Here is a 69726-nt window from a genome sequence, read left to right as displayed (position 1 = left end):
CTTAAATATGAATTCAACGTAACAAAATCCCAAGATCCAACCCTCAAATCGGATCATAAAGAAAAGATAAGGAGAATCGGTACTAAAAAGCACAGGTGATTGGATGGACATGGAGTTGGAACTTTGAGCTAACCCCAAAGTGCAAGAGGTAGGAAATGGGGCTTAGTTTTGTCTTTGAAAGTTTTAAGACTAGGAGCCCTCACCAAAGTCACCGGGAAGATTAACCATGTTAATCAATTAGACCCAATTAAGCCTGAAACATCAGAGGGGCACTAGAAAGAAAGATGAAGCATCTTCATAGGCCCAAAACCAAAACAGAGCTCACCAATGCCACTTTGTTTTTTTTTTTTAACTGGGTTGGGTAGGCAGGCTTTACAGTTTTTTGTCCAAAAGAGCAGTCCGGAAATGGACGGCAACCTCCCAAAATTGACTTAATGCTGCGATTCCCACCGATCTCAAAGACAATAAAACAAAAAGAAAGCATAAAGAGTGGGAACTGGAAGTTGTAAATCACATCATCATCATGCCAGATCAGACCAAATATCACAAAATCTAAGAAACCCCCAAATCAAGAACGATTCCCACTACTTTCTTGTAAATCGAATTTCTTTTAGGGAGTGTGTTTTTTTCTTACGTAAGATTATAGTGCGTCACACGTCAGCCAACACATATCATGTTGCTGATTTCATGAAGGGGAATAGGTTAATGGAAAACGATCTAACAACAAAAGTGGTATAGGCGATGACTTACGTCCTCAAACCTAAAGCTTGTGGACGTGTGTTTTAGGGGGGGGGGGGAAAGAAACAAACAAATTCTATTGCTTGACTTGTTAGAAACTTCCAGGTTCCACATGTGAACTAGTTATTCCTAACAAATTATTCGGTGGAGCTTACAAAGAAAACGTTCAACACAAAATAACAAATTTACGGAGAAAATGATTTTAGAATTTATTTAAAATTTTCAAAAATAATTCAAAATTCATAAAACTTAAATTTGAACAAAAAATAGTTTTTCTGGGTAAGCAGTACCGATATTGTTCTTACAATATCGATACTGCCAATTGGTTTCAAATACCTTCATATTCCAATAAGAAAAAATAGTACCGATAATCAAATGAGTATGCAATATTACTATAAGGTAGTATTGATACCATAAACCTAGAATCGATACTCATTTAGTCCAATGGTAAAAAACAACTAGTTATTTAAAGGCAATACCAATACTCATTACTCGAGTACTGATACTCCATGTTTTGGGCAGTTTATTTTTGCAGAAAATTAATCCAAAATAGCTCCAAAACGTCCCCAACGACTGAAAACTACTACAAACTCATTCCAACATATAAAAATAAGTTGAGGACACTTGAAGAAGGTTACACAACACCTATCCAAGCAATCCACAACAAGAGAAAAACTATTTCAATCTTATTTTTCCTTTTCTCTTGTACATAGAGTGTTTTCAGTGAGCTTAATTTGTAAACACTTACCTTATGAGGGTTTTTTGTTTACAATCTTTTATCCTCTTGTAAAAAAGTTTGGTTATAGTTTAGCCATTGAAAAAAATTACTCTTGGGCATAGAAAAATAAAGAACAAATTAGTGAATATATTATAAATCCTTAGTGTGAAGCTAAGGTAGTAGATGCATATTTTATTGAAGAAGTTAAATTACTCTATCTTTTCTCTCCATTCCCTAAATTTTTCAATTGATCAATTCACCCCTCTTGATTATATTTTCGGTTAATCGATAGAGCCTAAAATCCCAACAAAAAAGGACATTAGAAGTGGATTGAGATGATAAGGGAGGCGATAACAGTTGACAGTTCAATTGAGATTAGTCTTAAAAGAAATTTCGATAATCTTAACGAAACAATTTAAATTACCCTCATATTTAAGCAGAAAAAGAACCCAGTTAACGGAAAAGAATCCATAAAGAAATTTTGATAATCGGATCAAATTGAATTATCCTCAAAATTAAGCGGGAAAAGAACCCAGTTTTTCAAAGGAAAATGCAATTAATGAATGACCTCAAATATTTGGATGAGAGAAGGCAGGTTTTGTGATTTATTTTCGTACCAACCATTGATAAACAAATCAAGGAAACAATGAATGAATGACGATATTATATTATAATCCTACAGGCAACTTTGTACAATTGATTCGACGCTGATCAATGTTTGGCCACGCACTGGGGAGTTGTAGCAGCTTCCTATCTGTTCTCTCATTTTTCCAGCCGCCTAATGAACCTACTCGTTCACATTGTACTAAATTCCCACGTCTTTTAAACTTGTTTTTGGCATTGCCGACACGACATCTGCGGTCACTGTTAATTAACTTCCCCCGCTTAGTTTTCCTTGCTTCGAATGTAGGGTTTCTGGAATTACAGACACGTAATACTGGTGTTTAACTAAATTAAGTGTTGGAATAAATAATGCAAACCCAATCCAACCCTCGTTTAACTTTAAGCATTTGACCTGGAAATTTAGGGTTTGGTCTTAGAGAGAGACGGCAAAAGAAACTGTGGATTATTAAGTAGCGCAACGTTTTCAAACCGTGTGGGCGATCATTGGCCTTTTCTCTAGTCAATGAGACCAAGACCCAGAAATTGTAAGCTATATTAAATTCCACCCCTTTCTCAATTCCCACACGTCTCTTAATTAATTTATCTACTGAATATTCTCAAGGGTTTCATCTACGTTACTTATACAGTTATGTTAATTATATTTAATAATTATAAAATAAAATATCATGAACTAAAAGAACACGTTAGACACGTGACAAATGGAGTCACATCAGTATGGAAAAAGAAATGAGGAGGTGAGCTGGCCTGAAAGCGAGAAAGTCGATTGAGGTCCACAATCAACATGACCAACCAACACCGTGCGTTTTAAAAATTAAATCTCAATCAAATAAAACTATACGCAAATTATATCTATAATCACTAAAATTTGAGTATTTTTTATTTTAATCACTAAATTTTGAAAAATTATATTAATATTATTGATATATCACAAAATCATCAATATGTTACTAATGTTCAATATGTTGATAATGTAGTACGTTAAAAATTAATATTTTTTAACTCTAATTTAAAAAACCAAGAATATCAAAATAAAAAAAATCTAACATTTACATTCATTGTCCAGTGAGTTCCTCAGCCAAAAATTGGTTTTCGGTTCTCTCCACTCTACTTTTAAGGATCAAAAAGCAATTTTCTTATTCTCTCCACCTTATTGTTTTACTAAAATCCTAACATATTTCTCTTCCAGAGCACTTGAGAAAATTTTGTTTAAATTGATGTCCTATCTCAAGTATAATATCTAAATTAGATATTAATATTTTTATTAACTTTAAATATTATTAATTTAACGGAAACTAATGATACCATAATTATTTTATGATTTATCGATATCTCTAATGATCATAAAATAAATTTTAAAACTTTAATGACTAAAATTAAAAATATTTCAACTTCAGTGACCATGAGTGTAGTTTAACCTAAAATAATCAAATCTCCTCATGGGTGATTTTGGGGTGTGTGTTCACTTTTGACTCTGGACCTTGACATCGCCTCTGAATTTCAATATTTCTTTACTCGTACTGGACAATAAATTTATATAAAATTTCTCGAAAGAAAATTATTATTATTATTATTATTATTATTATTATTATTATTGTTGTTGTTCTTGTTAAGAAAAAGGTACCAAAGATCATGCACTATTAAAATAAAATTAATGTAGTGCTAGAATTATTATTATTTATAATGTGACACATCTACTAGAAAACAAAGATAATTTTATCTAATTAATACCCTAACAACGAAATATTACTTTTCAGACATTCTTTATCCAAATATTACCGATCTAGCACCTTTTCTGACAAATCACGGATAATGAGGCGCGTTTTCGCAGGGTTTTGTCTCAGCTAGTGCCACGGTGGAAAATTGCGGATCATGAAGCGCGTCTTCGCAGGGTTCTGTCCGAGTTGGCGCAACGTAACAAAGTCGCGGATCATGAAGCGTGCCTTCACTAGGAAATCTGACAAGGGAAGGGAAGGCGCGGATTATGAGGCACACCTTCCATTATTCACTTTAAGTTATTGCGCATTACATTATTAATTATTTAACCAAATTTTATTATATTAATTTTATTTAAGGTAAAATTATTTTTTTATTATATTATATTTATTTTATATTTAATTATTTAACCAAATTTTATTATATTAATTATTTTGTATTATTTTTTACGATTGTAAATTGGAAGACGGGATCATATCTCAAGACATTTTACCGAAATGGTAACAATATTAAATTATGTTATTTAAATTATTGTGATTTTTTTTTTATTTTTTAGCATTAGTTTATTTTTTTAATTCTTATACTATTTATTTAATTAGGTGTATTTCAGCTATTATTTTTATAGATATATGACTCTCAATCTTTGAAATTCTCACTCTCAAAATGAGGCGTATTTCATTTATTGTTTACAATGATGGAGAAATTCGGGAAGATGAAACCGGTATTGTCTTCGCATCAAATCATTCAGTCATAATATCTTTCCAGAGAAACATCACTCTTGAGGAACTGATCACTAAAATTTCTAGGAAGGTTTATGTTGGAAGTTCTAGAAGAATATCCTCTCTTTAGTACAAATTTCCTAGTGCACTATTTTTGTTAACTTATACATTGTTCGAACTATTCAACGATGATGATGTTGCTATGATGTTTGATGCTCATAATCAAAATTCAAACGCTGATACACAAATGTATGCCATATTTGTTGAAGTTTTTGCGGTTCGTGGTATGTCATTATACTCCCACTATGGCCTGGCTCAAAAAAGTTGATCAAGTTAACAACTCAACTCAAGTAATGTATAATGATTTTAACTCGTTAATGGGAAATCCACATCCTGCTATCATCTCATCAAGTTCAATGGGGATTCATCAGCAATTTGTTTCGATCTCCACCGAGGTGGCTCTACGAACAATCCATATGGAAACATCGCTTCCAGTTCAAGGGGAATGCATTTATCTGCCAATTTCTTTGACCTGAATATGGAGATGCCCTCAACAATTTAGTACACATTTGACACGATGCCTATAAGTTATAGGGGGAGACATTCAACTACGAGCTTCTTTGACCTCAATATGAAGATGCCTGCGATACAACACTCACTCAATTCAAAACCCATACGACACGATGCCTTCAACTTCAAGGGGAAGACATTTAACTATCAACTTGTTCGACCTACATACTGACATCACATAAAAACCCTTATTTATACTAGAAAAACCTCTTCGTGAGCCAAGTGTAGATGGTGCTGAGACAAGACTATTCGTTGAGCCAGAATCACCACAGTTCAACATTGACTTCGATGATGATGATATAGATAAATTCCCACAAATATGGTACACACAAAACCTCTAACACACATGTATGAAGCTGACTATGGTGCAATGTACGAGCCAGAATTTGCGGATATGCCTAATGTTGGTGACTACAAATTTAACTCATCAGTCAATGATAGTGAGATATATATCAGAATGGAGTTTTAATCCAAAGAAGAAGCGTTGATTGCAATTAAGAATTACAATATTCGTAATTCTATTCACTCTAGAGTCGACCGATCCACCACCGAAAAGTATGTTTTCTACTGTGTTTAAAGTGATAACGGATACCACTAGATTGTTCGCATATCAAAGAGGAAGATGAAAAACAACATATGAGAACTAACAATATACAAAGGTCATCATACATGATGTGCAAGAGGGATCAACTAGGACCATCCCAACTTGGACTACGACATTATCTGCCAAGCCATCATGCCCATGGTCAAAGCAAGCTCCCATATAGTTATTGCGATGTTGATTTCAACTATACATTCTCAATATGGGTATATCGTCTCCTATAGGAAAACATGATAGGCAATGCAGAATGCCATTAAAAAACTTCACAGCGAGTGGGATTCATCTTACAACGAACTACCAAATTGGTTTATGGTAGTGCACATACTGAATCCTAAGACAATAGTGGACTTCGAAACTTGTCATGCACACCACAATGATTGAGTTCTTAATGATCGATGCCAATTCTACCAATTTTTTTACTTACCCACAATGCATTAATGTTGTGAAATACTGCAAGCCTGTGGTTCAAATTGATGGGACATTATTGTATGGAAAATACAAGCAAGTTTTGTTATTTGCAATTTTCCAAGATGATAATCGTAACATTCTTCCAGTTGTTTTTGCCCTTGTTGAAGGAAAAGATAGAAATTCTTAGGCTTTTTCCTAAAAAACTTACGCTTACATGTTGTCACAAGGAAAACATCTGTGCATTTCAGATTGTAGAGCTGGGATAAAAGCAGTAATAGAGTCTTTGGGTCCAATGTGGCAACCACCCTATATTCAACATCGGTACTATATCCGACATATTACAACAAATTATTATGGAAAGTTCAAGAAGAATTATGAGCTCTAATTACTTGTGCGCATGAGTATGTCACAATGTCTAATTTCATTTCTTAATCATTTTCATTTTTTATGAAAACTTAACAGTAAGTACTACATTTGACGCCTAGGTTATGAACTATTACCTCAAACGTTTAAGTCAATTCTTCAAGTTTTGCGATGAAAAATGAACAATAGTACAATTACATCAACCTCATCAAAAAAGAAATGTGGACAAATGTATACGATGGTGGATATTGATATGGACACATGAAGACCAACTTGGTTGAGGCTATCAATCTAACTTTGAAGGAGTCGCGCTATTTTCCAGTAACAACTTTAGTTAAAATAACTTATTTTCGTTTGGGAGTACCTTTTGCAAAACTCGGGGGATAAGCTCTAACTTGGATGCAAAACGGTCATACTTATCACCCAATATTAGTTGCAAATCTACAAAAAAGAATTTTGCATAAAATGGAATGTCTGTAACAAGTTTCTCTCGAACCCATGAATTATTTCTTGTCAGAGAAATGCCATAACTTCTTCAAGGATTTAAGCTAACTCGTTCAGAGTTAATATACAAGACAAGTTGTGTGACTGTGGGTTTTTCAAGCTCTAAAATATCCATGCTCCCATGTCATTGCAGATTGCTCTTATACCCGTCAAGACTATAATCATTTCATAGATCTCGTATATCGACTTTCAGAAGTTTTTAAGGTATATGAATTTAAGTTCCCCCTATAAGTAATGAGAATGACCTATATGAGGTTCAGAATTGGCTTCCTATTATATCAGATTTGTCCTTATTAAGGGGGAGACAGGTCGTCTAAAATCCACTCGAATTCATTATGATATGGATATTCGAGAAACGATCAAATAAAACAAAAGATGTGGGTATTGTAGAAACCTATGTCATAATAAGAAAAAATGAACATCTCTTTTATCATCACGTAACCATTGATGTTGTGACGATGTAATTGTTGTTTATAAAGCCTCAGTTTGTGTTATTTTATTTTCGTTTACTTTTAATTAATGGGTTACTCAAGTGATGGCTATTCAAGTGAAAATTAAATAAAAATATTACAAACTAAATTATAAAAATAATAAATTAGAAACATTAAATACAAACTTTATAATTCAAACAATTAAAAAATAAAAAAAATAAGAAAAAATAAATAAAAAGTCCATAATTAAATAAAAACATTAAGAAACAAAATAAATAAAAAGTTAATAATTAAATAAAATCATTAAGAAACAAATAAATAAAAAACAAGTCTATCAATGTTTGCGTCTTGAATGTGTTCCACATGGCGGTGGCTATCTATTTCGATGAGGATTTATTCGTATAAGTTGCTCTTTCTCTTTACTCTCACCATCATCATCATCAACAACAACATCAGTAGCAACTACATTTTGTTAATAAGGAATGAATAACGATGAATGTGAAAACTGAACCGAATGTATTTGTGTCTCTAGTGAAGCATCATCTGCCAAATAAGCAACTTATAAAGACCACGCTGGATCTATAAGAATGGGAGTATATCCGCCAGGAGGTGTCATAAAATCATATCGTTGTGGCATATAAAATGGTTGCAGTGGCAACGGAAATAGTTGTGGTGATATCTAAAACGACTGCAGAATATAAATCGATGGCTAATATGATGGTTATGTTACTGCAGTTAAGGACGAGCCGAAAGTGCCTACTCTCTATCCACGAGTCAGGGGATGATGATACTGTGACGATATATGTTTTTATTGATGTCGACGAATGTTCTCGCCTCGTGCTTCCTCAAAAAGTATGAACCACTTTCTGTTCGTATTGAACCACTGATAATAGTTATTCGCGACCAAATAATGATCCATATAAATCGGCTCCCTACGAGGAATGCGTCCACATCGATCCTACCAGATCATTACCCATTCGTTGTGTTTCATCAGTCAGTTGAGTTCTTTTTTCTCTGTCTGTCGATGTTATGCATATTGTCGAGATTCCTAGGTGCTTCAGAAATTATATTGTACTAAACCAAATTAGCGGAACACATGATCAATAGGATGTCACTCGGCAATATCATAATATATCAAAGGGACCACCGCCATCCATACATCTAATGGGTCTCTCAAGTGAGATGAGATGCAACGTCTCATTTCTTCAGTAGAATAAGGAGCCCATTGAAACTAAAACAAATATATATAATTCTTATCAAAATAATATTCTAATTATATAACGATAATTAAAGGTAAATAATAAAATTTAAATACATACCTCTGTACCAACCTTTTGATCAATGAGCAACCGAATCTTTTCCATTTTGTCTGGTATATCACATTAATCTTTCCTTATAGATGCCACCTATTAAGTGTAAAAAAATCATTATATACTCAAAAAATATTTATATACAAACTCAATATTGAAATTATCTCAACAATAACGGGAAAACTAACGAGTTTTTCACGACCGGACATAAAAAGGGAATGTGATCCCACGCCCATGATTGCAGAAGAAGGAGACATTCGCTGATAGCATTTTTTTATAATCAGCTGCTCAACACATTTCTCTATATAGAGATGCCAAGACCACGGAGCCCCAACTGAATGATTTGAACACTCAAAAATCTACATGATAACACAACCACATACAATGAACTTGATTACGAAATTTATCAGGCATCAAAGATCTCTACTATGAGTTGCAATATGCATGACATGGCAAATATTTTAGCCTGTTCCTCGGAACAGTCATCGCTCAACCATCGAAAATTTCTAGCCAATCATGATAACGATATTCAACCACCGTTGAAATTAGGTGGGATACCTCCAAGATAATCCTCGCACAAGAAATGCCAATCACCATCTGCCACACTAAAAATAACATCTCATCTACTAGAAGTCCCAAATGTAAGGAAACATCATCCAGCATAATAGTTTACTCCCCACACAGAATATGAAATGTGTGTGTCTATGGTCTTCACCTCTCAATCAGTGCAGAAAAAAGTTGGATTCAAGGTTATAGTGCCCTTCATATTTCATTACATAACTGAATCCAACCTCAGCTAAATAAGGTCAAACACGACTCAGTGTTTCTAATTTAGTATTACAAAAAATGGATCTAATATACAATTATTCACCTAATTTATTCCTAATTAAATAAATAGTATACCAATTAAAATATAAACTAATACTAAAAAATAAATGAATAAAAATTCACAATAAATAAAATAACTGAATTTAAAATTATTACCGTATCGACAAAATGACTCGATATATGATTCTCATCTAAACGCAGTAACCCGTTTGTCATTTTATAATTGTAAAAAGTAATAAAAAATTACTACAATAAATATAATAAAATAATAAACTATTAAATAATTATAATATAATAAAAAACTAACTTCTAAAAATGATAACTATACTTACTTATAACTTGATAGAACGATATATAAAATAAAAAATAGAGTGTTTTTTGTATGGTATGAGTATTGGATGATGGTTATATTTATAGGGGTGAGGACAGGGGTTGCACGGTATTTAAGGTAAGATGGATGAGATTTAAAGTAAATGTGCGCTTTATGATTCATGCTTTTCCACCATGGCACCAATTCGGACAAAACTCTGCGAAGGTATGCCTCAGGATCTGTTCTTTGTCAGAAATAGTACTAGATCGATAATATTCAGAGAAAGAGTGTATGACAGGTAATATTTAATTGTTAGGGGTTATTTTTGGGTAAAATTACTGAAAACAAAATCCCCCTTTAATCAACATTTTCCATCATTAATTATTACATTGTTGACATGACATGCCATAATGACTAATAACGTGACAGATGGTATGACAAAATGGTTAAATTATTTTTTTGATTTTGTTCAAGGGTAAAATTGTTTTTTTAAGTTTAAGGACTTATTTAATTTTTTTAAAAATAAAAATTATATTTAAAATTTTAAAAATTATTTAAATATTCAAAAACAATATAAAAAATAATAAATTAAATTAATAAAAAATGTATATACATATTGAAAATACTAGAACTATTATTTATTGAATATTAAATAAATTTATATTTATTATTTAAAATGTTTTTAAAAAAATAAATAAGTACTTTAACTTTTTTTTAAAAATAATTTGGCACTCGAACAAAATCAAAAAATCAATTTGATCCATCTGTCACATCATTAGTTATTGTAGATCACTATGTTAACACCATGAACTATTATATCAGTACCGTAATGATCAACAAAGAAAATATTAATTAAAAAATCACGTCATATTTATTTTATGAGTTGAAGAATCATATTAAGAGGAAAAACAATAAGCATACCACCTTGATTTTTCTAAAAAAATATATGGGCCTGTGGTGTCTTGCCTTATTATTATTATTATAAATTTTATCTTTTTTTTTATTTGAGTATTTGTTTGTATGAATATAGATAGCTTGCCCAAGGCAATGGGTAATTCCCAAGTGGGATGTAGCCTCATTTCCAGTGACTTTCCTGGATAATAAACCAAATATTTCCAAATTTTATGCTCTATATATTTCTATATTCCTGGCCTATGGTTATTAATCTCTCATCCTCTTCACAAATCCTACAGACTCACTCTTCTTGCTGTATATTGTAAAGTGCGGTGATGGAATCCGCTTGGGTGAATACGACGCTGGATCTCAACGTTAACCCTTTTTTTCATACCAATCAAGCTCCGGTGAGTTCGGGTTATCATCACTTGGGGAGAAAAATATTTGATTTTTTGTTGCTTTAGATTAGTGGGCTTATAAAAGCTTGTGAGTTTTTTGAAACAGAAGAGAGAAGCCGATGGGAAAATGGCCGACTTTGAAGTGAAATCCCCAATTAAACAAGAGGTCAGTTTCTGGATAAGTTCGATCGTCTTTGAAAACTTAAAATTGGATGTTTCGATACTCATCTTTGTTTGTAATTGCAGCAGATTGGAATTTTGGTGGAAGAACTGAACCGAGTTAGCGCCGAGAACAAGAAGCTAACCGAGATGCTAACGGCTTTATGCGAGCACTACGCGACTTTGCAAAAACAATACGAGGAACTGGTGAGTAAGAACACTGAAACTGGATCTTCAAAGAAGAGGAAAGCCGAATGTGAAGATTACAGTACCGCCGTGATTGGCTTCACTACAAACGCCGAGAGCAGCTGTAGTATTGAAAATTCATGCAAAAAGCCCAAGGAGTGCATTAATGGCAAAATTTCAAGAGCCTGCGTGCGCGCAGATCCTTGTGATAACAGCCTGGTAAGTCCCAATTCCGTTGCCAGATGAAATTAACGAGGCGTCGAGAGTATTAGTGATTCTGAAAAATTGGTTTGTGTTACAGATTGTGAGAGATGGATATCAATGGAGAAAATATGGTCAAAAGGTCACAAGAGATAACCCGTCCCCCAGGGCTTACTTCAAGTGCTCCTTTGCCCCAAGTTGTCCGGTGAAGAAAAAGGTGCAAAGAAGTGCTGAAGATCCATCCATCTTGGTTGCTACCTATGAAGGAGAGCACAACCATACACACCATTCTCCGTCTGCATTATCGTCGTTGAGCCCCGTTAATAGCGGTGCCGCCACCGCCAACAACTCTCGCTCAGCTCGTGTCTCTTCTTCTTCATCGGCTCCCGCTGTAACTGTGGACTTGACGAAACCAGCTGGATCGGATGATGATACCAAAAAACCTACCCAAAAGGTTGATCAACCGGCGATTCAACAGATTTTGGTTCAACAAATAGCGGCTTCTTTGACTAGGGACCCCAATTTCACGGCGGCACTTGCTGCAGCCATTTCTGGAAAAGTTGTAGACCAGAAGTTGTGAGATTCAACAAACTTGGGGAGAACATACCATGGTTCTGTACTTTTTCTTTTTTGTTGAAATTGGTAGAGAGAGTTTGAATTGAAATGATGTAAATAGAATATTGAATCTAATATATATATATATATATATTATATATAAACTAAAACAGGTACAGACTCACTCTTCTGCTGTATATTGTAAGTGCGGTGATGGAATCCCTTGGGTGAATACGACGCTGGATCTCACGTTAACCCTTTTTTTCATACCAATCAAGCTCCGGTGAGTTCGGGTTATCATCACTTGGGGAAAATATTTGATTTTTTGTTGCTTTAGATTAGTGGGCTTATAAAAGCTTGTGATTTTTTGAAACAGAAGAGAGAAGCCGATGGGAAAATGGCCGACTTTGAAGTGAAATCCCCAATTAAACAAGAGTCAGTTTCTGGATAATTCGATCGTCTTTGAAAACTTAAAATTGGATGTTTCGATACTCATCTTTGTTTGTAATTGCAGCAGATTGAATTTTGGTGGAAGAACTGAACCGAGTTAGCGCCGAGAACAAGAAGCTAACCGAGATGCTAACGGCTTTATGCGAGCACTACGCGACTTTGCAAAACAATACGAGAACTGGTGAGTAAGAACACTGAAACTGGATCTTCAAGAAGAGGAAAGCCGAATGTGAAGATTACAGTACCGCCGTGATTGGCTTCCTACAAACGCCGAGAGCAGCTGTGTATTGAAAATTCATGCAAAAGCCCAAGGAGTGCATTAATGGCAAAATTTCAAGAGCCTGCGTGCGCGCAGATCCTTGTGATAACAGCCTGGTAAGTCCCAATTCCGTTGCCAGATGAAATTAACGAGCGTCGAGAGTATTATGATTCTGAAAAATTGGTTTTGTTACAGATTGTGAGAGATGGATATCAATGGAGAAAATATGGTCAAAGGTCACAGAGATAACCCTCCCCCAGGCTTACTTCAAGTGCTCCTTTGCCCCAAGTTGTCCGGTGAAGAAAAGGTGCAAAGAAGTGCTGAATCCTCCATCTTGGTTGCTACCTATGAAGGAGAGCACAACCATACACACCATTCTCCGTCTGCATTATCGTCGTTGAGCCCCGTTAATAGCGGTGCCGCCACCGCCAACAACTCTCGCTCAGCTCGTGTCTCTTCTTCTTCATCGGCTCCCGCTGTAACTGTGGACTTGACGAAACCAGCTGGATCGGATGATGATACCAAAAAACCTACCCAAAAGGTTGATCAACCGGCGATTCAACAGATTTTGGTTCAACAAATAGCGGCTTCTTTGACTAGGGACCCCAATTTCACGGCGGCACTTGCTGCAGCCATTTCTGGAAAAGTTGTAGACCAGAAGTTGTGAGATTCAACAAACTTGGGGAGAACATACCATGGTTCTGTACTTTTTCTTTTTTGTTGAAATTGGTAGAGAGAGTTTGAATTGAAATGATGTAAATAGAATATTGAATCTAATATATATATATATATATATAATATATATAAACTAAACAAGGTACAAATTTATTGGTATACAGAGTTTTCTTAATTTGAGTAGTTTCATTACTAAATAAATCTAATTTAAAAATTTAGTGGTTAGAGTTAAAAATTAATTAATTTTTTTTATTTTGTGATTATTTTTATTATTGTTATCTCAAAAATAATAGACCATGCATGAATTGCGACTTTCTCTTTTATTGCATTGACAATTTGTTCATTGACAAAGTATGGTCAATAGAAAGTTTAATTATGATTAAATGTATGCTGTTGGTCTTTATTATAATTTTTTGTCAAAGCAGCAGATTTGGTTTGAATAGGATGCTATGGAATGGAACAACCAATTTTTAAGTGCTTCACATGTTCGAGCTACCGTTCACCGACGTCTGGACTCGAAAACTTTAAAATGAAATTCGATTCGGTTTTAAAGTTCACAAGCCTAAAATTTTTAAACTCTACTTGAACTCCAAACTATATATTGAAGCTTGGAAAAGCTCGAACTAAAAAAATCCTTGAAATTAACTCATTTGAAGTTCAAACTCGAACTTGAACCATAACCTTAATTACATGAAAACCTTATACCATATGCTTTTAAAAAATCAGCAACAAAATTTTAATATTATTAATAATTTAAAATTTTAAAAATAAAATTTTAATATACTATTTTTTCGAGTTGCTCGTAAATTTTTCAAGTCAAGTATCAAATAACTTGTTTCGGCTCGTTAAGAACTTGAGTCGAGTTAGAGCTCAAATTGAGTTCATTCGAGTCGAGTATTTATATAATTTTGACCGAGTTAAATTCGAGTAGCTCATAATATGTCTCGTCCCATATTTATGGTCCTACTAACAGCTTCACCAAAGCCCAAAACATAGAATTGGACAACAACAAAAGAAAAAGGCAACAAGCAACCCACAATGAAATGAAAATGGGTTTTTTTCCCAATAGACAGCCCAAATTTGTTTTTCAAAATAGGGCAAAAACACTTTTATTTTGAAATTTACGATATTTTTTAATAAAAAATATTTTTATTCAATTTTTTATCTTAATGTAGTAAATTTTAATAAAAAATTATATTTTATTAAAATTCATCACCTCGACATGATGAGTTACATAAACATCGTAGAAAATACCGTAAATCCTAAAATAAAAACCCCATGCTTTAATGGGCTTAAAAAAAACTGACAAAAATCTTAAACAAGCAACAAAAGGAACGGTCATCGTCAGCCAATTGGAATGTAGAGCCCTCACTGGAAAATTCTCATGAATTATTATACCAAAAGTTGATGTAGTACTCGGTCATGCTACACGCTTTAACAACCTTTTGATATTGGAAACCCTTTTTGACACAAATCAATGAAAGTAAATTGTCGGGTTCATTCACCCTCTTCTAGATGATGTTATCTTCGCCGGAACCCGTTTACATTGTCGTTGTAGTAGGAACATGACGATTTATAAGCTAAAGCTGGGTGTAAAACTGCTTACTTCATCTGAATGATGTCATACATATTACGATCAATTTCCACATTTCGTGAATCTCGATTTTAGTATGGTATATAAATACCCCCATTCATAATTCTGTGAAAACTTGTGCCATCGATTTCAATTACTTCTTCTTGATATCGTCCGGTCAATTTTCAACACATACTGCCATGGATTCTCCAAACTATGATAAACAAAAGGTATGGTATATTGATGATATCATTGCTTTTAGTTTTTCAAGAAGGAGATGATGGATCTATTAAGAAAATTTTGTCAGGTGGAAGCTCTGCAAGTGGAGTTGGAATGTTTGAAGAGAGAGAATGAAGCTATGGGGTTAATATTCGAAACATTGAGCAAAAAGTACAACGCGCTTTATCAAGCTTATCTACGCCAGGAATCAAACAAGAGACCAAGACCTGATGATCCAGTTGCATCCAGAACCTCACAGTTTTTGGTGAAAACGGACCCTAGGGATCAAAGCCTTGTAAGATTTCATTAACCCTAGCTAGCTACGTTTCTTTGCATTTCAGCATGTTCTTATGGTAATAGGGTTTTCTGTATATAGGTAGTGAAAGATGGATTTCAATGGAGAAAATATGGGCAGAAAGTTACTAAACATAATCCCTCCCCTCGGGCTTATTTCAAGTGCTTTATGGCTCCCGGATGCCCTGTCAAAAAGAAGGTATATATAGCAATATATTCTTTATGGAGTTCTCCATTGTTTCAGATTTACTCATTGTTTTAGATTGAAAACGTGTAGGTTCAGCGATGCATGGAGGACAAATCTTATGTCGTGGCAACATACGAAGGACAACACAACCACGATGTTGATCCTCCGGGTGCCGGAAAATCATTGTCATCTTCATGCAATTCTCCGATATTCTCCCCGGCGCCGGCGACAAGCGTTCCTTTTCCACTTCCGGGTAATCCTTTTCGACCGGCCATCACCCTTGAGCTCACTCTCTCCGGCTCCGACGTCTTACAAAACAGAAGAAACCCTACAAGTCTTATGCATGATTACATCAGCAACAACAACAAGAGCATTGAAGATTGTGTTGCATCCTTAATAAAATATCCCAACTTCACTCCAGCTTTAGCTGCAGCAGTTGCTCGTTCTATCAGAACTGAACCCTCTAAAGTCTAAACCATCACCCCCATGAACAAATGGTTATTTGAGCAAATATCAAACAGTTTGTATCTTCTTTAATGAAAATCTGAATGGCAGCATGCTGTTCCATAAACTATATTATATATGTATCTAAAATAAATATTGTTAGTAATGCAAATATTAAGAGATTTTGTAGGGAGTTGGTTATCTATTTTTAGGACGTGGTTGGAGTGGATAATTGTCAATTGATAATTTTACCCTTTTACCACTCCTATAAAAGTGATATGCCTCTCCCTAATTTTACATATAATTGATGGCATCTGCATTTCCTTCTCGGAAAATTTCTGATCGAAGAGCGCTTCACAAGTGGGTTTCACTTTCTCACTTCGGATATACAAGGTTTAGAATATTGTAGGCCTATAAATGAATTGAACGTTCAGCGAACCGTTTGGCGGGAAATTCGTTTATTTATTAAACGAACGAACATGAACAAGATTTTGTGTTCGTTTAATTAAATGAACGAACATGAACAAAGGGTTCTTTCGTTCATTTACGTTCGTGAACGTTTTGTAATATGTTCGTTTATGTGTGTTCATTTATGTTTAGCCCAATCACTCTAGACCTATTTAAAATATTAAAGCTCAATAAATTTTAATCTAATACCCATAAAAAATTTAAAATTCAATTAATTTTAAATACAAATAAAAAACTCAAAACAATTAAATAAAATATAATCCTAAAAATGTTAGGAAAAGAAAATATATATTTTCATTTATGTTCGGTTACGTTCATTTATTGTGTTCGTTTACATCCGTTAGTTTATGTTCGTTCATATGTGTTCGTTTATCCTTTAAATGAACGAATATGAACAAACACGAACAAGCTACATCCCTTAATGAACGAACACGGAAAATAATTTTTTTGTTTATTTATGTTAGTGTTCGTTCATTTATTCGGTTAAAGTTAAACGAACGAACATGAACATACCCTCGTTCGTGTACGTTCGGTTCATTGAGTGGCCTAGAAGATTGTGTTAACCTTGGGGGACAACATCCACTATCGATATTACACCAACAAGGATGAAATTGCTTCTAAGGCAGTGAATTTTACCACGACACAATAAATCGTTCTAATTGTCTTTATTATTTCATTATTATTTGTTAGCCAATGCTAATGGTTTTATCTTGCACCAGTATTTTTTTCCCAACAAATATAAATGTCTTTAAACTAGGTTAAGGTTTTGAGAAAAAAAATCCAGAATATATATATCCGATGGATCCAAGAGATCGTCATAGAAGAAGGAGAAAGAGAGAGAAATAGAAACGAGAGCAGTACAATTCAGGACAACAGTTTAAGTTAAAAATCAAAATTTCTGCACACATTATAATACATGTGAAAAATTAATATTTATTTGAACCAACTACATTATTGATGATTTTCGTTTTAGTTTTATATATTTTTTCTTATTAAATACAAAAAATACAATATTTGATTATTTTTATTTTTATCTATTTAAGGCGTTGTCATTTTTATTTAATTTCCTCACTAAAGCAGTTAAAATTTCAATGATCACGTCTTAATTAAATAAAAACGAACGTGATCAAATGATTTTTTTTTAAAATTTAATAAAAAAATATATAAAAATTAAACGAAAGTGACCAGTCATATAGTATACCTATTTATTTTAAAGTACATTTAATCTAGAACTTATTCAAATATAAGAAAGTTAAGAATTGTAAAAACATATTTTAGGCATACTCGAACATTAGAAGAAAATCATGTTGCTGTTATCTTAAATAACCGTAATTATTCCCACCTAAAACAGGGATGATGAATTAGTAACAGGCAAAACAATAGCCGATTTAACCACATTTTACTCCATCCCTGCTTTTATGCCATCGCCACCTAATACTAAACTACACAAAATAAATTATTTTTTCTATTTTGTAAAAAGATTGAGTGACTAAAATAGAATCGAAGTGATAGTTAGGTGACTAAATACATATTTTATCCTATGAATAATACCTTTCCCTCCAAATCTGTTTTCAATTGAAACGGTTCACTTCACTGCTGTATTCCGCCTTGCTTCATCTCATTTCATCTTCTTTGTAACTCTCTCTCATTTGTCTTCTGCTAGACAATCTCCATTTCCATGCCGATGCGAATAGTTTTGAAGTTTAAGCTCCTTCTTCTCTCCCCCTTCTCTAAATCCAAACCTTCACCTCCTTTACGCTTCGCTGACGTTCTTCTACTTCAAGACCGTCTTCTCCACACGGATGGTTGCAGTGGACCGCCCAACTGCTCCAAACCCCGCCGTTTCGCTGCTCGTTTGTTCTTTTGCTTTCACCGTGGGAAGCTGACGAATAAGGTTCATGATGACGGAAAGAAAGAAGAACGTGATGTTGCGCCTCCTGATCACGTTACTGACGGTCCTGATTCGTCACCGGGTAAGATCAAGAATTAAGAACAGCAGTTTCCTACTTTTCTCATCTCCTGGCTTTTGAAATCTTGCTTTCTAATATTATTTTTTTTTAAAAAAGAAGCAGAAATATGTGGGCGTGAATCTAAATTTAATGTGGGAATAGGGTGCTGTTTGTTCCATCTAGTTGCTGAAAGTAAAGATGAACTTCAAAAGATTACGGAATTGAGGATCCAAATGGAGAGTCTTCTTCAGACTGTTAAAGAGGGACTGCTGAATAAAGATCCACTGGTTTCTAAGAATTCTGAATCAAATGAAGGGGATGGGATTTCAAGCAAAGTATTGTTTGATCAGAAATGTGATGATGCTCCTAAAGAAGAAGATCGTGCAGAGGGAATGGACAGGCTCGAAGCAGAACTTGAAGTTGAGTTGGAGCGTTTACAACTCCTTTTAGATTCAGGCAAATTCCTCACAAATCCTCCCGAGAGAACCATCGAGGCACAGAGAAGAAATGGAAAATCCCGTCCGGATTGGCGTTGTGGTGTTCCTCCATATGAACTGGAGAGAAAGTTGCATGAATTGCTGGAAACAAGACGGGAACAACAGATAACAGAGCTCCAAGCTGCTTTGGGAATTGCAAAGAAAGAGCTCCGTGAAAAGGAAAGAGAGATTTCTTGGTGGAAAGACACTGCACATCTCATGTTGGAGCATGCTAAAAAACCTTCATTGGTTGGTTTACAGTACGTTCGACATGCTCAACGCCTGAGACGAGAAGAAGAAGAAGAAAACTACTTTTGAGATTATTATGCTTCCCCATCGTGAATAAGGTGTAATGGTGTTTAAAAATGAGCGCTTGCTTCTGTGTTGAAACTTCAAAAGGATTTGTTATTTGATATAATCTAGTTTTTGAAATGAAATGAGAAAATAAGAATACAAGAAGTTCCAATAAAATATAGTTGGATGTTCATTCAATCAGATAAGATGTTCGTAAGAGGATGACCCAAAAACTGATACTACATAGTAAAAAATTTTCACCCCCTCCATCATAGACTAAAACTTCTTTACATTTATAGCAGTTTCTGAATCTTCTTTGTAAGCATCTGCACACCCTTCTCTAAGAAATAGAATGCCTCCTGTGTTTTGCAGATGACTTGGTGTCCCCTGGAATCATTGCAGCCGGGCTTTGCGAACTTCCAGAGGTCTTGGAACTTTTGTTCTCGCCGTGCCCTTTTCCCACAACCCACAACTTGTCGAATATTCTTCTCAATCGAGATGGCAGCATCTGCATCCCACATTTTTTGTTTTTGCTGTTCTTGACCAGTTTACTGCCATCCTCTTTTATCTTGATCCGGTTCATCTGTTTCTTGATGGAGCTGCAGTCTTCAGCTGCAGTTTTCTCCCATTCTTCGTCAGTCTTCAGCTGCAGCTCTAACCTGCTCAAAGTAGAGAACTTGAACTACCACCTGCAGTGGAAGTCTATCGTTCTGTGCAGCATGCATCGATGTATCCGGTATCAACTTCTTGACATCCATCAGACCACACAGTTCCTTTCTTTCGGCCTTCGTCATGTCCGTATGCCCCTGCAGACATGAAAACAAGCGTTACAAGAAACCAAACCACATTTGTACAATTTTGATGCCATACTCGAACATCCCAACAGGCCATCTCAGGCAGCAAGAAAAATGATCTAGGAATGCGTATTTTATGAGACGGGATAATATATAAATCCAGAATTTGAGAAGATCAAAGAAATTGACATCCATAATTTAAAAGCCTACCTTGAGGTACATGTCAATGGCTTTATACAGTTCATCATGAACCGGTCTAACAAACTCAGGGATTGACTAAGACGAGTCAACGAACTGGCAAGCGAAAGATTCGGGTCGCGGGCAATTTCTTCGAGATACCCATCAATCATTTTACCAACACTCAACAAGGTTCCATGCCCCAGAATAAAATCATTACATCCAACATCGCTCTTTCCAAGATCTGAATCTCGACTTAACTTTTCATGCATCATATACTGCTTCACAATAGAATGCACCATCTCAACATCGTATAAGGTAGTTTGGGGAGGCCGTGCTGGGATTATTAAATCCTTGAGAGAAGCTTCGTGCAGCTTTAAACTTACCCTCTGCACTAAATCTTCCATGGCCGAATAATCCACCCCAACCAAAATCCACTCATGGTCATGGATATATCTTCTCCAAAGAAACAATCGATGTTAAAGAAAATTCTAAAAGAATTTGGTTATAATATGGTTGAGGCAAGAAACGGCAAAACTTTCGAGATAATGTTCTGAAAGAAATTAATTCACGAGCTAATGCACTTCCAAGATTAATTGCTCAAATAGGGTGAAATCCACAGTGTTGGCCGTAGGTCGCCATGCACTCCGGGCGACCTACCCTTGCTCAAACAAAGAGAATGAACGTGTTGCATGGCACATGCACGTCCCAACACATAGGTCGCCATGCCCTCCGGGCGACCTACCCTCGCTCGGCTTCCCTCGCATAGCTCGCTCGGTTGCCCTCGGATGCCCTCGCATAGCTCGTTCGGATGGTCTCGGTCGAATGGCCTCGGATGCTCTCGGATGGCCTCGGTCGGATGGCCTCAGATGCCCAGCGTGTTGGGACGTGCATGGCACATGCAATCTCTTGTAGCTCGCTGGGAAGACATGGCGATCTAGTAGGTCACCCGGAAGGCATGACGACCTACGGCCAACACTGTAGATTTTACCTTATTTGAGCAATTAATCTTAGGTGTGCTTTATCTCGTGAATTAATTTTTTCCAGAACATCATCTCGAAAGTTTTACCGACAAGCACTGGCAATCTAGCCTACGGCATCCATATAACCTATTTAAAACATTAAAATTAAAAAGAATAAAAAATAATAATTATTTTATTTAAGTACCTAAAGTATTTTTTGATCAAAATAAATGCCTAAAGTTATTTTTTAATCAAAATAGGTGCCTAAAGTATTTTATATCAAAATTGATACCTAAACTATTCAAACTTTTTAATATGATTTCTAAAAAAATTGACATGTGATATTAATTAAAGAATACTTTAGGTACTACAAAAATTGAATATTTTAAGTACCTATTTTGACCAAAAAGATAACTTTAGGTGTTTATTTTGATAAAAAAATATTTTAGATTCTTAAATGAAAAAAATAATATACTTTAGGTACTTATTTGTTATATAAACCTAAATGAATTTGATACAATAATTATATTTCATTTTATTCTATTAATTTTTTATTGTTATTAATATTTCTATTTTGTGACGGTATTATTTTTAACTGATTGAAACCAATAAAAATATTAGTATTCACTTAAAAAAAATAACCTCGATTTTTATTATGATTTATCCATACAAAAAACGGTTTATATATCATCCTCTAAGCAATCTGTAGAAGCATGAACGGACGTTGAATTTACCACAAATTCATGAGCATGATGTGTGTGAGATGTGCCATTGGGAACGCAAAGCAAACCAGGGTTATCATTCCTTGCTAGCCAAGCTACCAGAAAAAGGTACACCTTCGGATCCCTAGTTGAGCTCAATCAACCTGGTTATTCCAAGTTAATTTAAATGGTTACTTCTTGTATAAACTATCTTCCACTATCCACGCTGCGAATCAGAGATGCCAATTCGATGTTGTCCGGTTGCGGAGTTTCGGCCTCGTCTTCGGTACTCAAAATGAAAGCGTTGGGGTCACCTTTGGGTACCAAAAATAGCAGACATATTGGACACACTCTCAGTATGTTTCGAATCAATATGACCAACCAGAGATAATCAAATTTTGTCCTGGTAACTTTCAACACATGAAGCATCAATCCACCCCCCCAGGAAGCTGAAAGACCTCCGAAGTTATCAATCGACATTAGCAAAGCGAAGAAAGTGCCCTCAATACCTGAAGGGCAGAGCTTGGAACTGAGTACGAGAAGTGGCATCCATTTGAGGCGTGTGATCATTTGGGAAACGGCTTCACCGATCACGACGAAGAGATAATCGGGTATGCCGAATCTCAGATTCATTCGTTGCACCAGCATCAAGTCCAGCATTCCTGCTACACCAAATAGCAACTGTGTCCAGAACATCATGTCTCTCAAGGGCTGATTCTTCAACACATTTTGGTAAAGTATTGCCCCCAAGAGAGCACCTATGGCACCCATTGAGAAAATGTACCCAACAGTCTCCTGCAAAAACCAGACTAATTACTGATGAAGTCTCCAACAATCCAAGCATGTGCATTTAACGGTACAAATTTCAATCAAACTATCGCTTCTTCTCAAGAGAAAAGTGATCAAAAGGATTAACATTCAAACAGCAATTGTCTTCAGGATTAGACTACCATAATGCGGAATCATATACCTTAGAGAAAGATGGACCCTCCTTAGCATCTGTGTACCAATAAAACAATCCTTCATTAATGTTCAAGCTCACTGCCAAGGATAAATACATATATAAACAAGGCCTCCAAACATCAGGGCCTTTTAAGGTTGTCCACATAGCTTTTGTAGCATCGAGGAATTTCCGGTTTACCTGATCCAGGAAGAGAATATTAAAGCATGGAAATTAGAGCAACTGAGCGTTTGATATATGAGTTGAAGAACACCTCATTGTAGGCAAAGTTGGGAATTCGGGGCTCCGAAAGCAGCATCCCGACTAAAGATACAAGTGCAGCGGGGAGAGTCAGCAATCCAAACACCCCCTGTCAAGGAAGAAGATAAATCCTTAGCCTGTATGTACATTAGCCATCAAGGAAGAAGAAATGTTGCAGAATTCGACTACAAAAATCAAACAGCATCCGACCTCTGGACCGATCAGGTGTATAAAGACACCACTGATAGAGAACCCCAGCAATCCTCCAAAAGAGTAGCTCAAAGCGCACAAGCTTTGCATGTCGGCTGCCCGAGAAGGGTGGGTAACGCTGTTCTGTGCCACGCATGCATCGACGGTTACATCCGCTACGGCTACTGCCACATTTCCTGCTGTTAATGTCAGGATGGCAAGTACCAGTTGCATCTTGCTTTTCAATGATATGAAAAGCATTGAAACAACACCTAGCAAACCTGTGATAGGATTTTTATACTAATCAAATAATAAGCAATAGTGTTATTTCCTAATTAATGTCTAGCCAATTGTGTTATTTGTAGAAAATATAAAGCATTTTTATACTCAGAGCACATGATGAGGATTTAGGATGATGCCGAATGAACATTCAAAATTTGCAAGCTGTATAATACACGATATGTATGCACCAGACATTAATGTAAGGATCCGGAAGTATCTGATAGGCAACGAAAGAAGAGCACGAAACAGAAAGGCGCCGGTTTACCGGATAATACGAAATAAGGCCTTCTCCGATACCCCATTATCGGAAGAACATCAGTGAGAAGACCCCAAACAGGCTTGATAATCCAAGGGATGGAAGTAATCCCGGAATAAACCTGAGCCTCGGAAGGCTGCACCTTCTGAACATCCTTCATGTAATACTCGGTTCCGATGCGAGAAAGAGCGCCTCCGAACCCCTGATTTATCCCATAAATAGACACAACTCCAAACACGAAGCTCCAATGCATTTCAACCGCAAGCATCTTAAACCAATGTATTGGACCCCAAAACAAGTAACACAGTCCTTGGGGTTCATCATCTTCCTCCACACCCTTCCTACAGGCTTCTTCCATATTCTCTTCTTCCACCATATATATAAGCTCAGTGAAAGTCAACAATGAACTTGATCATGTATATTCGATCAACAGCAACACCGGCTGCGATCCTAGAATAATGATGAACCTTCTAAATTTCCAGATGAGGCATAAAAAGATTGAAAAACGAGTTGACCGATAAAAGATGTTCCCTCAAATGGATTCTATGAGCTTTTCTTACACACTTGTGCCATTGGTGTCCTCAGGAGGGAATATATCAACAAATGTAGGTCTCAAGCAGATGAAGGATGGGATCTTTTCCAAGATGGGAAACAGGTTCTTTGGACACCAGATTTGACCAAACCCTGATCTGTTCATAAATGATGAAGAGAAACTAAACACACCAGAGAAAGGGAAAAAACAATAGTTTAAATGCTAGCTGGTAAGTCTTTTTTTTGGCAACATGGTGCTTAATTATTTGTACTAAGGTTTAAGTAATCTCATTAACTTGTTTTTTTCTCTGTGACGAGCCCCATAAAAGATGCTCAAGCAGCCAATTAGAAAACATTACTATGCAACTTGGCTTAGTTTCGATGATAATCGTAAATCTGGATTGAGTTTTGAAATCCGTGTAAATCCTTTTTCGTATCGAATTTTTATGCAGTGATTAACCAAGTTTTTATTAAAATTATACCCATTGTCAAATTATTTATAACTACTCAAAACCATTTTTAGTTTTCAATCGCTATTTTAAAATATGTGTTTACTGTTTTCTTTATTACACTTTTAGCTGCCGCCGTAGTTATATTTGATTGTTTTATGGCACGGATCAGTTATATAAAATTAAAAAATTATTTTTAAAAATACCTAAAATTATTATTTTTATTAAAAAATTATTTTTTTTGAAATTATAAAAAAAAACCTCAAAATTTCAAAAAATCCTAATTTCAATCCCTTCACCATAACAGACCACCACAACCATAGCTAATCGACGAAATCTTGACGGCGTACGACCCCGAACACCAAACTGTTGAACCCCCGTGATTCAAACGAAGATTACAGCAAAAAATAGATAATTGTAGTGTTGTGATTCCTTTCGTCATCGATGATTCAGACAATTCTTTATTCATCTGTCTTTGGGGTTCGTTTCTCTGTCATCGGGGAAGAAGATGAGAAAGAGAAATGGAGGGAGAAAAAGCTGGAGGCGAGGGAAGGGACGACAGGGGGAGGGAGGTCTCGATGGAGTTCTAAATTCTTTTTTTTTTAAAAAAATAAAAAATATATATATAAAACATGACTCGTCTCATTTAACAGTTTCTTTTAACGATATATACTTAAAACTGTAATGAAAAAATATTAGATATATTTTTAACGAAATTTTTTTTAGACATTAATAAATTAATTTTAAGTATAATTTAAACACATATTTTTATATTAATCGTAATAAAAACCTGGTTTTATATTAACTAGTTTTATACTGCTTCCGATACACACCAATATTAAGGCGAGATCAAATAAATTTGATTCGATATATAAAAAAGTTTGAATCGACTAATAAATATAATTTATAAATTACGAAACATATACATATTACGAAACTAATAAATATCAAATTTTAAGATGGCAAAGGCACGCTTCACTGTTATCAAGATAGATGTCCCCACAGATAAAAATCTCTTGCCATTGATGATTCTTGCCACAAATTTGAGTTAAAAACTAGAGCTTGACCGTAGCTCTTCTTGATTTGAGGTTAGCCAAGCTATCTGAAGGTCAATTGGTCGATGGCAGACTTGAATGCCTGTACCAAATGTGTTAAGGTACCTCAGCCTCTAGCTGATGGTAAGATTCCTCGCTCAGCTTGCCTTAAAACATATGAGGTGAAAGAGTCCCAAGGAGTTGTATGGGTATGGATGTCTCAGACCACTCAACCAAACCCTGAAAACTACCATGGTTCGAGAATTTCGCCAGGCCGGGGTTTTGAGATACGTCATCTATCCGAGAGCTTCCATATGATCACTCCATTCTCCTTGAGAACCTCATGGATCCTGCACAAATCCCTATCTCTCATGATAGAACCGATTGGAGTGCGAAAAGGGAAGATGCTCAGCCACTTCTTTTCCAGGTAACAGAAACGTTCTGATAGGGGATTTGCTGGTAGGTGGGGTAAAGAGAAAGATGGATCCATGTCCAACTTCTTACGGTTCGACGCACAGTTCGTTCTTCAGAATAACAGGGAGATTGTTGATAAAGATGGAGAAAAACACTACTTGACGGGTCTCTTCCTTTGTAGGCCAACCGGACAAGGAAAGTCTATGCTTATTGTTAGGTTTGGAGGAACACAAGGATCTCCATTGGCAAAGCTTTTCCCGGAATGGTACTTCAATCAAAATGGAAACAAGGTCTTTGAGCAAGATATGGGATTTTTGTCATCCCAGAATGAGGTACTCATGAAAGAAAAGGTTCCTACGAAAGAGTTGTACCTTATTTAAAGTATTCTGATACTTGGGTTGCTGAATACAGGAAGTGGATGGATAAAGTTGGGCATGGAATGCCTTACCATTTCGGTCACAGCAACATATCTCCACCTACACTACCTGCAGTTGTAGAACATGCACCGGTGGAACTCGTTGCTGGAGTTTCGGCATCTTCACCAGCTAAAGGTGGGATCGGAACAAAGCATGCTACAAATTTGGCTAACCGATATTTCCGCCATGTTATCCATTGCAAGAGTTGCAGTAGAGCAATGAAAACTTCTACGATGGGAAAAATAGGCTTAGTCTATGCAGACAGTGGAAACATGTGTCTGTAACCTTGTGCTTGGGCTGAGTCTATGCATGTTCCACCGTCGTTGCAATGATCACTACAAATTTCATAAGAGAACATAGGTGATTGTGATATCGAAACCAGCAATTACCTTCTTGTTACTCATTTTCCTTATTGGTTTTTCATTTCATAGATTAAATAATCATATTCGATACCCATATTCATATCCATATTGATATTGATATCCGTATTTATATCCGGATATGAAATGTGAAACCGAACTTGTGTCGGGCAAAATTGAATTATTCTCTTCTCATTTATGAACACAAAACTAGACTTGTGTTGGCCAAAATAGAAAAATTCTCATATATAGAAAAGAATATTGAAATAGCAAATCTAGCTAGCCAAACTTCACTTTAATGTATGAAGTTTTGTACTTGAGTAATAAGCATTCACTTGGCAAGCACCAAATTAAATCAGTGGGATTCGATACATGCATTGCAACACCTAAACCCCACCGAGAAGAATTTAGGGTATGTTTCTTTCCCTATTTTCCGGAAAACATTTCTCTTATTTTCTGGTGTTTGGTTAACAGGTTAACAGAAAACATATAGTTTTCTTGGTCAACTGAATTTCCTTTACATTTTTTAAAAAATAACTTATCATATGATTTTTCGCAAGTCATTGTATTTGATGTTTATAATAAAAAAATTAAAAAATCATCCAAACACCGTAAAATAATTTTTAAAAAATGTTTTCCAGAAAATAGAATTATTTTATTAAATTTATTTTCTGAAATTTATTTTCTGTAAAATACATAAACCCTTAAATCGAATCTAGAGAGATGTTAAAACTTCCCTCGCAAAAACATTTTTCGATTCAAAACTTAAAAAAACAACCAATTAAAATTTACAACCATGTCTCGATTTCAAACTTCAATATATATATTATTAAAAATAGGCTGAAATACCCCCATTGCCCCTGAAATATAACAATTGTACTAAATTATCCCTTAAAATATTTTTCAAGATGTTTTTGCTCTCAACTAAATCGCTACCCCGTTTGACTCATTCCGAAAACTCCATTAAAAACAATCATGAACCAATCAAAACACACCACATCACTCTTTAATAATTATTTTTTTAATAAATAAAAATATATTAAATAAAATAAAACATATGATACACCAAAAATACCCTTTCCCCCTCCACTCCCCCTCCTCTCCCTCCACCGTAACGACTCCCCACCCTCCATTTTTGCTTTCTCTGCAACACACCAATCTCTCCAAATTAAATAACAACATCTAACCAACAATTAAGATTCTAACAACAAAAAGAAGCAAGGAAAGATGAACATACGCGGGAACATGTAATGACCGACACTGAAGTTCTTTCATTTTAACAACACACCAATCTCTCCAAATTTAATTTCCCTTGTTTCTACAAGGAAACATGTAATGCCAGACTCTGAAGTTCTTTCATTTTCCTCTGAATTCTCGTTAACTAAATAGGCAAAAGTTTGCAACACTTTTAACTTCTCAAGTTCTTTCATTTTCCTCAGTTTTCTCGGGAACCAAACAAGCAGAGAAGCGATTCCAATAAATATATATTTTTCAGTAGATTCCAACAAAACCCAGAAATTAGTTGATGAAAAAAAATCTCATGGAATAATTTCAACAGAATTGAAAACGATTTTTGGAGGAATTAATATAAGCACATTTACAAATTGATAAACGAAAGCTATTAGTTTTGATAGGAGTACCTGATTAGAGCATATGGGTCTTCCGTTTTCTGCTCGATTTCAACGATCTGAGGAAGGGGAAATGACCGGTTGTCCGACAAGAAGAAAGTGAGATATAGTTACTGAACTCCATGGTTTTGAATCAACAAACTTGCTGAAGATTCAGAGAAGCCAGGAGAAGAAGAGGATGAATGAACAAAGTGAGAAAGAAGAACAAGCCGATGATGAGGAAGGAGGAGAACAAGAGGAAGATAATGAAGACGGGGAAGAACACAGGACTACGCTTGATGATGGGTTTTATGAGATTGAAGTTATACCAGAACCAAAAAAAAATTACGGTGGAGGTGTGGTGGGGTTGGGGGAAGAGAGATATTTTTGGTATGTTTTTATTTTATTTTATTAATTGATTTATATTTATTTAAATAAAAAACAAAAATTAAGAGTTGACGTAACGTGTTATGTTTGGTCAGTGAGATTTATTTTTAACAGAATTGACGGAATAGAGCAAACGAGTTAACGATTTATAGTTAAGGAAATAAAACATTTCAAAAAATTCTTTAAGAAATAACTCGATACAAATGGCATAGTTCAGAAGACAATAAAACATTTAATCCTTAAAAATAATAGTCAGGAAATTCGATATGAAAAATAAATATTTAAAACATGCATAAGCATTCCAAAATTAATTATATTGTCCGAAGTCCCAAATACAAGTACCAAAAATAGTCCCAAAATATTACAAGTAAAGTCCGATAAAGAGAAGTCAAATTTAACTCATACTGGAATATAGTTTTATCTGAATGTTGATTGTGATTCTTCAAGTACCGATTCTCCTAAGTCCGGGTGTCTGAAAAAATGAAACTATAAGGGAGTAAATTATAAAGCTTAAAACAGACAAAAAGTCAAAACAAAAACAGATTAACAATCCGAGTCAACCAACAATAATCATGTTCAGAAACCATCGAAGATAATCATAAATAAATGTCACGCAAATGATTATGCACCCAAACGCAAGTTACACCACACCATCTGAAGAGTGGATTCCGCATAACCACTCAAACTACAATCACACCATTCGAAAAGTGGAGTCCGTCACAAAGGCTGAGGCCACAGAATCTAAAAGGGACATTCATTCCATCGAGTGAATGCTCTTAACTTCTCCTATCAAAATCCAACTCAATATGACATGCAAAATGATATACAAATCCGATTTTCTGATCTAATCCGAAAATAAAATACTATAAAGTCAAATATTCAGAAGCATATAATCCACATGCATAGCATATATTCTGAATCCGACATATCAACATAATTCAAATATTCCAAGCGTACAATACATTATAAATCCGATAAGTCAACATGCAACATATAGCATTTATCCGAATTGTATTTAAAGCAAACAATTTCACAGAACAATCATGATTTCTATTCAATTTTCTACCAATCAATACAAAAAATATATATAATATCGGACAAAGACACACCTCGACAAATAACTAACAACGGGATAACGTTTCTCACGATCGGACCGAAGAGTGGATCGATTCGAATCAGAGCCTAAAATAAATATTTAATAATTAGTACATTATTCTAAATTAACGACATAACCAAACGTACTAAAAATTATCGATTACACTCACAGTCAACACCAGCCACACGGTGAGGTTCGCAATATGCGGGTAACGGCGAGGGGGGTGGTAATTCCGTTTCTGGTCCGATATCTCCTGCAAAAATTTTGGTGTCCGATTAAATATTCCAGTACACAAATTTTCATATTAATGCAAAAATTAATTAAACATTAAATCAATTCCCGGTTCGAACGAGGGAAACGAGCAGCGGGGCTGTCAGTAACGGAAATAGGGGCTGCCGATTCTGTCGCCCCCACGACCGCTCGTCGACCAGCAAGGAAATCAAGCAGCAGCCGCAGCTGGAAACAACAGGCATGCACCTAGGCCAGCAACAGCAAAGGGCAGATCTAACATTAGCCGATCTGGCCTCCTCGCACGTAACCCGACCCCTTGAGCGACCGAGAACAACCGTTACATTCCTCACGATGGTTGGGTTTCGGTTTTGTACCTTATCGACGCTCGAACGACGACCACACGACCAGACGATGGAACGAGGGAAGAATCTCGGTCGAGCGATTATCACTAGTAACCTAGGCTTAGCGTGAACGACGGCATAACGGGAGAAGATGAAGCGGTGGCTAGAGAAAGAAGAAGGGTGAAAGAAAAAAAAGAAAAGAAAAGGAAACAGACTGTTGAATTTGGGCATATTACATCATAAATCCTTGTACTCTTTAGGGTTTTTGAAAATGGTCTAAAGTTTCACTCCTATAGCAAAATAATTACCAAATATTACCTTTAAGCCCTCATAATCCCTGACAGATTTAATTTGATCCTACACTCAAATTAGAGATTTGAAGGAAAATTCTCAAATCTTAGGTTTTCAAATTGGGGGAAAACGGGGTTGTTGCATGCATTCCAGAAGTCTAATAATGTAGTCCAGCATTGGAGCTGAAAGGCAATGGCGGCTCTTCCGAATAGAGTAGTTTACGAACTCTGGACTTACCGGATGACAGCATATGAGATGAACTTCTCTTACCGTTGGTGAGATCTGGAAATTTTGATAATCCAGGACTATTTTCAGCACCGAAGTTTGTAGTCCGATGTTGGAACTCCACATCAAATTCAACCTCATTTAGCGTCTAAAACAGGCAAAAAAATATTCAGTCGAAAGAGAATATGTTTCTCAGTAGCCGCAACATATATAAACATTTTCCTCAATGATAAACAAATTAAACTACAAACCTTAACCGCTTGCCTCAAAACATGCAAACGTTCTTTCGCTTGCTTTCTTCTAGCATCAACCTCATCTGGCTCCTGCAACAGCTCTTCAAAAAGGCTCTCTCTGCGTATTCCAAAAGTTCAGACTTCAGTAACTTAAACGACATGCATAGAGACATCCCCACAATGATAGCAATGAAAAGGAGGGAAAAAGAGAACTACGTTCATAGAAGTGCAAGAATTGTGCATTAATTATTACTGAAAAAAAAAACTTGTTATGCTTGTACATTCTTAAAGATTGACATGACATCAGATAATAGAATTATTCCATCATTATCCTTTTCTGTTTGCATACATTTTATTCCTTTAACGGTTTGGAGCATAATTTTTTGGGGGCATTAGAACACAAATGTCTCCATGACTAACATCATTTCAAGAGCTCATAATGGAAAATAATGCCAGCCATAGCTACCAGGTGCCGAATAAACATTTCCCCCCATTTGCATATTCTGCAAATCGAAAACTAAAACATGATGTACTGACAATAATTCCACGACTAACATTATTTCAAGTGCTCATATTGGAAAATAATGTCAGCCACCCCACAACTACTGGGTGGTACCAAATAAACAAAAAAAAATTAATTTACCTATTCCACAAATTGAAAACTAAAACATGATGTACTTTAAAACACCAACCAAAATCAGGAGACATACCGGTATAGTTTTTCTATAAAAGTGTCATGAAGGTTTGTTTTTGCATGATTGACCTGAATATTGATAAAAGGGGGGAGGGGGCTCATTTTAGATTCATCAGAATAAAAGTTCAAATTTGACCAACAGGAGACAAAATCAAACAGTATTACCAGAAAATGCATTATAGCCTTTGGCACCAAGTCTTCAATGTTCTTCCGGACTATATCAAAGTAGGACTTCACAAGTAATTTGGTGACAATTACTTCTTTAGCTCCATTGTCCGACATTTCAAGTGGTCTTAAGGTTGCGGGAAGCTGAGATAACCAGCGGCAAACATGAAGGTAGTGAATTTAGGACAGGTAGGATAATTTTGCTGTTAAAGGAAAACAAAGCAATATCTGGTCTCTCACTGGAGCGCATGGCTTAGAATGTTTACCTCTCTCAGTTGGACCGTTGATGCCATATTCTCTTCTTGATGAAGAGTTTCTTCATGGGATTCTGTAGCTGCTGGTCCTCTAGATGATGCCTTGCTCCCAAACATTGAAGAAATACCCCACTTGCTCGTGGATGAACTGCCACCTAAATAACAGTTACCAAGTTGATGGTTATGAATAAACCAACTTATAAAAATGTTTACGCAAAGGCCTATGGGTATCATCTGTGTCCATGTTATAAATTTGCCTAGAAGATTCAGAAATAATGGAAAACTTTTTCTGCAACTACAGAACTGTTTTAATTTTCTGCATTGATAAATTTGGACCCACCCGTCCATCATCTTGGAGATGCAAATACCATATAAATGAGTTTTTGTTTGAAGAACGTAAGACAGAGAAGTGCAGCAGTCTCCATATTGGATGTTAACTATATGAATAAGATGCTTCAACAGAATGTAGCACAATATACATCCATCTCATACTATATATTCTGCCACGTGGAACGTTATCATACAGGTTATACAAATCTTGAAATTGCAGTACACTTGATACACCAAAATGTTCTAACCTACATCAATCACAAACACACAAACAGGGAATTTCATTTTTTTTCCCAAAATGTAAAAAGAAAATGCATCACTCTTTCAGCCATTGCATTCATTAAAAAAATCAGTTAACCAGTCATACAAGTATCAAGTGAGAAAGAAAAATAAAAACAAACTTGGACTAGCAGTTAAGAGTAAATTACCAGCTAATACAGGTCGCTCACTACTTGACCGAGGACGATTCCCCTGCCACAATACCATCATAGATTAAGTGCTTAAAATGGAAATGATAAAAATGATTTCTATTTCCTGATTTATACAGTTCTTTCCGCTTTTTCCTCCCCTTTTATTTATAAGTCTTATTTGTTATATTTAACCAAACTCTACCACCAACATACTACCAGTCTAAACCATGATGCAATAATTACCCTCAACTCCCGACAAAAATTAAAGGATTCCTATGTGATAATAAAGCATAGTGGTATGTTTCTTATAGTGTTAAAATGGTTTCGCTTACATTTATTCTCACTTAAAGTAACTAAAGTGTTATGTTTAATGCTAAAAAGTGTACGAACTAGGCAGATAAGGACAAGAACTTCAAAATAATTGAAGGCTGAGATTATGACTCAGTTTTAAGACTTCAAGGAGATGCAATTAAGGGCATGAATGGAGCTTGTTTGTTAGGGTGCTCAAAAAGAATTTCATTAATACCATCTATGAAAATGGATACTAAGATATCTCTGCACAGACAGATATGAAACCTAATACATCACAAGGTAAAAGCCTAAAGCTTGCAAAACCTCGGAGGGCTTTATGTAAAAACAGATACCTGGTCAGAAACACCATTCACAACTGATTGAGCAGCAGCAGCAGTTCGGGATATCAGGCCCTTCTCAGATGTAGGTACCTTCTCAATATCCTGTCTCTCCTGAATGATACAAAGATGAAGTAAATGTATCTAAATCATGAATAAAGTAAAATCTGTAGCCATTTTTGTTGCAGAACAACTAATCAACTAATAATGGAACTTGAAATTCGTGATAGAATCATTTGTTGTCAATATATACTTGTAATCAATTAAATTCAAATAGATTTTGTTACATGCAAATCAACCTTGACATAGATTTCAAAACAAGAATTTGCCATTCATTTCTGTAACAATAAAATAGACGTCATAATACATGCTTTTAATACAATTTCACATCCCTCCAGCCAAACTAAATCAGTTGAAATGACATCTTTCAAATTTAAACTTGTATCCTCAGTAGTCAGTCTCATAAAGGTGGATGAATACTGAACCAGAGTGAGCAACATAAAACTACAACAAAATGCTAAAGGGCTAACTTGCAAGCCTACAACCACAATGAATCAATTGGAATGATATCTATACCTTTGATGATCTCATTTGCTGCTCAGCAAGCTCAACAGCTTTACTGCCACCAATAAAATTTGGATGCGAAGAATTTATATAATCCATCTGATGTTTAAAAAACACCAAAATAAAAATCACAATCATGCATGATATAATAATTCAAATATAAAATTGTCGTAGAAGATATGGTAGCTTATATCTTGATGAATCATAAAAGGGTGTTAAAATTAATTCAGAAACCAGTACTAGTCAACTTTTGTTACATACAGAGGGTGCTAACTAAATCCCATCTAAACATAAGTGTATGAATAAATGGAAACTGATCCTATTAAAATATCAGTGAATATATTTAGTGTAAAATAGGGAAAGAGCATTTCTCGTGAAGATTCACAAGCAACAATGAATAAAATAAAATTGCAGAATCACTAAACAGGTCACAACACTGTCTGTACTGTAGTTCTCTTAATTCAAGTATGCTGACCTATAAAAACATTCAACATTTTCATTAAAGCATTTTCAAAATCTTGATATTTTCTTACTATCCTCTTAACCCAATGTATATTTCTGTGAGGGATCCACATGTTCCATTTCCATACATGCGACAACATGCATATACACGTGTCTACCCTAGATTTTAGAAACTCCTTATGATGTCATATTTTTGTGGTACCCAATAGATATTGTTATGTGTACTTATACACATAATTCCTATATCATTGTAGATATCATATAAATAAAGGATAGAAAGAAATCAATGACCTCCATCTCAATGAGGTTTCTTATCATTGTCTCAGCAGGCTTAACAGCAGCATCTAATAAATTCCTTACAACTTCAGTTATGTGCCTTCTTAATGATGGGAACCTCTGCAATTCAGTTGATTCGCAAGCCTGGCTAATCTGTCGGAGAAAATTTACTCTCTCCATCATATCCACATGTTGAACTCATAATTTCAATAGGTAATAAAATGATCCCAGCACAACAATACCCACTATTCTCACCTTTATTAGTTCATCATAGACAATCAATAGACACTGATGACAAGGGTCTGACAACCGAGCAATTTGTCTTCTAACCAAAACTTCGAATGGAACCTGAAACTCAATGAAATACATGATTTATATGCCACTGATTTCAACAATGCAAAAGTCAAAACGAGAGCCATTTGTCTTTTACCAAATCACTGTTGTACTCACCTCTGGGACAAGTAGAACATTTCTTAGACCAGATGAATTTCTAATAGCATATGCAATATCCTTGTCAGTCAGCCTTTCACAAGGGTCCATTTCCTATATATAAAAAAACAGTTAAGCTTCTAGTTCTTAAGCGTGGAAGATTCCAGATGACACAAAAATGATAGCATCCTTACATAAGAGCTTCAGAAAGAAAGAATCATACCTCTAAGAGCTTCACAAACTCTGACTGAAAAAGGTACTGAATCCTGGCTCCTCCAAACAATTCTTTAGTTGACATCTCCTGACTTTTTCCATCAACCATAGCAGAAAAATCTTTTCCAAAAATGAGAAAAATAACGAAATAGAAAACTCAGCAACAGCATAAAATTTAGTAAGCAACATTCCCCATCCCACCTGAAATCTATACAATTTTGATTTTTGTATGCACTGATTTGCAAGATAATAAGTGTAAATGAAAAAGAGAAACTGGGACCCGCCACACAAAAAAAAAAGAGGCAGAGCGGGAGAGGATAAAAAGCATGCAATAATTGCAAATCCCATATGTTAGGCTAAAACTTGAATCAAGAAGGGAAAATAATAAGCACATATATTTTCCTGATATGGCAAAAATGGTACATATAACGAGGAAGACGAAAACCTCACCATCACAGTATCTTCTAAGAATGTGCAATAAGGTTGCTCCTTGTTCTGCCTAGATATGGACATAAGTAATAATCAGAGATAACTAATGTAACAAAACTAACAATCCCAAGAGGGAAAATCAGTTTTGTCTCTTTGGGGAGAGTTCATGAATATGATGAGGTAAGGTTAATTAATTTAAAAAAAAGCAGATATCACCGAATAGTAAGAACAATTACTTAGATCTCAACCTCAACTTAATAGAACACTTGTTTACTTTCATTCAAGGGAAGCAGGAAACTCAACGATGTTAAACTACCAAACAGAATGTTGGCCAGCACCCTAACATTACCCAAACTGTGACAACTTACCTTTGACTCCACAAAATCTCCATAAGTCTGCAGCTCTTTCATAGCTGCATGCATACGAGAGTTTAGCACAGCCTTCAAACGTGGGAGATCCTTTCTGATATGCTGCTCTAGGATCTGGAAAGAGATAAATCAATCACAGCAGAAAAGTATAAAACGTGTAGGCAAGGAATAAGATATATATATATATAAAATTGTTAAACCATTTAGGAGTTCAACAAAAGGCAGTCATAAACCAACCTGATTCAGCTTCTTTGCCAATTGAGGAATGCCACAATGATTGGAAACATCATTATATACCTTTAGTTCATATGTTTCAAGAAAGAGAACTGTTCAGATTATATGGGAAGTAGAACTTGAAGTCAAAATTCTATTCGAGAGATGAAAAGTACAGGATAATCACGGAAGAACTGTTCTTCATAAGCTAGTGCTTCTTGAATGCTACGGTTTTTCTTGATATCCTGTAGCACATAACAAAACAGTTAGTACCTTCACCTATTCAATGATTCTGAGAAGGAAAAAATGACTAGAGAAAGTGAGAGAGAGAGAAAGTCTGCCTCCCTTGCATGGTCATATCACAACATCCTTACCAGACTCGCGCACATTTTATAATCATATTGTTCAATAAGATAATCAGCCAAATCCGGTTGCTCCAAAGCTAAACTCTAAAGCATCTATAAGGGAAAGAATCCACCAAAAATGCTATGAAACAGAAACAAGCGCATGGGCACAAAGAAAGGAGCTAATCCCCATATTATCCAATATATGGAAGAATTGCAGATAAACTACAATGAAGCTGCCAACTGCAGCCTTTAATAACTTATACCTCCTGGCAGCGATTCACAACACCAACATAACCAAGTTTGAGTGGAACCACCCTTCCAAGCAAAAAGTTACAGGCATTAGTGCCCCTGTCCATAATATCAAGCTGCATGGAATGCATCACATAAGATAGTAATTCAGCAAGGACAAAAAAATACCGGGAGATGAGAAAGATCAAATCACTTATTAAATTTCTCTCATTCTTAAAAAAAAGGAACAATAGGAACCTTGGTGATTACACCGACCGTCCGAGAACCTGAAAAAACATATATTTCAGTTCATTGGAATAGAAGAACTCATACATTCAGAAATGAAGCCACGTGTGATTTTGAGTTACCACTTGGATCAGCTAATTTAGCTATCTGTAGGGCATCAGATGTAGCTAAATCAGAATTTGCGGGACTGACGGCCAATATGATACAATTTTCATTGTTGATATGTTCCGTAATCATTCTCCTAATTCTTATTTCGATATCACTAGGTTGATCCCCTACAGGAACCTTGGTAATGCCAGGTAAGTCGATAAGGGTCATGTCAAGGACATTGGGAGAGGAAATCTTCAATCGAATCTGTTTTCCTGAAACCCCTTTGTTACGACCTGCTTCTCTTTCAGTCTCAGCCTACACAAGTTTAATAATAGTAAAGAGTGAGTGTGTGTGTGTGTGTGGGAGAGAGAGAGTTCGTGTTTGCAAAGAGAGTAACAATTTTCAAATTTGGAAAATCTAATGAAATTTCAATAATATGATCTAAAACTTCAATGCAACAATCCAGTGAACTTAAAAGTTGCCAAATATTTTTAAAAAATGAAAGATAAAGCTGATAGCTGAACCTGAATTTCTTGACGGATTTGAGAGAAATCATAAAAGCGACGGCCGGGTAAGTGGAGAAACTCACCCCACTCGGCTCCATCGTCATCTGAACACGGAGGACGGTTTTCAAGCATTAAAACAATCGGTCTTCGAGTACAAATACCGCAGCCTCGAGGCAGAAAATCGCGGCCAACAAGAGACTCAAGCACGCTAGATTTACCGCTGCTCTGACTGCCAACCACCGCCACTTGAGGTACCGATATATTGGACAACTCGTAACCAGAGGAAGAAAGTATGTCATGGAGTTTGTTGATCACCGGAATCAGCGACGAACCAACGGTTGCTGAAGTTTTCGGAGCAGTCGACATATTGTTGTTTGCATTCTCTCCTTTGTCCATTCAAATCAGAACCAAAAAGGAAAAGGAAAACGATTCGCTGAAAAGAATCAGAAAGAGGGGAAAAAATAAAAAGCTTTTGGAAAAGCGGATTCTGAATAGTGAGGTTGAGAGTACGATAGAAGAACCAAAAATTTTTAGTATAGTAGTAACTTAAAAATGCAGGAGTGATTGAGTGGAACCGTCAAAGACTAAAATCCTTGGCGAGAAAAAAAAATTAAGAGAGAAATTTAGTCAGAAAGTTTCATTTTTTTTTTTTTTGAGAGAGACTTAACGAGAAAGTTTCGTTTAGTAGTAATTAGTAAGTCAAATTAAATTTAGTTTTTTCTTCTTCTTTTTCTGGCGCTGCGTTGCCTTGCCTTGATACCGTTCCAACACCTCGAACCGATTCCGAGGTTTATACTAAATATGGTACGGCCGTATATATATATATAGTTATCATATAATAAAATTTAGGGTTAATTATACAAATGATCACTTGTTTGTCCTTTATCCACTTTTAGTCACAGATTTTAAAATACATAAAATATGATCACCTTCGTTTTTTATTTACTTAAGATATGATTAATTTTGTTTTTATTTATTTAAGATGTGATCACCACTGGTAAATTGTAGTTAACAGATTAAGTGACATAATATTTTGGTATAATCACATATTTGGTCATTATTATTTACAGATTCTTTCAATTTAGTTATATTTTTAATAAATTTAATCCTCTAATCGAATGATGACATGTGTCAGTGGTGTCATGTATCACCATTCGATTGGAATACTAACTTTATTTTAATTTAATATATTTATTTTTCAGCAATTTGCTTTGCTTTGCTTTATTAAATTAAAATAAATTAAAATAAAGTTGATTTTCCAACCAAATGACGACATGTGACACGAATCGAGATACTAATGATAGTGGCATCATTCTCTTGAAGGATTTATTAAAAGTATGATTAAATTTAGAGAATATATAAAAAATATTGATCAAATGTGTGATTATACTAAAATATTTAACGATAGTTAACTTGTGGTGACCACCACATCTTAATTAACTAAATTTTATGTATTTTGAAATCAGTGACAAAAAATGAACAGAACACAAACATAAGTGATCATCTATGTAATTAATCCTAAAATTTAGGAAATGACATCAAACTCTGATTGAAAAAAACTAATATTAATAGAGATATTGCATGAATTTACAGTCCGATATTCTCTCAATAATTAAAAACTATTCCTAATTAAAAGTGATGCATCAATTTACACAACAAAGCATCCATTCCAATAGAGCAGAACAAAGGAGAGAAGAAGCCAAGTCTAATTTAAGTTCATGTTCTTTCCATTTTATGGTGATGCATCAATCTATCACCAAACAACTTAAAATTTGCAGGTGTCAAAACCTTAAGCCATTTTTTTCTTTGCTAGCTACTGCATTTGATGCGGATGTATGAACTGCTTCAGCCTCTGCCAAAGCCTTGCGGGTCTCATTTAACTTCCTCATAGCAGCGTCGTAAACAGCTTTTTCGTTTCTGTTTCTGCTCGCCATTTCCTCGAAATTTACAACACGTAACTTTAGTTCCTTCACTTCATCGTCATAAGCAACCAATGCTTTCCTATCTACTTTCTTCTCCTCTCCAGAGCCTTTCTTTTGCTGCTTCCTTGTTGTCCCTACATTTACTGCTTCATTGAGGCTAAAAACATCTGGTCTTGAATCCCCTTCTTCTTTTGCAGCCCGAGCAGCTTCAGCAAATTTTTTCTCACGCTCTCTTGCCACCTCTACTTTTCTTCTCTTTTTTTCTCTTTACCCTCATCATTCTCATGAGACTCCAGAGCATGATCGAGTGATAGCTTAGGGGGAAGGACTTTAACTGAGATCGGGTCCAACATTCCCTGGCCACAGGCACCTAATCCCATCCCCTCACGATAACCCATATTGACCATCATCTTAGAAGCTACACCCCTGGTATGATTTTCCCATTAAGCAAATATGGTAGTTTCTGTCTGGATAACTACTCTCGAGCAGTGCTTTCAAGAAAACCTATACCCCTCGGGCTGTCCTCTTCATCATAATCACTAGAATCAGATTCTTCAGGGATTAGTTCACTTTCTTCATCACCGCTCATTTGTGCATATTCAGACAATGTTAAGGCTTCTATCCTGAGCTCTGCAGAGCTTCCACCATCGCAGAACACAACCTTCCCCGTTCTGAGTTCATCGTTCAATGATTCAAATTCAACTTCCCTCCAGATGCCAACTTTACTGTCAGAGACTGCCCAAATACTGGACCCAACCATTGATGGCTCCCACATGGTTGAAGCACGGATTTAAATTGTGATTGCGGCCGAGTTTTCGGTCACTTTGCGTTTATCGCGATTACGGACATAATGGATGCTATTGCAATCATTGCGGGTATTGCGGTCGTGAATTTTTTCTAAATGAGTTTATTTTTTTTAAGAAAAAATAAAAATAATGGAATAGCAGTCCGCTATTGCCGCGATTGGCCGCTACCCATTAATAGCAGCCCGCTATTGCCGCGATTGGCCGCTACCCATTAATAGCAGCTGTAACCCACTGCTATTGGCGTGATTCCGTGCCACACCGCTATTTTCTGTGATAGCGGTCTCGGACACCACCGCAACCACGATATAGTGGCCGCGATACCGCTATTTGGCCACTATTTGAATCCCTGGTTGAAGCATACTTCTTCAGTGAAGGTAATGGGACATCAACTCCTGCGGACATATAAATGTTAACTCCGATGTATTAGAAGCAAATGCTACAAAAGGAAAATTATAAAAAATGATGCTAGCAGCACTGTGCCAGTTGATGTAGTAAGAAATGAGAGCAAAGAATAATGTACAACAAGCTAACACATATAGAGGGCTCCATACCACAATCAACTTTGGAAAGAAATGGAGTTATAATATAATAAACACAGCCTTTTGGAGCACACGGCATGGCAACTGAGATCTGTCGTCTAGTTCTTATCCCCCCACATAAATGCCCGATACAACTAGCCCATGTCAGCATTGAAGGTTAGAATGCAAATCTAGAAGTATCTCACAAATGTCCTTCTTATTGAGCAGTTTTCTTAGCTCACCGTATAGAATTAATAGGTTTATGCAAAACAACGATTTTTTGTCTTTATGATGCTCTCCATACCATAAGCTCAACGTTTGCTCGTATCCTTAGTGCAAGAGCATGCAAGAACAAAGACAAAGGGAGCTTTGGGTAACAACCTACTAGTCCATAATACAAAAGACTCACACATACATGTGATAAGCAGCAACCATCACCAAATCGACATCTTTGTTGCAGAAAAAACTTGCACATCGGCACTAGCAACTGGAAATAGTAAATGTTGCTTAATTAGCAATAGAGAATATTTCCTCATTCCTTGACAAAATTACATCCAATTCTCAAACAACTCTCCCAACATCTCAGGTTATCTCACTCTGAACAACACGGATATGCGCTTCCTCTGTACCAGCTATACAAGGATATCCTATGTTTCCAAATAAAACAGAAGTCTTTCCCTTCTTTTTCTTTAAGAAAATTCATAAGTTTCTAATTACATTAGATAGAAATATTTCAATTGAAGTACTAACTTTCTCAAAAATAAAAATAAAAAATAAAAAACAGAAATATGGTTTAGGAATTCGAGCAAGTGCTTACCAACATATTTTCTGAAGTGGGTGTGAGGAAAGATATCTTTGCAGAATCGGAGCCGTTCAATGCAACAACTTGACCATCATCCCACCAGCCGTCACTGCAACGGAACCGACATTTCGACCCCACCTGATAACTCTTTTCCTCCGCCAATGGTTTCGCTTCTATATCGTCCGGGTCAAGAGACTCCGCTTTAACCTCCTCAACCACTGATTGATTCGAAACATCTAACGCTTAATCAGCTTCTCGAAGTAAACGTGCGCGCTTAAGATTGAGAAGCCCCTCCTCTGTCTCTTTGATTGCCTCAACAAGCTCACCGTGAACCTAAACCCAATCAAAGAGAAATGAAATTAAAAAATAATTCAGACTACTTATCGAGATAATTTTGAAGACTTACGAGGAGGAAAAAGAAAACAGGGGATGGAAGAGATGAAGTACCGCGAGGATCTGGGGATTGAACGGGTCTCTTTGCTCGTCAACTGAAGCTCCAGTTGGTCCTCTAGAACCCTCTCTTCGTCAGCCATTGTTGTTTTCTTTTCTTTTACAGCGCCGGAGGAGTCTGATAAATCAATCAATAGCAAAAATTAAGAAGAACCTCCGAGGCCTTCTCCCCCAATATGATAAAAATGGTGGTGATTCTGGTGAGTTGAAATAAGGGCGATAAATCTTATTTATTCCACGCTCTTACCGGGCGCGTCGTTTCAATTAGACAAAGACGAAAGGTCCCTAATCTTTTATTTGAAGGCGTAATAACAAAATTGCCTCCACATTTTCATAAATAATCATTTTGTTTTCTATTCTTTTTGATGAAAATATTTGTGTCCGAAGGAAATTATTAGTTTACTAATAGTAAACACATATTTTTGAAGTACTATTTTAATATGTATTTAATTATTTATGTATATATATATATATATATATATATATACACACACACAATATATATACATGTAACACATAGACCAAAGATAAAATAATTATATTCATATGATCAAATTAATAAGTAAACATGATTTTAAACTCATATACATATCAATCATCACTATAAAGAAAATTAAACATTATTTCATTATAAAAAAAACAACATAATAATTTTATAACTTCATGGTGGTAAAAAAACCCTAGTTGATTTCCTCCTCCCCCTCTTCTCTCTCTCTCTCTTTTTCATTTTTTTGTATAATTTGTGTCAGTTTTATTAATCAATCCAACTTTTTCGTCTCTAATTTAGTTTAATTGGCGGCAATACCGATTTTGATGTTGGTTATCGCCCGTCGAATATCTTTTTTATTTGTTTTTTTAGTTTCTTAATAAGAATAATTATGTTTTTGTGACATGTTTTATGTCTTTATGACACATTTGTATGCCTTTGTAGCACGTTTTTTCTGTCTTTTGGTAGCTTACGAGTTTTTTTTACCTTTTTCGTTTATTTCTTTTCACAAGGTTGACTTTGACATCGACACGACTGATTAAGATGACGCTTATTTGTTATCTTGTTGATCTTCACTGCTTTGGACTCTCGGATTGATTTGGATATGCGTTTTGCTATCGTAGATAATTTTCTCACATCACTTGACTCTGATTTGTGATCTGTCTTTGATATTTCAATAGTTTCATCCCCTTTTATGGTTCGTTTTCCGATGCAAATATATTTGTTCGTATATTTATTTTATTTGAGCATTAATTAATTTTTTAACATTTTCCTTTTATGGTCATTGTGTGATGTAAGTGGATAGTTTTTGTATTAATTGCTATCGAAAAATGTCATAATTATAATTTAATTTACGTTTATGGTTATGCTCGTAAATCTTCATTGTAATTCTATATATTTTTAATTTTTAATAAAATTAACGGCTTTCTATAAAAAAAAATCATTATCATTGAATTATATCATCAACACTATGTACAAAAGTATTCTTATTGGAACGGTAGAGAGCTATGAATTTACATAGTCAATTATTCACATCTGTACATACATTTAATTTATATTTCAGACAATTATAAGTGTCAAATAATTATGTACATGCCTACAGCCTACTTAAAATTGCTTGAAGTTGAGTGTTTTAAGTACATATAAGATATAGTGAGCGGTGAGGATGGTGGTTATCAAATAATTCATTGCATACACCTTATCAAACCCACGATCAGTCCGAATCAAAGGACTCAAATCAAACCACAACCATAATAATAATATCAGCCATTAATACTAAAATCGAAGCTAATTTTATTAACGAGAATGGTCAATCCTTTTATTTTAACGAAGCTAATTTTTGGAAAAACCGAAAAATCGTTAGTTTAAAATACTAAAATCCGACTATAAGGTATTATTTTATTAAGTCATTCGATTATAGAGTGTTGCTCTGTTGAGTTTTGACTATTAAAAGTTATAAAATAATTATCTGACTATTCATTATGTTCCAAACTCATCATTTTTTGTTAAAAATTGACGATATTCGAAGTTGAAAGTCAACTTGTTGGATGTGGTATGATAAAATTTGAACTCAAACTACTATCATATCGCAGTCATCATGTTAACGTCCAGCTTAAACAACCGTCGATTTTTTAACGAAAAAAGACGAGTCTGGAATATAATGAATAGTCGGGTGATCATTTTGTAACTTTTAATAGTCGAAAGACTTAACAAAATAACACTCCATTGTCGAAAGATCATTTTGTAATTTTTAATAGTCAATAAACTTAATAAAATAATATTCTTGTGTCCTTACCCAATTTTTTTTATGTCAGTATATGGGTATTATTTAATGGTGAATTTTCAGTTAAGTATAAAATTAAAATAAATACGAAAGTGAAAGAAAAACAAAATTCCGGCTCTGTTAACGCTATGACAGAGATTTAAATTACGATTGTAGTTACATTTTCGATCGTATGATATTTATCGTAAGTGCGGATGTAATATTGTTATTATAGTAATTACAAATATTACGGTCATATAACAACGGTAACGGAAGACACTGTTATCGCTATTTAAATCCCGCGTTCCGACAATTAATTTCTGCCGGTTTAACAAAAACTTCAAGCGAGTTGCCACGTTGAAGGGCTCACGAGCGGATCGCTGACCATTGAAATGGTTCTGATGAAATGGCCCACAAAACCTGGGACCGCATGCATCTCCTTTTCTCTTAAAAGTTAAAGGTTCCGAACTCCGAGTTAAAACGCCACTTCAGCCCAGATTTTTAATGATCCTTCGTTGACTTAACCACTTGTCACCCTCCCAGTCTTGTCATGAAACCAACGGCAAAATTAAATAGAAAAGAAAAATCTCGAATCAAAAGACTCAGTACCTTGTCATTCGATTGTTGGTTAATCAGTTTAAAACTCATCCCTTGCTTCACCTGAACACGGTTGCATGATACAGAAATAAAGATCAGAGAAGATCCCACGCAGCTTTACCATGGAGCTCAAAGTTTTATAGCAAATTCAAGGCCAATTCAGTTTTTTTTTAATTTTCCGTTTGGGGTCAAGTTTTCAGTAACCCTCGTTTTGATTGGTATTTTAAGGTGATGGGTTTGAAGTATAATGCTGGGTTAGGGTTGATTGGCACGGTTGTGTTTATATGGGTGTTATCTGCAGAGATAACACAGGTGTGTCGCTGCCTATTTATTATTATACTCTGTTTCAATTGATTGGCTCATTGATTTCTGAACCTATGATTCATGTTGGATAATTTGAAGATCAGATATTTCATTTGATTTGCCATTTTATTGGGAAAGTGAAAAGAATTTGTTCAATTTCTATCTTTGATGATCAAGTTTCAGCTAATCCTTATTACATGTTGTCGTTTGCAGACGATTTTCTCGGAATACAAACAGCCATTTGCACTCACTTATCTTGGAGTGTCCCTTATGGTTGTTTATTTACCCATTGCTGTTTTAAAGGATTGGATCTACAACTTGTTTAATGCAAATTTATCCAAAAACCTATACGATGGCAGCTTGGTAATTAACACTTCGATCGGACTCGATGTCCCTCTTAAAATCAATGAATTGCCCCACAGTGCGGAATCTGACCTTAAAAGATGCCTTATAACTGACACGGATCTTAGTGAAAGAGAAGAGGGGCAGCCTCTCGATTCGAGTTACGAGAAAGATGGACCTTACTTGCCTGAACATGGCAGCGGACCGAGTTCGTGGAACATCGCCGTGTGTAGCTTATATCTAGCTCCAATTTGGTTTATGACCGAGGTAACATAATTTTATCAGAATCATTAGTTATACCAGGAAGCTTGACTGAACATAGTTGCTGTGGTGTATTGCAGTATTTATCAAACTCTGCTCTGGCAAATACCAGTGTTGCAAGTACAACTGTCCTGACATCTACTTCGGGGCTCTTTACGCTTTTCTTTGGAGCTCTTCTCGGCCAGGACACTGTAAATGTTGCGAAAGTGGTGGCTGTATTTATTAGCATGACTGGTGTTGCTATGACCACAGTTGGAAAGACATGGGCGTCAGATGAAATGCTTACCGCCTCTGAGTACGTCCGGTCTTTCTTTGCTAGTTATTTCAATAACTTATTATCCTTTAATGCGCCTTTTTCGCGAATTGTTTCTTTTTAATGCATTGTTCATGGTGTCTAGAGCTAGAAGGCACTCCATAATGGGGGATATATTTGGCCTTCTGTCTGCAATTTCATATGGCTTGTTTACAGGTAGGTACTTTCTATGCATCTAAATCGAACACTGGCTCTTATCGATTTAATTTGGTGAGACTGTTTCTCTGTTCTCTGCTCTATTGCCACCTACTGATCAATTTATGCAGTTCTGCTCAAGAAATCTGCTGGATCAGGAGAGAAAGTCGATATGCAAAAGTTCTTTGGATTTGTCGGTCTCTTCACTCTTTTGGGACTTTGGTGGCTTGGTAAACAGTCCGTTAATCTCATTACATCCCAAGTAAATTTGAGCATAAAATGCTCATCTTCGATATTTCTGCCTACGATTTGCAGTGTGGCCACTTAATGCTGTTGGGATAGAACCTCCATTTGAATTTCCACATTCAGCATCCGTTGGCGAATTAGTGCTTGTTAACGGCTTTGTGGGAAGCGTCCTCTCAGACTACTTCTGGTATGTATATCAGCCTCGTTTCACTTTCGAACTAGTTGAATGCTACTAGAACTCGATGATGCTATCAAACCTTTCTCATTGCCTTAATCCATAACCAACAACAGTAGTCCGTATTGGGATTATTGCCCTGATAGCACGAAAAATCAATCCGATACGATGTAGTTCAAAAGTTTTGTTTAAGGATTTTAGTCATTTGAAAAAATTTGATGCAGGGCACTTTCCGTGGTTTGGACAACTCCATTAGTCGCAACATTGGGCATGTCATTGACAATACCACTAGCAATGATAGCTGACATGGTCATACACGGACGACACTTCTCCGCGGTCTACATCTTCGGGTGCATTCAGGTAGCTTAACCAGTATTATCTTTCATTTTATAAGGGCAAACCAACAAAAGGCTCCTTCGGTGCTGATTGAGCCTTCGAATTTCTCAAGCTTAAAAGCATGCATCACTCATCAGTATTGGAGCAGTTCTTTTAACCCGCTTCACCACATTCTCGGATGCAGGTATTTGCAGGTTTCGTTATAGCTAACGTGTCGGACAAGTTTACGAAGAAATCGGAGTTGTAGCGAGTCGTTTGTGAGTTTCGGGAGGGAGCCTAAACGTTTTAACTTTTTAAATGTAAACAATGAAACAATTGTAGGAGTCTGTACTCGAGCTACAAAGCATGAACAATAAGGAGCAGTCCATACTAACTTTGCACATGCTATAAACTATTGCGACAATGGAGGTGTTGAAAGTTGCTTCTTTTCCCTCCTGTAAGTGATTTTGTTGAAACAAACCGCCATCATCGCAAAGTTTTAAACTTTATCTGATTTTTTTAATAATAAAAAGGTTAAACACCCTAAAAAATATAATAATTCGCATCAAGACCCCCCAAAACAACGAAATTTCCGAATTGATCACCTCAAAATTGAACTAAACCGTGTTTAATGTAAACCATATGCTTCTACTTGTATGTACATTATCAACCAAAGATTTTCATCTAAGTTATTTATATTAGGTTTCCTCAAATTATGTCTAAACTTTAAATTGGATTTTAAGTTTTAAAATATTATAATTGAGTTATTCAATTATTAGTTTTTTTGATTTAATCAAAATTAATCTAACATAAAATGTCTGTTCAAATCTAAAATATATTATATCTAAAATTTTAAATACATATATACATATTATATAGACAGTTGAAATCTCACATATTAAAAATATGTCATACTATATTAGAATTTAATAAGATTATTACTTATCATTTATCATATATGGTATTAAAATCATGGGTAAACTATACCATTGACCACTCAACTATTTAACCCTTTTACTTTTACCACCGATCTTTCAATTTTGTCAATCATACCACCTAGCTATTTAATTATATTCAATCATACCACTAACCCTTAACATTTATTTTAATTTATTAAAATTAGGATCAAATTAATATAATATGTAAGTATCAATGACTGAATGTGTAATTATACCAAATATTTTAACTGCCACATCACCATTCCCATTAAATGTTAAGGGTTAGTGGTTTGATTTAATACAATTAAATAATTAGGTGGTATGATTGACAAAATTAAAAGATTGATGGTGAATGTAAAAGGGCTAAATAGTTGAGTCAATAGTATAGTTTACCCTAAAATTATCCATACAACAGTAGTAGTATAGTGTTTAAATTTTTGGGTAAACTACAAATTTAGTACCTAAATTATCAATTTTAATTTATTTTAATATTTAAACTTTCATTTTTTAATCATAATTAATATTTAGTTTTTGTTCCATTTTAGTACCGTCACTTAAAAACTTAACACGATTAGTATTTAAACTATCAGTTTCGACCTATTTTAGTACCTAAAATTTCATTTTTTTTTTCCGAAACTTAACGTTAAATTTTGAACATGATACTAAAATGAAACAAATACTAAACTTTAAGTATGATTTTGAAAAAACTGAAAGTATAGATACTAAAATGTATCAAAACTGATAGTTTAAGTATTAAACACATAATTTATCATAAATGTTTAATTATTTATTTTAAGCATATATTATACTAAATTTAAATTGATGTTTAATGTCCAAATTTAATATTTGATCGTTTAAAAATTCAATTAATTGAATTAAAATTGAAGGATGTTAAGTCACAATATAGGGCTGTCTAATGAATTAAACCTAAAGTAAAATAGAGGTGAAAATAAACAATAAAATACTAGAATCCAGCAGTCATGAGGTCAGATGCAATGAGAAGGTGCCGTACCGTAGGAGCCCAAGCCTAAGCCGAAACCAGAAATATTAACAGAAAAGAAAAAGGAAAGATGGAGAAAGGCAAAGGAGTTATGGGGTCCGGCCGAAGATGGGCCGTTGATTTCTCCGATAATTCCACCGCTCCTTTTTCTCGTGACATCCCCAATCCCCTCGGCTTCACTCGTGCCTCTGTGGATCAGGTTTCCCTTTTTTTTTGTTTTAATTTTCTTTAATAAATGCATTAACTTTCAATTTTTATTGGGTTTCACTTCGTATTTTGGCAGGACGACTCGACCGTGAGTCGCCAAAAGAAGGATGCCGAATCCAATTGGAAAGCTCAGGTACTTTTTGTTTTATTTTTCTCGGTACGAGAGAAGTAAGAAGATGCTTAATTAACGGTTGAAATTTATTTTCTAAATTGATCCCAAACTTCAAATCAGTTATAATTAATTTTCTTTTGGATCTTAAAGATTTGAATTTTTCAACTTTGTTGTGATTAAACCATGGACGTAGATGAAAATCAATGGATTACTTTCTAATGGATTGAAGTGAGAAATTACCATTGCAAGTCATGAATAAGCATAATGGATGTTTAGGGGAATCAGATTGAGTTTCAGCATCTGGGTTTTTTTTCCCGTTGCACCTAAGGGTGTTAGTTACTGGGGATGATTACCTGACATTCTCTAAAGGGTACGTATGATAATTGTTTCTGTGTTAGGGTCCTCGTTTACAATATTTATAGCCGATGCATGCTCAGAAATAACTTGCTAAGGTCTGTGGCGGAGCAGAAAGCTACTACCTGTGTTGTGATGAAGGGGTCATCAATGTTGTTCCTTTATTATATATGTGACCCTAAATCACTTCTGAGTTCAGTATGTATGTCAGAGTTTAGATTGCACTGAGTTGATAGTTAAAGAGGAGATAAAGGGAAGGCATGGAGGATGGAACATAGACGTCTTCCCTACGTGCATGATTGAGGGTTGGCATTTGGTTTAGGTCTAGTGATTGTCTGATGCATACTTGAAATACTATTTGAAGGCAAGATAGAGTATGTAACCCTAACCTTTTAGCTGGTTTAGGTGTTCCTTTAGGTAAGAGTTCACTTTTTGTGGTTGGTTTCATTAGGTAAAGGGAGAAATACATTAGTATAATAGATAACCTATCAAAATCTGTTATTTAAGATTATGTTTATTTTACTGTTGAACAGAAAGCATGGGAAGTGGCACAAGCACCATTCAAGAACTTGCTAATGATGGGCTTCATGATGTGGATGGCTGGAAATACAGTGCATCTCTTTAGCATTGGTATCACTTTTTCTGCACTTTGGCAGCCTATAAGTGCTCTTCAAGGTGTTGGGAAAGGTAAATGGCCTCTTACTACTAATCTTTCTCTTATCCTGTATTGTTACATTGTTGTTGCCTTTTGCTGTGTTCTTTGTTCTTCGTGATTTGTTCTATTTTGTTTTGAGTGGTTCAATTGTCAAAAGAGGAAAGAATGAGGTGCCTAAGAATAAAAGATGCTCTAACCAAGGATGAAATAGTTAACCCTTTATAATTATATGGTACTAAATTACTAATGAAGGCCACTTAAGCATTCAGAAGAAATCTATATGGTATGCTTCTATAGTAGCTCCATTGTTTTTGCTCCATATATGCTTGGGATGTTATGGTCAGCTATTTCCATTTCTAAGTTGATTCATCCAAATTTCACATTTTGCAGTTTTTGAGCCTTATAAAGACAGTAAAGTAGAACTTCTTGGACCTAAGTTGCTTTTCATTGCCCTTTACTTGGGTGGTTTAGCACTTGGTGTTTGGAAGGTGAGTTGCACTTTCATTTTCTTAAAGTTCCTAACGATTTTCCCCTGTGAAGATTATTGAGCATAAGGAAGGGAGCAAAACCTGAGTTATCTAATATTGTCCATTTTGTTTGCTTTTTTTTTTGGCAGCTCAACACTTTGGGTCTTCTTCCAACACATGCATCAGACTGGGTGTCATCCTTACCCCCTGCTCAGGTTGATCAGTTTACCCTTTTTCCTTTGTGCAAAGTTTATGTTCAGTTCTTTTTCTTATTTTTAGGGAAGGGACAGGATTAATGAAATATTTCATCTGATCAAGTAACATGTGATGCTATTGGATTTAGCAGATAAGCCATTTAATGCTATAACTGGTGTTCTATAAAGCCTTTTTAATAACTCTAGCTTTAAATTGATAACATTTTCAGGAGGTAGAGTATTCGGGCGGAGGCATTCCTCTATAATAACGTGTTTGTTCATCTTCGGTTCCATGATCAATTTATGGAGGTGGCGAGTGGACTTAAAGAAGGCTGATGGAACTTAAGAGTTTTGTTCTGTTTTCTTTTGCAGATGGAGAACACCACAGTTTTTATCTTAAACTTTATGAAACATGTCACATGACATGATTATGAGCAGGGTTTGTTTTATTTTGCGACTTGAGAATGGATCGACATAAAAAATCTAAAATTATGTTCGAGGTAGTATTTTTCTATTATTGGCAAAATTGGATTTTATTACAAAAGTGTAGTTTTCAAATGTTATAAATGAGGGTGAATTTGACTCACCGGAAACTCAATGGCGCATCCAAAAATATTTTAGGGTGGCCTAGTCGAGGCAAAAACCTTAGTGGATCTACAAGTAAAATTGTTTTGATGTGGTGTAATGCTTTATTCTTGTATTTCATTAGCTAGTGCCATTAGCATCCCATTGGTAGTAATGCACTAGCAAAACAGTGACAAAGTCTTGGGTGGCAAAGGACCAGAGACATGATCATAGTAAGCTTTTAATATTTCATTCTTTTTTTGCTTCCAGCTTAATCAAATATGAATAAAAAATAAATATATTAAAAAAGGGAAAATGGACCCAAAGGAAAAAGTAATGTATGAAAGTTTGAATGATAAGTGGTTAACTCATCAGTCTCTCGCCGTTGGGACATAAGACTCCAAGCTTTCACAATCTTCACTCACCACCCAATATAAAAGAAGTGTTGGTTGGCTTTTTACAGCCAATCAGGATTCCAAATTTCCAATCATTAATACCCATCACTAGCAAAAGATTCCAACTATAGTGATGCATTTCCCGCTACCTTTACTTATTATGGCATAGGGCAGGGATGAATCGGGTGTGGATGGGACAGTCGTCCCTTGAAAATTTAAAATTATCATAGATTTTATATTTTTTTTATGTATTTTTTATTAAAAAATATATTTTCGGCTTTTGAATTTTATAAATTCAAGTTCCCTTCCCTAACATAAAGTTTTGTTCGTCCTTGATGTCCAATGAAAACTAGCTAGTTTCCAAGCACATAATTGAGGACTTATTTGTTTAGTGTTCACACAACCAAGTTGAGAGACCCTACTGCTTGCATGTCTTACTAGGCATTGACAATGATATCCAAAAAGTTTGACATGATTCCTGGAATTTCCAAGCGACTTCAACTTGTACATGAGTGGTGGTGTTTATAGGTTGGATCGGATTGAAATAAAATTTACATACATAATTAATATATTTTATGTTTATTTAAATTCAATCCGATCTAAAATATTAATTTCAGATTTTGTTTGTGTCTAACCCTGTTTATTAATGGTTAATCCAAATCCTTTTTCAACATGTCTATATTATTTTCTTATAATAATCGATATCAAATCTATTGATCGACTAATTCAGTCAGATCGGATATTGCAGAGACGAGGGCAACCCTCACAACCAAGTTTGTTTCATTCGTAAACGCTAAGATTCAAACACCCGACCTTACTTAAGGGATCTAGTGCATCTTCCCACTCGATCAACGGATTGATGGAACACTACAAATTTTTTGTATCGCATCAAACAAGCTTCGAATGACAATTAATTTTTAATTTTTTTATTTAAAAAACATTTAATATTAAAATTATTTATTTTTTATTCTTTTTAAACCTGGACAATTTAATGTATTTTTAGTATTCATATTATAGTTACTATATATTATAAATTTATAAAATGAATATTAAATGTTGGAGATCGACTCGTATTTTAGATGAATCTAATTTTATTTTCAAACGTCGTCGTATAAATTATAAACAATTTTTCCAGATGCCCCTGACCAAAAGCTTTGGCCTTTTCCATTTTCGTTCAAGAATTTCACAAGACAAAAGGAAAACCCCTCCATGTTATTTATTTATATTTTATATTAGCCGGCTGCTGATAAATAACATAGATCAAGCTATGTCTGAACACACATAGTAAGAGTATAGTTTGTTGATTGTATAATATGACTCATGATTCAAGTACGACGTGCAAAGAATATATAGAGAGAGGGATGTACATGTACCTATTATTAAAAATATAAAAAAAATTTATCTAAATTATATAAAAATTTAAAAAATTTAGTAGAACAACTGTCCGCCAGCCTGTTCGAATTATCCTCTCTCTCTATATATACAGGTGATAGGATGAAAAATTAACAGGACCATGGGTGCACCATCGTTCATCTCTCTGTTTATGTTGTTGTATGCCTTATCTGCTGTTCGAAGGAGGGCTATGCCATGGGACGAAAAGCTACTGTACAGAGCCATACCATCCAACTCAGCTCTCTTCTACCTTCCTCTATTTGCAGCTCTGCAACCAAAGGTAAATTAATCCCATCTCTTTCTCTCTGTCTTATCTGCGCATTTGTATTTGTGATGCATGTGATTGGCTTCCACTTTCAACATTAGACAACAAGTCATCTTTAGGAGTCGTTCACATGCACGGTCCATGCTCTCAAGTCTATCAAGATAAATCATATAATATAATATGATTATTTAATACTTCACATTTTATTTATGTTTATTCATTTAATAAATAAACGAACATAAATAAACTTTCGATTTTTTTACGGGCCGGACTACTATTACCAGTTTACCTTTTTCTTTTTTCAATGATGAGTAATGAAGGCGAAAATAAGGTATATACCTTAGCAGAATTGTATTTATTGAGTGGGTTTAATGATAAAAATAAATAAAGTAAATATGAAATTATGGGTTGTAGACCAGATCCTGAAAATAAAGCCAGAAAACATCAGAATCAGAGGTTTGTGGCATCTACTGAAAGTATAGCTTTACTTGTGGGATATATCATTGCCATTTGGCAACTGGTACTATCTTCCCTGTGGGATAGGAAAATGTAATTAATTTGAAAAGAAAAGAACTGGGTATAAACAAATAAGGCAAATTTCTATTAATGGTACTTGTACTTTTGAAAAAAAACTAATATTGCCCTCATGTTATTTTTTTTCTTTCAATGTGGCTCTCCAACTCATAAAATAGGCCCAATAAGGTACTTTGGCCAATATTTTTTCGACGTTGACCGTTACATTATTGACGTGACAGTTCACGGTGTTGACATGATAACCCAGTGTAACAGATTAACGTGACAGATGACATGATAAATGAGTCAAATTGGTACCTTTAACGTGACAGATAGATTGTTACGTCAGTACCGTAGACCGCCATATCAGGATTGTGAACTAACACGCCGGTATTATAATGGTCAATAAAAAAACGTTTATCAAACAATCACATTAAATTTATTTTCTGAATAGAAAATTACATTAAAAAACAATACAAAATCCTTATTGGTTTTTTTCTTCTTCAAAATCTATATATACTTGTGATACTTTTGCCAAAAAATAATGTATTCTCAGCCTAAAATTCAATCCAATATATATTTATGTATTTGAATATATAAAGCAGCACATGATATGTCTTTACTCGGAATGCAACAATTGCCATGATCTGAGGCAAAGTGAATTGTATTCAATAAATTTATAGTTAGATCATACGTGGACAGAGAGAGACTTTAATCATTAATTACTATTATTAATTTCTGTTCCATTCTAAATATCCAGACCACTCAATAAGCTTACCTTCACATTTTAATATATAGTTAAAAAATGTTATTGATTTTATTATTATTTAAATAACAAGATTGATAAAAATTATCGAAAATATTATTATTTTTTTTACAGATTTTGTTATTATTAGGCGCTTTAGTTATTTTTTCTACCGATTTTGTTATTGTTGGACACTTTACCAAAAATGTTAAAAAAATATTAATTTTTTAGATAGAAATAATAATATTTTAGGTAATTTTTTACCGATTTTATTATTTAAATAATAACAAAACTAGTAACACATTTTTTTTAACCATATATTAAGGGTGTTGCACTATAGAACTTCCTTATATATATATATATATATATATATATATATATATATATATATATATTATATATATATATATATATATATATATATATATATATATATATGCAACTTTATTTTTTTTAATTAATTGTAAGGATGGCAAACGGGTACAGTTTCGTGGATTCCGTACCGCATCCGCTCCAATTGGAGCGGGGATGGATATAATTTTAGCGGGTAGTGGGCGGGTGTGGATTTATAAAATGGTACCCGTCGTGGGTGGTGGGCGGGTAATGGGTTTGAGACATTACCCGCCCCACATCGCCCGCCCACATCCGCCCGTCCAGCTAAATATCTATTAAATTTTGGATCATTATGAATTTAGATGTAATTTTAGAGACTAATTTATAAATTTTAATATTATATAATATATAACATATAATTTAACTAAATATTAAGGATATTTAGTCTTTAATCTGATATTTAATTAGAAAAATATTTGACTCTTTGATTAAACCCATAATCCTACTAACCACGTCACTTTCCATGTTCTTTAGCCCATGCTGCCCATTCAAACACAAACTAACCGTACTATAAGCATTAACATCAAAAACAACAGTTTCCATGTTCTTTAGCCCCTCAAAACCCATATTAGGCACACTATGAGCATTAACATCGAAAGCTACACAACAATCCAGCTCTGCGACTACATGCTCCCTACAATCTGTCTCCATAACATTCGTAGAGCCACTCCTTTGACAAATTGAAGAATGCGCTGCTACCCCATCACGAACTGTCTGAGAACCAACTCCAACATCTCATTAGTTTGTTGTCAGGCGGGTCTAGATGGGTATGTCGCTAGTGGGTAATGGGTGTGGGGATGTATTTGAAAATGTACCCGCGTGGGCGAGTGTGGATTTGAAAATTTGTACCCATCATGGGTGGTGGGCGGGTGGTAGATTGAAAAATAGTAGGTGGGTATGAGGATGGGGGAGGGAGTATCCTCACCCGACCCGCCCCGTTTGTCATCCCTAATTGATTGATTGATTGATTTCTAAAGAATTAATCTTTCTTTTTAAAAAATAATTAAAAGGACAAACCATCTAATTGTGTCATCTACCTATTACTTACTTTTTTTATCATTTAATTTTTGTTTAAAAATCTTATTTAACATTACCTTTTGGTTATGTTTTGAACACCGATCATTAAAAAATAACGATGATATTGACATGTCACAGTAATGTAATACTACCTCAGTATTGAAAAATAATTAAAATAACACTTCAACATCATTGTTATTTTTTTAAAGATGAGTGATTGAAAAAAAAACCCAAAACGTAACGTTAGATAAAATTTTGAAGAAAAAAATTTAAGTAATAGATGGGTGACCAAATAGGTAGTTTATCTTTATAAGAAAATAGGATAAATTATGTATTTAATCACTCAACTATATGCATAATTTTGTTTTGGTCATTCAATTATTTTTGTTAAAATCATACTTAAACGTATATTTTGTTATATTTCGGTCACTAACCGTTAAAAAAATAATTTAACAACGATTTTAATATATCATCATAAGATAACCCTACGTCAACATTGAAAAAATAAAAACTATCATATCATCAATTCTGATTATTTTTAACAACGGATGATTGATACGAAACAAAAACATACATTTAAGTATGGTTTTAGGGGGAATAGATAAATGATTAATACAGGATCAGGTCAATATTTGGGTGTATTTACCCTAAATAAAATATAAAAACGGAGGGACGTACTGTATTCTCCTCTGCATGTGCACCACCTGTATGCTTCAACGATCAACCACCTAAATAAGAGCAGTTGGGTGGACTTGGTCCATCCCCAACTTCAATTATTACTTCTCCTGGTTCTGTAACAAACCACAGTCCAACTTGTAATCAACCAGACGGAGAGAAAATCATTTCATTTCTTTAAAACCGTCAGCTGCTAATCTCCATTTGTAAGTCTCGTCTTTTTATGAGCTTTCCTGTGCTTTTTCCCTTCCCCCTTCACATTTATTATTATGCACTGCATTTCATTTCCCCTTCTCCTTCTCCTTCATCGCGGTATTATCTTTGTCTCCTTTCTCCAGTATTACAAGCTAAACTTTCATTTTTTGCTTTGGATATGTTCGCCTTCAGTTAATTTTTTATTTGGTTATGTTTATTTATGGCTTTATTGAACATGTTGTGCACGAGATTAGGAGGTTATGATCTATGCATTTCGAATTTGGTTTTGAATTGTTTCTGGCAATTTTGATTTATTTGCAGGTTATGATTCATAGTTGGATCAATTTTAAGATGATCCTCCAAATCTGAAGGCTGATTTTTTTCCTTTTCTTTCATCTGCTAAAATTTATATTGTCGAATGCAGATGCTTTTGCTATTTCCTGATTTGGGTACAAGGGTTAAAGCGTCAAAATTTTGATAAACTCCAGTCATAGTATGGGATATCTGAATTCGGTTTTGCAATCTTCGAGCCAGGTTCATGAAGTTCGACCTGTCTGCGGCGGAGGGCTTAGGTTGCTGCCTTTTCTTCTTCTCTCATCATTCTTTGCTTTTATCTAAAAATTTTGTTCGATTGATGCTCTTTTTTGATTTGCGAATTAATCCCCCCCAATTTTTGCCATATTGTTATTGAGGTTAAATATTTTTGTTAAATGATGTAATGATTTGGACAATATCAATTAAAATTTCCCCTATTTTCTGGCAACAGTCAGAATGGAAAGTTCAGCTATGGCTATGCAAGCTCTCCAGGGAAGAGGTCTTCGATGGAGGATTTTTACGAAACAATGATTGACGGTGTTGATGGAGAGATAGTTGGCCTTTTTGGAGTATTTGATGGTATAATCTTACTCTTGTGCATCTATCACTCTTACTCTTGCCAGCATGCATGAAATGCATAACTTACTAACATATATAGGTAAATACTTTGTAACATCTATAGTGGTTATTATTTCTGCTTTAAAGAGTGTGTATGATCAATAATCTCCTTTGCTGTACCATTCCTTCAGTTGGTAATTTTTTTCTCTGTTCACGATCTCTTCTGTTTTAAAATTAAGCCTTCCCCCTTTAATCTTGCTCTAATCTGTATGCTTAAGTGATTAAGATTGCTGGACAATAATCCCCCCTGTAATAATGATACACAGTAGTCTCAATGTGGAGAATGTATCTGAAAAGATTTTATGTAGATTCTGGTATTTGTTATATGCTCCAATGTCAATGTGGTAGCAGTACTTGAAGCCATTTCTCAAGGCTGTTATTGGCTTAGGATGGAGCATTATCTGGGTAAACTATAAATTTTATATTGAGGCAGTTTGTAATGCAACAATGAAAATCATATCTTCGCCAAGTAATATAAAAACTGCAATTGTTGGCTAGTTATGTTTAGTTGCAAATTGGTTAAATCAATCTTTACGGGCATGATTGTTTCAGGTCACGGAGGTGTACGAGCCGCTGAATATGTGAAGCGCCACCTTTTTAGTAATTTGATCAAGCATCCAAAGTTCATATCTGACACCAAGTCTGCTATAGGTATTCACTTATAATTACCGTATCATATTGTTGTGATTTTTCTAGTGGGATGGTCATTTGTTAACTTGTCTTTGAAATTGTTTCCAACCTCCAGTGGATGCATACAATCATACAGACTCTGAATTTTTAAAATCAGAAAATAACCAGAATAGGGATGCTGGATCGACTGCTTCAACGGCTATACTTGTTGGTGACCGTTTGCTAGTTGCTAATGTTGGGGATTCCCGAGCTGTTATCTGCAGAGGAGGCAATGGTAAGAGTCGTGGGTTTTTGTTTTTGTTTTTGTTTCTTTTTATTTTTGTTTCTTTTATTTTCATCTAATCTCTGACAGCACATGAAGTTGGCTTTGGTTTTACCTGGAACATGAAAAACTCACAAGGCTTGTATATTTTCTGTATAACTTTAAACGTTTTAAAACAATGTAATCATATATAATTACCCTCACCCATTTCTTGTAGTTGTGAATTTGTTGTTTATCTTGTTGATGGATTATTTGAGTGCTGAATTGAATTTTATACATGGCTTGTCTATTGTATGTCCTCGTTCAGCTATTGCTGTGTCTCGTGATCACAAGCCCGATCAAAGTGATGAGCGACAACGGATTGAGAATGCAGGAGGGTTTGTCATGTGGGCTGGTGCGGGTTTACATCTATCCATTTCTCCTTCCTGTCTTGAGTTCCTTATACTTGCCATACTGATCTCTTTTATAATTCTTCTTTTTATTGTGGCTGAAAATTATCTCTGTAGGAACTTGGAGAGTGGGAGGTGTTCTTGCTGTTTCTCGCGCATTTGGTGACAGGCACTTAAAGCAGTATGTTGTTGCTGATCCAGAAATCCAGGTTTGGTTGGAAGACTTAGTTGAAATAAGCTTGAGTTCCTGAGATGTAAATCATACATCATAATTAAGATAGAAACCTGCAATGCACAAACCCAGCATGAAAACTCTATAGGATTCCAGATGATTATGATTTATATGGGTATTAAATTTTAATTTTGTACTAGGATTTCTATTCATTTTTGAGAGTTTTGTAATCCGATATCACTTTTTGAGATTGCAGGAGGAAAAGGTTGATAGCTCTCTTGAGTTCCTTATACTTGCAAGCGATGGACTGTGGGACGTTGTATCAAATGAGGTAGGAAACAGTTTGTTTACTTAAAGCCTCGTCATTGACGACAATCGAAGAAACAAGAGTAGTTAATAACTGCAAGCTTTGCCTTTGATCAGGAGGCTGTGGCAATAGTAAAGCCAATACAGGATCCCGAGCAAGCAGCAAAGCAGCTGATGCAAGAGGCATCCCAGAGGGGTAGTGCAGATAACATCACTTGTTTGGTGGTCCGTTTCATGGCCAATCAAGAAGGTTCTTCTGCCAATCAAGCCGGTTCCCCTCGCAATGTTTCTGCGTAAGCAAAGCATAACCCTTGCTTGCCACCCAAGGTTTTAGGGTTTGATTCACTAGTTGATTGAAAACCGAGGTTAAATATAAACTTCAGTAGTGATAGTTAAGTCAATGAAAACTATTAAAGAGAACGGGTATGTACGAGGAGAAAAGTCTACTGATGTACATTACATCTGTTACATAGACAATGTGCACGTGTAAAGGGCTTCCAAGACTTAAAAGATGAAAGTCCACTTACGTATGTTGTAAAAGCACTAATTGTCGAGTACACACTTAACATTGTTATATCAAGTAGGTAAAAATATAAATATTGACCACAGTTAATCATTCAAAAGGTTTGAATAATTGAAATAATAGAGTTTAAATTGTCGAGTAAAACACTATCAAGATCATATTTCTTTTTTGAGTAATCTAGGATGATTGTAAGATATTTTATGTTTAGAATCTTTCTTCATCGTTGACAATAAACACACATCCGTAATTGTAGCTTTTTAAATTTAAGACATCTAGGAAGAAGAACACTCCCTTTAACCAAATAAGACCACTCAGAGTGTTCACTATTAAGAGCATAATTGAAAACGTAATAAACGTTTTAGTTTTAACAAATATATATTTTTATATAAAATTTTATTTACCAAAAAAATATGGGAAAGTTGATGAAAGAGGATTCAGATCATCATGAAGAGTCAACAAGGCAAAGCAGCCATTTTTGTACGACGAGCGAACCTTGATGTTCATCATCATCATCCTCAATCCCAACTCAAAATCAAAGTGAAAAACATAACCCTGGATAACAAAGCAGCATTAATGACACGTTAACATAAAAATAACAGCCGATCATCAAGAAGGAATGGACCTTTTTGCCATTACCTAGGACGAGCTAGCGAAACCATTTATATAGCTTCTTCATCGCCGTCTAATTCGTTTAACACCGTTGTTTCTCCATGAAAACAAAAGAGAGCGAAGAAGAGTTCATCTTCCATGGCTTGCTGTTAAATAATCGATCGAATGACTTTGTCTATTGCAGTTTCTGTCCGACTATTACTAATATATATATATATATATATAATTATGTGTGCGATGCAAGGATGTTGAGCTTGGTCCCCAAGGCTTTAACTGTATGTTTAATTGTTTATTGTAAGAATCAAATCAAATCTCCCAATAAAGTCTCTTCATTCGTCAGCCACCTAACACGCTGTTAATCGTTGAATAAAATGGATTTGTCTATCCTCTAACGTGTTCCATGCATTTTCTAGTTCGTCAGCAATTATTCGACGACCATGAAAGAGATGAGAAAAGAGAACAAATGTGATATAACTAAGGGTAAACAATGCATTTAGTACCTAAACTATCAATTCTAGTCCGTTTTAGAACCTAAACTTTCATTTTTTTTAAATCATACCTAACGTTTAGTTTTATTTCATTTTAGTACATCGCTCAAAATTTAACGTTAAGTTTTGAAAAAATTGAAAGTTTAGGAACTAAAACAGACCAAAATTGATATTTAGGTACTAAATACTTTAAATTTTTAAAGACGAATACTAAAATAAAATGAAAACTAAACGTTAAACATTATTTTGATTTTTTTTAAAGTTTAGTTATTAAGACGGACCAAAAATTATAGTTTATGTACTAAATGCGTAGTTTACCCTATGATTAATTATATTTTTCTGTATGATTACTATTAATCACAATTAAACATTTTTTTGTATAAGATAATTATTGCCTAGTAAAGATTATGAAATATTATTACGCTATATTATTGTTTCAAACTCTTTATTTGAGTTTGGATTAATTTTTTTCTTGAATTATAACGTGATGAGTATTAATTAAATTAATTCTTTATTATATATAATATCATTTGATTTCATAAATATTATTTATGTTAGTACTTCGTACTATTTGATTATATTGTGATAATTGAAGTTCTATTATTTAAATATATCACTTTTTCCTAATCATTTGTAAACATAGCATCCTTCGCAATATATTTATACAAATGATATCTATTTTTATGACGTGAAATAAAGACACATTTTATAAAAAATACATTTTTCGTAATATGTTTTTATTCTCCATAGCAATCCATTTAATAAATGTTTCGATTAACGTAGAAGGTAGGGCACACTAAATATTTTTTTCTTTCAAAAACTTTAACTTTAAAATTTAAATAATAAAATTAAAATTTTACGTGACGAGCTTCCATGGAAATTTTTTAAAATTCAAAAGATGATTGTTGTGAATAGCTACTTCATTATTATATATAATACCTTTATTGATATGTTCTTCAATGGCATTATCTCTGTCGAAGGAGATGTTAAGTCAGAATCGCTTAAGCTAAGCAATAGTATTTCAAGTGTAATTGTTCTACTAAAATTGCACAAATGAAAGTACAAGTTAAAGTGATTTTTTTTTTGTGCTCTTGATTCCAAGACTTTGTCTTGATTAATTTGAACCAACCTGCATCGCAATATCTAATTTTGGTGGGTAAGTCTTCTATCAGAGATTTTCTGCATATACAAAGACTCGAACTCGAAACTTTACTTAAGTAATATCAAGCTGCTTACACTTAAACCCAGTGGCCTTGGCCCCCATATGCCCAAGTTTAAAAAATTAATTATATATTTTATTACATTTAATTTTTATTGTAATTTTATTTAATCAAAATTAAATTAATTAGAGTCCTATTCAATTTTAAGTTTAACTATAATTTTACCTCTTCAAAATCTTAAATTAAGAGATAATTTCTTCTAACTTTTATATATATATATATATATATGATGTTATCTCTTATTTATTTATTTATTTATTTATTTCATTACGTGCTTTTTAAATTCAAATAATTCTTTTTTAAAGTCTAAAGGTAATCGAATATCTTAACAGAAATTTTGAGTTTTTGATCTTCTTTTGCAGGTTTTTTATTACATTTTTTTTTGAATTTTTATGCTTTGTTTTTATTTTATTCTTTAATTACTTATGAAACATGTGATGTTATTAGTCGTTTGTTTAGTAATTTTTCAATATTATCTATAAGGTTATAGTAAATTTTTTAAAAATTTAAAAGATACTCTATTTAAAGATCATATCACTGAAGAAACTCTTCTATGTAAGATTTTGTCATCAACTCTTCTATGTAAGAATTTCCACCGAGGTTTATCGGATAGGAGTTGGCGATCATTAGATCTTCGACCATTAGAAACTCTATTTAAAGATCATATCACTGAGGAAGCTTCTTTTAGGATATGAAATAATGTATTTTTATCGGGACTCTATCTAACGGTGGACGACGAAGTTCATAGAATAAGAAATTAAAGCTTTTAAGGTTTTTTTTAACATAACCATAAACGAGTCTCGTAAAAACCACTTATAAACCTAGTAAGGGAAAAAGAATACAAAATTATAATAGCACGTCGTTCATAATGTCATGACGGATGATATCGGGACAAATCGAATAAAAAAAACAAAGATACCTAGTGCAGAAATGTCCTCGCAATGTCTTGATATCTTGTGTACAAGCATAATTGAATCAGTTTCAAACTGAACATCATTCCAACCTTTATCACATGCAAACCGCAAACCAGCAAGCGACGCATGAAGTTCCGCAAAGCCAGTTTCAAAGCATCCAACGGAAGGTTGGGCTAAACCACCAAGGACCTGGCCTTTTTTTATCACGGGCCACAAGGTCAACAACCGCCATCCGTCGACCACCATAAAAAACGCCATCGGCATTAACTTTAATTACCCCCGTTAAAAACTTTCAAGGTTAGCCAGCTCTAAAATATCGTCTACATGACTTATATCTGGTATCCAACACATTCTCCATGACAAACTAATAAATCCGGTGACGTTTCTCATCATATCTTTGCGTCTCTCTCTTCCAAGTAACACCTATGTCATAACCATTTTTTTTTAAAAAAACAAATACCTTTGTATAAAAAAACGATTACGACTCTAATTTGGAAAATTTGGGAAATTTGGAATTAATTTGGAATAAATTGAATAGAGTCGCCATCGACCTTTGGGTTAGGTAGGTCGAATACCTAAAAACGTCTTTTAAAACAATTTTAAGAAAAAATCATTTTTTAGACAAAATTCGGTATGCGTTGCCAAAGATTCATTTAAATGGATTCGGAAGTCGGTTACGCGTGGGGAAGGATTAGCACCCCACAGCGCCCAAAATTGGTACTGTGTCGCTTACACATTGTCATAATGGTGGAAATTACAAATCGAATATAAAGTTAATTTATGATCCATTTATCGAACATTAATTAATTTGCTTCGAATTATTTAATTAGAGAAAATTCTTTAACTCGAAAGGAATCTTGAAATTAGCAATCCTCCATCGGGACAACTAACTCGAACTATTTCTCATTCGTAAAAGAATATTCTACCATTGATTATGTTAAAATACAAATCGAATATAATTAAAAACAAGGTTTACATACGAATAAATTGATTAACTGAAAACGTGAATTGAATACAAATTAAAAATTTTGAAATTTACATTCACATAAAATAAAGTAAATTGTCATTTAAAATAACACACATTGCATCGTTTGAATAAATTAATTAGTAAAATATACTCGACTTATTGCAAGTTCCTATGTCGTTAAAATGCCGTATCGGATTGTACCACTTCGACCAAATGGTACTTTCCACGCCCATTCTACGCATACGTGTTCTTGAAAATATAATCGAATATTTCTTACACAGATAAAGATATAATGAAAATAAATGTAATTGGAAATACAAAATAAAATATTTACATTAAATGAAATTGAAAACATTATTTACATAATCCAAATAATTAACTTAATGAGTAAAATACACATCCATACATAAATGTCTAAAAATAAATTAGTAAATATTACAAACCAAAATAAATATAAAACATTTAAGGGGCTAAAATAATAGAAACAGAAACTTAGGGGGCTAAACAGCAAAAAACAGAAAGTTAATGGACCAAAATAGCACTAACCGAAATTTAAAGGACTAAATAAAAAATAAAAATAATTTAGAGCCCATATCACAAACATTAAACAGTCAAATACTAGAAGTGAAAATAACCCAAAAGTAAAGCTTATGACTAAATTGAAATTTCACAGAAACATGGAGGATCAAAAAGTAATTAAATAAAATGTCAGACAGTGACCAAAATAGAACATTTGCAAATATGATGGCTGAATTCAAACATCCACAAAATATCACAACACAAGAACTTAGGACTAGAATGAAACTATTACAAACATAATGTCCAAAAGTCAAATATTCACAAAAATGACATAACATACATTAATAGGACTAAAATAAAGTATTTTAAAAATAGGATGGCCAGATTCGAATATCAAAGAAACATACATGAAATATTAAATCAGTGGCTAAGATGTAACATTTATAAATATTGAAACCAGAACCCAATATAAACCAAAAAATGTTATAATACCTAGGATAGTGACTAAAATGAACCTAAAAGAAAATTTAAGCCTAAATCAAATATTAATCCCAATCGCACCCACAAGCCAACATAAAGGACCGAAATGAAAAGGATGCAAAACAGATGATCAAATCATAAACCTCATCGAAAATAAAAACTAAGAACAAAGATGGACTAAAATAGAAGGCAACCCAGTTTAAAGACTAAAACATAAATGTTAATAAATTCCATTAATATACATACAATGATCAAAATAAAATTAATCACAAATCAATAAACCTGAATAGGCATAAAACCAAACTAACATTACAGAAAATTTAAGGACTGAAATAAACATTTCACAAATTCCAGGCTTGATATATAAAAATTGTCATAAACATCAACACATATGTTAGGACGAAAATATAACAAGAAATAAAAAGGAGACTCAAATAGGAAAACTGAAACCTAAAAGACTAAATAGGAATTAAACCATACACAAGCCAATGGCTAAAATAATATATTCACAAATATAGTGACCAATGTCAAATATTAACAAAAATAACTTAACAAATAATAAAAGGACTAAAATATAAATAAGGAGACATCAGAATCTGAAATCAAATAAATGAAACTTCATTTAATGGCTAAATAATACGGTTACAAAGCATCAGGGACCAAAAGAGTAGTTTACCCCTTAATATGAAAACACGGAAACCTCTAAACGGCGTCGTTTTTGAAACTGGGATATAATCCCATTTTAGGGTTATTAACCGAACCCTAAATCATTTTCACCCCTCTCTCAGCCTCCTTTCCTTTCCCTTTCTCTACTCTCCTTTCTCCCTCGCCGCAACAACCAAACAGAGGCTCCCCGGCCACCGTGACGGTGGCCATGGGGAGCAAACCGACCCCTAAAGACCCTCAATCCTCTTTCTTGTTGCCGAAAGAGAAAAAGAAAACCCCGGCCACCGTGAATCGGTGGCCACGGGGTTATACGAATAAAACCCTAAACTCTCCCTCTATCCTCTGTTTAAATCGCTCAAAACCCTTGAAACACTCAACCCTAAACCAAAAACGATAACCCCTTTTGTTTACCTTCGGTGCGGTGGCCTAGCTTTGGTCTCGGCGAAGCCCACGGCAGAGGTATCACGAAAGGTAATCTCTTCTTTCCTTTTTCTTTTTATTTTTCATATATTTTTTTTTTTGGGTTTTCTCGGATTCCTTCTGTTTTTTCAAAACCTCCCCCGAATCCCTCTTTTTTTCTACTGCATGTGCTTTAATCCTGCATTTGGTTGAGATGATGAGGTCTAGGAATAGGGGAAATTATGGGTTGTTGATTTAGGGTGATTGAATCCCGGATTTTCGGGATTATAGGGATTTTTTTATGGGTTTTCAGATTTAGGCCACTGTATTTGATAAGTTGATATTGATTTGGTTTCTGTTGATTGTTTTATTTTTCGCTGTTTCTATCACTGTTCGGCCTCTGTTAATGATGACGGCGACGATGAGATGGACCGGCAGCAGTGACGACGGCGGTGGGAAGTGCAACTTGCTGCTGGCGGTGGCGGCGGCTGGATAGGGATTAGGGTTTGAAACCCTAATTTGTTTTAGGGTTTGAAACCCTAATCTGATTTAGGGTTTGAAACCCTAAACTGATGGGTTGTTGGGCCTCTGTTGGGCCTTGGTTGGGCCTTGTTGTATTGGGCTTTGGCCTGCAAAATATGTAAAATGTAATATTAATAATAAATAATAATAATAATAATAAAAATAACGATAATAATAATATACAAAAAGACCCGGACAAAAACGGGTGTCCACAGCTGCCCCTCTTTGCACATTCTTGTGTTAACAAGAATAGGGCAAAGACGACAATACAACACGTTTTTGTCTGGTTCTCTTTCTTTTTCCTATAAATTGGATAATGTTGATTGTTGGGGACGCCACTGCTCATACGTGATGAAGAGTTTGGTTATCTATGGTTGACACGGCTCCTACGTGATGAAGAGATCTGGTCGGGGAATGACACGGCTCATACGTGGTGAAGAGTTCTGGCCATCTAAAGGTGATAACACGGTTCCTACGTGATGAGGACGGCTGGTTATCTAGGGTGACACGGCTCATACGTGATGAAGAGATCTGGTCGAGGAATGACACGGCTCATACGTGATGAAGAGTTCTGGCCATCTAAAGGTGATAACACGGTTCCTACGTGATGAGGACGGCTGGTTATCTATGGTTGACACGGCTCATACGTGATGAAGAGATCTGGTCTGGGGATGACACGGTTCCTACATGATGAGGACGACTGGCCATCTTTAGGAGTTATGGTTTCTAGAGAAACCAAATTAAAGATTTGTCTCAAATAAACTCAAAGATGATATTTTTTTAAAAGCAACTGTTTCAAAAGAGACAAAATTCGTTTAAAGGGAATTGATCTCAAAGATGTTTGTTTTGTTTCAAATGAAACAATTTCAGAGATGGTAAACTTTGTTTTCCAAATAAACAAACTCGAAGATTTTTCTCACAGAAACCGTCTCGAGAGACACAAAATTTTGTTTCCAAAGAAAGAGATTCAATGATTTTTTTTCAAAAGAAATTGTTTTAAGGGATAAAACATTGTTTCCAAAGAAACAAACTCAAAGATGATCTTGTTTTAAGAGAAAATGTTTCAAGAGAAAATGTTTCAAGTGAAACGACTCAAAAATGGTTTTATTTCAATTGAAACAAACTCAAAGATTTTGTATTTCTAGAGAAACTGCCTCAAGGGAGTCAAAATTTGTTTTAATAAAAACAATCTCAAAGGTGGGTATTTTCAAAAGAAGTTGTCTCGAGAGACAAAATTTTGTTTCAAGGGAAACCAACTCAAAGATTTTTTCAAAAGAAATTGTCTTTAGGAGATAAATTTTTTTTCAAAAGAAATAGACTCAAAGATATTTGTTTCAAAAGAAACAACTCAAAGATTTTTATTCAAAAGGAACAGACTCAAAGATTTATCTCAAGAGAAACTGTCTCCAGAGAGACAAAATTCGTTTTAAGAGAAAAAGATTCCAAGATTGTCGATATTGTTATATGGAAATAATCTCAAAGGTGTTTTCAAAAGTGTTTATTTTGTTTCAAATGAAACAATTTCAGGATTTGTTAAAAGGGGAAACTGTCTCGTGCGAGACAAATCAGCTTTGAAAATCTTAAGTGATATTAATTTTGCTTTAAGTACAACAACCTTGAAATTTGTATTATGAGAGAAAATGATGTCTCAAGCGAGACGAAATT

At 34.7% G+C, this 69726-nt stretch overlaps 9 protein-coding genes and 4 pseudogenes across 10 annotated transcripts; 8 read left to right on the top strand and 5 right to left on the bottom strand.

Annotated features, from left to right (window-relative positions):
• Positions 1 to 11020: 11020 nt before the first annotated feature.
• On the top strand, positions 11021 to 12375 carry LOC120132004 (probable WRKY transcription factor 40). The gene is made up of 5 exons (XM_039148856.1): positions 11021 to 11138; positions 11236 to 11295; positions 11376 to 11693; positions 11776 to 11985; positions 12016 to 12375. Exons 1-5 carry the CDS (start codon positions 11067 to 11069, stop codon positions 12253 to 12255), a joined length of 900 nt encoding a protein of 299 aa, XP_039004787.1. The 5' UTR covers positions 11021 to 11066; the 3' UTR covers positions 12256 to 12375.
• LOC120132091 lies at positions 12284 to 13726 on the top strand (annotated as a pseudogene).
• Positions 13727 to 15387: 1661 nt separating this feature from the next.
• LOC120132090 (probable WRKY transcription factor 40) lies at positions 15388 to 16375 on the top strand. The gene is made up of 4 exons (XM_039148926.1): positions 15388 to 15417; positions 15495 to 15701; positions 15783 to 15899; positions 15978 to 16375. The coding sequence occupies exons 1-4, from the start codon at positions 15388 to 15390 to the stop codon at positions 16359 to 16361; spliced, it is 738 nt and encodes a 245-aa protein (XP_039004857.1). The 3' UTR covers positions 16362 to 16375.
• Positions 16376 to 18483: 2108 nt separating this feature from the next.
• LOC120132089 (protein POLAR LOCALIZATION DURING ASYMMETRIC DIVISION AND REDISTRIBUTION-like) lies at positions 18484 to 19542 on the top strand. Its single transcript, XM_039148925.1, has 2 exons — positions 18484 to 18772; positions 18872 to 19542. The coding sequence occupies exons 1-2, from the start codon at positions 18484 to 18486 to the stop codon at positions 19540 to 19542; spliced, it is 960 nt and encodes a 319-aa protein (XP_039004856.1).
• Positions 19543 to 19858: 316 nt separating this feature from the next.
• Positions 19859 to 20896, bottom strand: LOC120132087 (BTB/POZ domain-containing protein NPY1-like). The gene is made up of 3 exons (XM_039148924.1): positions 20551 to 20896; positions 20282 to 20324; positions 19859 to 20177 (listed from the first exon to the last, which is right to left on the bottom strand). Exons 1-3 carry the CDS (start codon positions 20894 to 20896, stop codon positions 19859 to 19861), a joined length of 708 nt encoding a protein of 235 aa, XP_039004855.1.
• A 1202-nt stretch (positions 20897 to 22098) lies between these two features.
• LOC120131979 (probable folate-biopterin transporter 2) lies at positions 22099 to 24561 on the bottom strand. The gene is made up of 5 exons (XM_039148837.1): positions 24090 to 24561; positions 23564 to 23823; positions 23367 to 23462; positions 23123 to 23293; positions 22099 to 22947 (listed from the first exon to the last, which is right to left on the bottom strand). The coding sequence occupies exons 1-5, from the start codon at positions 24454 to 24456 to the stop codon at positions 22360 to 22362; spliced, it is 1482 nt and encodes a 493-aa protein (XP_039004768.1). The 5' UTR covers positions 24457 to 24561; the 3' UTR covers positions 22099 to 22359.
• A 943-nt stretch (positions 24562 to 25504) lies between these two features.
• Positions 25505 to 29388, top strand: LOC120132086 (annotated as a pseudogene).
• A 228-nt stretch (positions 29389 to 29616) lies between these two features.
• LOC120131982 (dynamin-related protein 3B-like) lies at positions 29617 to 39130 on the bottom strand. The gene is made up of 23 exons (XM_039148838.1): positions 38566 to 39130; positions 38074 to 38356; positions 37964 to 37992; positions 37741 to 37842; positions 37307 to 37375; positions 37155 to 37214; positions 36918 to 37031; positions 36571 to 36619; positions 36131 to 36240; positions 35929 to 36021; positions 35734 to 35826; positions 35494 to 35631; positions 34753 to 34839; positions 34192 to 34290; positions 33566 to 33608; positions 32820 to 32962; positions 32554 to 32697; positions 32405 to 32457; positions 31713 to 31812; positions 31507 to 31609; positions 30543 to 30626; positions 30387 to 30459; positions 29617 to 29749 (listed from the first exon to the last, which is right to left on the bottom strand). The coding sequence occupies exons 1-23, from the start codon at positions 38941 to 38943 to the stop codon at positions 29695 to 29697; spliced, it is 2502 nt and encodes an 833-aa protein (XP_039004769.1). The 5' UTR covers positions 38944 to 39130; the 3' UTR covers positions 29617 to 29694.
• Positions 39131 to 40328: 1198 nt separating this feature from the next.
• On the bottom strand, positions 40329 to 42036 carry LOC120132085 (annotated as a pseudogene).
• On the bottom strand, positions 41820 to 43283 carry LOC120132026 (annotated as a pseudogene).
• A 2700-nt stretch (positions 43284 to 45983) lies between these two features.
• LOC120132194 (uncharacterized vacuolar membrane protein YML018C-like) lies at positions 45984 to 48297 on the top strand. The gene is made up of 8 exons (XM_039149008.1): positions 45984 to 46203; positions 46408 to 46803; positions 46878 to 47092; positions 47196 to 47266; positions 47377 to 47475; positions 47561 to 47678; positions 47891 to 48026; positions 48187 to 48297. The coding sequence occupies exons 1-8, from the start codon at positions 46123 to 46125 to the stop codon at positions 48247 to 48249; spliced, it is 1179 nt and encodes a 392-aa protein (XP_039004939.1). The 5' UTR covers positions 45984 to 46122; the 3' UTR covers positions 48250 to 48297.
• A 1623-nt stretch (positions 48298 to 49920) lies between these two features.
• On the top strand, positions 49921 to 52405 carry LOC120132195 (ER membrane protein complex subunit 4-like). The gene is made up of 6 exons (XM_039149009.1): positions 49921 to 50118; positions 50203 to 50259; positions 51126 to 51279; positions 51638 to 51735; positions 51864 to 51929; positions 52139 to 52405. The coding sequence occupies exons 1-6, from the start codon at positions 49990 to 49992 to the stop codon at positions 52172 to 52174; spliced, it is 540 nt and encodes a 179-aa protein (XP_039004940.1). The 5' UTR covers positions 49921 to 49989; the 3' UTR covers positions 52175 to 52405.
• Positions 52406 to 58018: 5613 nt separating this feature from the next.
• Positions 58019 to 61213, top strand: LOC120132021 (probable protein phosphatase 2C 59). 2 transcript variants are annotated; one of them, XM_039148876.1, is made up of 9 exons: positions 58019 to 58073; positions 58519 to 58634; positions 58829 to 58956; positions 59548 to 59646; positions 59741 to 59899; positions 60195 to 60281; positions 60394 to 60485; positions 60705 to 60779; positions 60872 to 61213. In XM_039148876.1, the coding sequence occupies exons 2-9, from the start codon at positions 58558 to 58560 to the stop codon at positions 61049 to 61051; spliced, it is 897 nt and encodes a 298-aa protein (XP_039004807.1). In that variant the 5' UTR covers positions 58019 to 58073; positions 58519 to 58557; the 3' UTR covers positions 61052 to 61213. The 2 variants fall into 2 exon arrangements, with proteins under 2 accessions (XP_039004807.1, XP_039004806.1); XM_039148875.1 differs by lacking the exon at positions 58019 to 58073 and adding an exon at positions 58368 to 58455 and having other exon boundaries at positions 58496 to 58634.
• Positions 61214 to 69726: the final 8513 nt, after the last annotated feature.

This window comes from Hibiscus syriacus, unplaced genomic scaffold (genome assembly GCF_006381635.1).
Source record: "Hibiscus syriacus cultivar Baekdansim isolate YM2019G1 unplaced genomic scaffold, ASM638163v2 tig00110557_pilon, whole genome shotgun sequence".
NCBI lineage: Eukaryota > Viridiplantae > Streptophyta > Magnoliopsida > Malvales > Malvaceae > Hibiscus > Hibiscus syriacus.
Note: the sequence above shows the minus strand (reverse complement) of the source record. Positions and strands in the feature narration are given on the sequence as shown.

Excerpts from the sequence above, each read along its gene's own strand:
- LOC120132089 (XM_039148925.1), top strand. The coding sequence starts at position 18,484 with ATGCGAATAGTTTTGAAGTTTAAGCTCCTTCTTCTCTCCCCCTTCTCT. Across the intron at positions 18,773-18,871 it reads CGGTCCTGATTCGTCACCGG|AAATATGTGGGCGTGAATCT; the intron begins GTAAGATCAAGA and ends AAAAAGAAGCAG.
- LOC120132021 (XM_039148876.1), top strand. The coding sequence starts at position 58,558 with ATGGGATATCTGAATTCGGTTTTGCAATCTTCGAGCCAGGTTCATGAA. Across the intron at positions 59,647-59,740 it reads TGACACCAAGTCTGCTATAG|TGGATGCATACAATCATACA; the intron begins GTATTCACTTAT and ends TCCAACCTCCAG. Across the intron at positions 60,486-60,704 it reads TTGCTGATCCAGAAATCCAG|GAGGAAAAGGTTGATAGCTC; the intron begins GTTTGGTTGGAA and ends TTGAGATTGCAG.
- LOC120132004 (XM_039148856.1), top strand. The coding sequence starts at position 11,067 with ATGGAATCCGCTTGGGTGAATACGACGCTGGATCTCAACGTTAACCCT. Across the intron at positions 11,296-11,375 it reads AATCCCCAATTAAACAAGAG|CAGATTGGAATTTTGGTGGA; the intron begins GTCAGTTTCTGG and ends TTGTAATTGCAG. Across the intron at positions 11,694-11,775 it reads ATCCTTGTGATAACAGCCTG|ATTGTGAGAGATGGATATCA; the intron begins GTAAGTCCCAAT and ends TTTGTGTTACAG.
- LOC120132194 (XM_039149008.1), top strand. The coding sequence starts at position 46,123 with ATGGGTTTGAAGTATAATGCTGGGTTAGGGTTGATTGGCACGGTTGTG. Across the intron at positions 46,204-46,407 it reads TATCTGCAGAGATAACACAG|ACGATTTTCTCGGAATACAA; the intron begins GTGTGTCGCTGC and ends TGTCGTTTGCAG. Across the intron at positions 46,804-46,877 it reads CAATTTGGTTTATGACCGAG|TATTTATCAAACTCTGCTCT; the intron begins GTAACATAATTT and ends GGTGTATTGCAG.
- LOC120131979 (XM_039148837.1), bottom strand. The coding sequence starts at position 24,456 with ATGGTGGAAGAAGAGAATATGGAAGAAGCCTGTAGGAAGGGTGTGGAG. Across the intron at positions 23,824-24,089 it reads GCCTTATTTCGTATTATCCG|GTTTGCTAGGTGTTGTTTCA; the intron begins GTAAACCGGCGC and ends ATCCTATCACAG. Across the intron at positions 23,294-23,366 it reads CCAACTTTGCCTACAATGAG|GTAAACCGGAAATTCCTCGA; the intron begins GTGTTCTTCAAC and ends TTCCTGGATCAG.
- LOC120131982 (XM_039148838.1), bottom strand. The coding sequence starts at position 38,943 with ATGGACAAAGGAGAGAATGCAAACAACAATATGTCGACTGCTCCGAAA. Across the intron at positions 37,993-38,073 it reads TAAATTAGCTGATCCAAGTG|GTTCTCGGACGGTCGGTGTA; the intron begins GTAACTCAAAAT and ends ATGTTTTTTCAG. Across the intron at positions 31,610-31,712 it reads TTTTGAGGCAAGCGGTTAAG|ACGCTAAATGAGGTTGAATT; the intron begins GTTTGTAGTTTA and ends TGCCTGTTTTAG.
- LOC120132090 (XM_039148926.1), top strand. The coding sequence starts at position 15,388 with ATGGATTCTCCAAACTATGATAAACAAAAG. Across the intron at positions 15,418-15,494 it reads CAAACTATGATAAACAAAAG|GTGGAAGCTCTGCAAGTGGA; the intron begins GTATGGTATATT and ends AAATTTTGTCAG. Across the intron at positions 15,900-15,977 it reads GATGCCCTGTCAAAAAGAAG|GTTCAGCGATGCATGGAGGA; the intron begins GTATATATAGCA and ends GAAAACGTGTAG.
- LOC120132087 (XM_039148924.1), bottom strand. The coding sequence starts at position 20,896 with ATGGAAGATTTAGTGCAGAGGGTAAGTTTAAAGCTGCACGAAGCTTCT. Across the intron at positions 20,325-20,550 it reads AGACCGGTTCATGATGAACT|GGGCATACGGACATGACGAA; the intron begins GTATAAAGCCAT and ends TCATGTCTGCAG. Across the intron at positions 20,178-20,281 it reads CGAAAGAAAGGAACTGTGTG|GTTAGAGCTGCAGCTGAAGA; the intron begins GTCTGATGGATG and ends TACTTTGAGCAG.
- LOC120132195 (XM_039149009.1), top strand. The coding sequence starts at position 49,990 with ATGGAGAAAGGCAAAGGAGTTATGGGGTCCGGCCGAAGATGGGCCGTT. Across the intron at positions 50,119-50,202 it reads CTCGTGCCTCTGTGGATCAG|GACGACTCGACCGTGAGTCG; the intron begins GTTTCCCTTTTT and ends GTATTTTGGCAG. Across the intron at positions 51,930-52,138 it reads CATCCTTACCCCCTGCTCAG|GAGGTAGAGTATTCGGGCGG; the intron begins GTTGATCAGTTT and ends TAACATTTTCAG.